The sequence below is a fragment of the Bufo bufo genome, chromosome 1 (assembly GCF_905171765.1).
Source record: "Bufo bufo chromosome 1, aBufBuf1.1, whole genome shotgun sequence".
Lineage (NCBI taxonomy): Eukaryota > Metazoa > Chordata > Amphibia > Anura > Bufonidae > Bufo > Bufo bufo.
In genome coordinates, this window is record NC_053389.1 from 474688847 (window position 1) to 474760935 (window position 72089).

Here is a 72089-nt window from a genome sequence, read left to right on the forward strand (position 1 = left end):
TATCCAGCAGGAACGCAGGAGGTCCACCTAGTGAAAAAGGGGGGCATGCACAGGGCTATCTTAGCATTAAGTGAGTGTGCAACAATTCACCCAACCCGAAATTTCGTGAGAGTGTAACTACTCCGCCAATGAAGGGGAACATGTGCAAGTCCAGTACAGCACATACAAGGACAGCCTTGAATCTTGTGAGCGTGCAAAATTCCACCCATGGAATGAGGGGTGGTCACGCACAAGGCCAGCACCGTATCCAATGGAAGCGCAAGCGTTCCACCCATGTTAGAGGCCATGCTCAAGGCCAGCAACGTATCTGGTGAGAGTGTAGTATGCCGCCCAGAAAAGGAAGGGGGGGGGGGGGGGGTCATGCACATGTCCAGCATCGCATCCAGGGAGAATGCGAGCAGTCGGTGAGAAAGTGTGTATGCCACCGAAGGAGGCATGCCCATGGCCGGCAGCGAATCCAGTGAGAGTGCGTACACCGCCCACAGAAGAGGGGTCATGCATATGGCCGGCCGCGGATCCAGAGAGAGTGCAAGCACCCCGCTATGTATAGGGGTCATGCACATGGCCAACAATGTACCGGCGAGAGAACAACCACCGACCGAGGGAGTGTATGTATGCCGCCACCCGGGAAGGAGGCATACCCAAGGCCGGCAGTGAATCCAATGAGAGTACATCATACCGCCTATGTAAGGTGGTCATGCACATGGCTGACAGTGAATCCAGTGAGAGTGCCGAATGCCGTCCACAGAAGGGAGTCATGCCTATGGCAGGCAGCGAATCCAGTGAGAGTGCCGTGTTCCACCTATGGAAGGGGGGCACGCACATGGCCAGCAGCGAACCCAGTGAGAGTGCCGTGTTCCACCTATGGAAGGGGGTCGTGCACATGGCCAGCATTGTATCCGGAGAAACTGCAGTAGGCCGCCAATGAAAGGGGGATCATGCACAAGGCCAACCCGCAGTTAGGGAGAGTGCAGTATCCCGCCCAGGAGGGGGGTCCTGCACATGGCAGGCACCATAACTGGAGAGGGTGACGAATGTTGCCTACAGAAAAGGCATGCACTTGACCAGCGCCGTAGCGCGGAAAGGGCAAGAAAACCACCTAGAAGGGGAAAAAAGACCCTGGCAGCGCCGCAGCCGGGGAGCGCGACACCATGCCGCCTATGGAAGGGGGGCATGTATACAGGCAGCACTCTGAGATGAGGCTGCAGCGTCCTGCGCAGCCCACAAGTCATATATATAATAAAAACTTTCTTTTTTTTTTTTTTTTTTTTTTTTAACACACAGCCTCACTGAGGCAGAAAAAAATAAAATAAAAGGGGGGGCCACCTACAGGGCACAGATCCACCCATACAGGCTCATCGGAAGCCGGCCTGTACCCAAAGGGTTAACAGGGATCCGGCCTGGGGGGCGGCACTGCGATCCTCTGGGGGCGGGGGAACCTCCAGGCGGGAAGAATTCACGCCTGGAGAAGTTCCAGCCCCCTCCAACAGAGGCCTGAATTTGCGGCCTAGTAGCGTGAAGCTGGGGCCTAAATTTTTAGCGGCGCCCGGCTGACCGGGGCCGCACAGTATTTAAAGTACCGGCCGGCCTACGGAGCGGCACATACCGGCCGCGGGTGCCCACCCCGCGGGCCGTAAGAGCCGGGGCCTAAATTTTTAGCGGCGCCCGGATGACCGGGGCCGCACAGTACTTAAAGTACCAGCCGGGCCTACGGAGCGGCACATACCGGCCGCGGGTGCCCACCCCGCGAGCCGGGGACCCGGATAGAGCGGGATCGCGGCCTTGAAGTGGAACACAAGTTTTGTTCCGACGGTCGGCCGGGGCTGTTGAAGCGCTCATTTTGCAGGCCACGGTGCCCACCCAGCTGTCCGGAAGTGAGGACCCTGCACCCGGCAGCCATTTCACCCCTGGAGCGGGCACCTGCCTAGAACAGCGCTCCATATGGCCGGCAGCTACAACCTCCTTTCCCCTGGAACGGTGTCCGTGAGAGTAGGGAGGGTCAGTGGCAGCAAGGCGCGGGCCCTCTGGCCCTGAAGTAGTGGCCGGTAAGAGGGAGGGGGACCCTGAGACCGGGTCTGTGAGGGTGGACGCCTGCATAACCCCTCCATCAGGGGCAGCTAGTTGCGGACCTCCGCAGCTCCCTAGGCATTCTTCTTGTAGGGAGAAGGGTGCCAATGTCCTGGAGGCCAGGAGAGAGGGAGCAGAATGTCGCCCTGCGACAGCCCAGGAGCCAGCCTAGGTCTAGCATGGGCAGAAGGGTCCATAGGCCCAGTATAGGGTCAGGCACGCAGGAGACCGGGGGGGGACGGGGGACGTAGGGCTGGAGAAGCCTCTCTCTCACCATAGTCGTCTTCACCCTCGGTCCGTTCCAGCAGGGTCGCCCCTTCAGCTACTGGCACCGTAGTGGCAGGACGCTGGGAGAGGGACTTGGCGTGCGGGCGACCCTTGCGCTGGCGGGATGTAGGGGAGCGAGGCTGCCCTGATCCACCTTGCCTTCTGTGGGGGAGGCAGCAGTGCGGGTGACCGGCACTGGCGCAGCTCAACCCCGGGAGAACAGAGAGGTCTAGTGCGTCTCTGTTATCCCTGATGATCTGGAACAAAAATAAAATAAAAAAGTAAAAAACTAAAATTGAAACAAGGAGAAAGCAGCCCTGCAGAGCAGGGAGTGTCTTGCCTCCTTGGACACTAAGCAAAAACTGGCAGTCTCTCTCTCCAGGCTGAGGGTATAGCTGTGGAGGAGGGGCTTAACAGTCTTCACTTAGTGTCACGCCTCCTAGGGAGATGAGCTATACCAAGGTCTTCTGTGTCCCCCAAGGAAACTGGGCGAGAAATTAAAGCTGGTGTCTTGAGACCTCTAAAACTGTACCCTACATTTCTAAAGGGAAACTGCATTAAAAAGCTTGTTCATGTTTTTTTTTTTTTTAAATCCACCCACAGTGGTACCTTTAAAGAAATCTATGCTCACTTGCTCCTTGTAAGATGGTCCCATCTGTCAACTTCCACACCCACAAGGTCACGTGCCACTGCAGCTAATGATAGGCCCTCGTGGTGATCTGTCCCCAAACCACATGTGACCTACCAGTGACGTGCCTTGTTGTGGAAACTACCACTAAGGGCCCCTATTCACATGTCCGCAAATTGCAGATCCGCAAAACACGGACACCAGCCATGTGCGTTCCGCATAGAACTATAATTGAAATGCCTTTTCTTGTCAGTGTCTGCAGACAAGAATAGGACATGTTCTAATTTTTTGCAGGGCCGCGGAACGGAAGGGCGGATGTGGACAACACACTGTGTGCTGTCCGCATCTTTTGCAGCCCCATTGAAAAGGATTGCGTCCGCATGATTGAGATGGCCATTTTGCAGACGTGTGAATGGACCCTTAGGCCGGTCATTGGCTGCAGCGGCACATGTGACCTTGTGGGTGCAAAAGTTGACAGGTGAGGACCAAAAGGTCCATGGAAGACAGCCCGGAAGCCATGGAGCCAGGACAAAGCAGGAAGACCTTACCCTGTGCGATTTAGCGCAGGGCAAGGGAGCACATCGGAGCACGGGATGCTCCGATGCTAGCCTCAGGGGGGCTGCCTGGGTGAAAATAAGGATATGTCCGGGTTCAGCTCTGAACCCGGACAACCCCTTTAACTTCCTTGATCCTACTCTAACATCTATTCTGGCAGGGGGAAGGTTTGCATAATCATAAGAGACAGCTTTGCTATGTATCATGTAGAAAACGAAGTGGAATAACTGCTTCTTTTAATAACAAAGCAAAAAAACTTTAATATTGAGGAATACAGGCAACTTCCTTTTTTTTTTTTTTTTTTTTTTTTTATACATGAACTACACATTTGTGTGTCAAGACCCAATGCATACGAGGGTAACAATTCACCAGCTTGATCTTTACATTTGCTATAGTGTGGAGGCCAACATTATGGAAAACAAAAATGGATGGGAGACTTACAGCAATATCAGCCATACAGTGTCCTAACAGGTTCAAATAAATACATCATCTCACAAAATAAATTGTCCAGCATCTGCCAATTGTGTATTTATTGCTCACAATAATTTCAGTCTTTACAATTGGTATCAGACCTCACATGAAACAGAGTCAGACATTTCATATAAAACCTATAAAAGATATTTAAATTTGTATCTAATACTTTTAAAGGTAACTGGCTGTTTGACCTTTATGAGATGGTGCAGCCAATTTATTATATAAAATAACATTATGTTATGAATAAAATAGGAAGCTTATTTACTGCTTGTAAGCAGACATTTGCACAAGACTTTTGCCGCCACCACCATCAATTACACTTAAATACAAAAGGCAAAGTACATGTCTTACATAATTCCCAAGCCAGATATTCCCTGTACTTCAGCTGTAACAAAAATCACTATCTACAGCAGCAGAAGTCATAGAGTTAACCTCAAAAATGTACAATTTACTATTAAGAGTATAGATGTATATGACAAAATAGTGTGCAGGATCCCATAGGAATTCAATAAATTATCTTCCACGTTTCAATTCAAGAAAACAGTCATATGGTTCACAAACAAGCCATGATCATCATCTCAAATTGGTAAAAAAACAAAAACAAAAAACGCTGCTGTCCTCCAATACAAGATGTCATGTAAACCAGTATTTTCTTGCAACGTCCTTTCGATGATGATTTACCACAAGACCGAACAGCCGGTGCTCACTGGAAATGTTGATATACTGATGAAGATGGGGAAAACTCAAAAGACAAAAATTAAAGGGAAGACCGGTGCAAGTCAGGACCCCCACCCCTGCTGCAAATAGAACAGTCATTAGGACAACAGTCTCATGACGCGTGAGATGTGCCTGTTCGTAGATTTAACTGCGACAAAGAGTTCATTTGTTTGTTTAAAGGCTTCAAAGGAGTGTTGCATGTGAGAGCCTGAGGAAAACGATGATGATATCTGTCTAATCGCAAATATTTCACAGTCACCAGCTTTCCTGAGGAAAGAAAAGATAATTAAAAAACGCTTGCAGAATCTAAAACAACGAATGTACTACTGTACAGAAAGTCAAAAGTCCTTACCGTCAAACCAAGATCCATGCAGCGACTTAAATGCCTTCCCTGCATAATCTGGTGATAGACATTTGACATACACACAACCCTGAAGAACACGAAATGTCAACATTAAGAAGAGAAGTACAACATTCTGTGAAAACATAAAGAAAGTGCAACTACCTCCCGGGAATTCTTATCAACCGCAATGTGAACAATCCCTTCATTATCACTGCATTTCTCCAGAATAGCTTCTTGAATTGCCAAATGCCAATGATCTCCAATTTCCCTAAAAAATAGATAAGTAAAAAAATACAAGGAATATGAGTCTCGCTCCTAAACAACTTAAAGTTGCCTTCTGTGTGCTTTCAGCTTCCATAACAGATAGAACGTGTCCTATTCTTGGCTGCAGATGTGAACCACAAACCAACTGAAGTTAACGGGTCTGCAAAAGACGGACGCAACCCGTATTTTGAAGATCCGTGTTCGTGGACTGCAAAATACATATGGCCGTGTAAATGCACCCTAATTAAGGTACAATTGTCAGACTATACAACACTGCAATTACATGTTCTGTCACATTTTTCCTTTGTCTTCCCACCCTGTACATTACTTCTAATATGTAAATTGGGTAATGAAAAAAATCAGAATAAAAACAGATCACATGTTTTGCACTAAATAAACATCTCATCGCTTCAAAATATAACAGGAGAAAATACAGAGCAGGTGGGAGTGGTGATTAACCGCTTTAATAATGCATTGTGGGGGGGGGGGGGTGTTTGGGGAGAAATACAAAAAATGTTTTTGCTCTATTGGGTTATATTTCCATCACATTATACACGGCTCGTTTCCATGGTTACAACAACCCTGCGATCCAGCAGCATGGCTGTGCTTGCACACTATAGGAAAAAGTACCAGCTTATGTGCGCTCCTGGCCACCAGAAAGGCCGGCACTTTTTCTGTAGTGTGCAAGCCCAAACACTGCTGCTGGATTGCAGGGTGGTCAAAACCATGGAAACGAGCAGTGTGTAATGTGATGAAAAAATTAATCCAGCCAGCAAAGGAGGCAAAATAGTATGGATAATCACAATGAATTGGCAAGCGCCTTGTATTAACTTAGCAAAATCTGTTCTACATCACACCAGACCTTGAAGTTAAAGGGGTTCTCCTGGAATGATTTCTGGAATTGCTGCCAGGAACCAGTCATACAATGTGAGCAGGACCTGGCTGAGCAGCCCGATAGGGAAACTCACCGATATGTAGTATAAACAAATGCCAGAGTATAGTGAGGCCTCGCCCTCTCACACCGCTAGGAAGTAACCAGTTCTGCTCACATTCTGAGACAGGTTGCTGGCGGCCATTTTAAATAACTCCATTAACCCCTTAAGGACACAGGGCGTACAGGTACGCCCTTGTGCCCTGGTACTTAAGGACACAGGGAGTACATGTACGCCCTGTGTATTTTCGCTCACCGCCGCGCGGCGGGCAGTGATCGGAACCCTGTGCCTGCTCAAATCATTGAGCAGGCACTTGGGGCAAATGCGCCGGGGGGTCCAGTGACCCCCCCATATATGCGATCGCAGAAAACCGCAGGTCAATTCAGACCTGCGGTTTTCTGCGTTTCCGGGTTATTCGGGTCTCTGAAGACCCGATAATCCGGAACAGGATGGTGATGGTGGTGTGATTTCACCCCACCAATCACCATCCAGCGATCCTGAGTGGTGATTGTGACATCACCACTCAGGATCGCTTTCTGATTGGTCTGTGGGCGGTCCAGCGGCAGATTCAAAAGAGGCAGGCGCTCCTCTCTTCCTCCTTTTGTATTCCGGAGCCAGGGGAGAGAGGAGCTGCCTGCACGTGTGTCCGCCATCGCTGCCAGCACCCCCAGGACCCGATCTCTGCCCCAGCACCCCCCCATCAGGTACATAGGGACAGCATAGGGAAAGTTTGGTTTAGGCAGGGGGAAAAAAAGGGAAAGTTAGTTTCTGAACTTTGATTGCATCACCCTAAGTTAGGGTGTCTGGTGTGACCCTAGACCCTCCAGGGCCCTGATCTTTTCGGACCGGGAAAGAGCAGGCCGGAGTACCTCGGGAACTGTAGGCGCCCGGATCGTCCCTGGCCAACACTTTCCAGGTGTGGTCCCCCATACTGGAAAGAAGGGACGAACCCAAAAAAAAAAAAGCGCAGAGTGTCGCAGGAGGGGGATATGGAAGGACACCACTACTCAGTGCGACAAGTGCCCCGATCATCCGGGCCTCTGCATTGACTGTTGCTTCAGGGAGTATCACACTTCCATGGAGTACTAAATTTATATCCCAATTTAGCACTGACATCGGATAAAAAAAAAAACGGGTTCTCAGACTTGAGAAAAAAAAAATAAAAAATTTATTAAAAGTAGACATATTAGGTATCGCCGCGTCGGTAATCTCCTCTATAAAAATACCCCATGACCTAACCCCACCAGATTAACACGGTCCAGAAAAAAAAAGAAAAGTTTTTTGTCACCTTACATAATAAAAAGTTTAATAGCAAGCGATCAAAAAGTCATATAGCCCCCAAAATAGTGCCAATAAAACAGTCCGCTCATCCCGCAAAAAATGAGCCCCCACATGAGATAATTGGATAAAAAAATAAATTAAAAAAATGACCCTTAGACTTGATACCCAAAAAAAAATATTTACATCAAAAAAGAAAATAGTAAAAAACCTAAATAATTGTAAAAAAAAAAAAAAGTAGACTTATTAGGCATTGCCGCGTCCATAAGAATCTCCTCTATAAAAATATCCCATGACCTAACCCCCCAGATTAACACTGTTAAAAAAAAAAAAAACTGTGCCAAAACCGCTATTTTTGGCACTTTTCCATTTCAATCCGTTTTTTCCGGTAACAAAACAAGGGTTAACAACCAAACAAAAGTTTAAATTTATTACCCCGATATTGCAAATTACAGAAATGCCACATTTGTGGTCGTAAACTGCTGTATCAGTAAAAGGGAGGCCACAAAAGGAAAGGACCGACATGGTTTCTGGAAGGCCGATTTTGATGGCCTTTTTTATTGACCCCCATGTCCCTTTTGAAGCCCCCCTAGAGTAAAAACTCCCTAAAAGTGAACCCATCTAAGAAACTACACCCCTCAAGGTATTCAAAACTGATTATACAAACTTTATTAACCCTTTAGGTGTTCAACAGTTAATGGCAAATGGAGATGAAATTTCAGAATTTCAATTTTTGGTAACCTTGCCTCACAAAAATGTAATATAGAGCAACCAAAAATCATATTTACCCTAAAAATAGTCCCCCCAAAAAAATGCCACCTTATCCTGTAGTTTCCAAAATGGGGTCACTTTTAGGGAGTTTCTACTCGAGGGGTGCATCAGAGGGGTTGAAACAGGACATGGTGTAAATAAACCGGTCCATAAAAATCAGCCCTCCAAAAACCAAACGGCGCACCTTTCACTCTACGCCCCGCTGTGTGGCCGTACAGTAGTGTACGACCACATATTGGGTGTTTCTGTAAACGGCAGAGTCAGGGCAATAAAGATACAGTCTTGTTTGGCTGTTAACCCTTGCTTTGTTAGTGGGGAAAAATGGGTTAAAATGAAAAATTAGACAAAAATGAAATTCTCAAATTTCATCCCCATTTGCCAATAACTCTTGTGCAACACCTAAAAGGTTATCGACGTATGTAAAATCAGTTTTGAATACCTTGAGGGGTGTAGTTTCTTAGATGGGGTCATTTTTGGGTAGTTTCTATTATGTAAGCCTTGCAAAGTGACTTCAGACCTGAACTGGTCCCTAAAAATTTAGTTTTTGTAAATTGCTGAAAAATTTTAAGATTTGCTTCTAAACTTCTAAGCCTTGTAACATCCCCAAAAAATAAAATATCATTCCCAAAATAATTCAAACATGAAGTAGACATATGGGGAATGTAAAGTCATGACAATTTTTGGGGGTATTACTATGTATTACAGAAGTAGAGAAACAAACTTTGAAATTTGCAAATTTTTCCAAATTTTTGTTAAATTAGGTATTTTTTTGGTGCAAAAAAAATAAATTTTTTTGACTTCATTTTACCAGTGTCATGAAGTACAATATGTGACGAAAAAACAATCTCAGAACGGCCTGGATAAGGCAAAGCGTTTTAAAGTTATCAGCACTTAAAGTGACACTGGTCAGATTTGCAAAAAATGGCCTGGTCCTAAGGTGTAATAAGCCTGTGTCCTTAAGGGGGTTAAAGAGGACCTTTCACTAGAATAAAAAAAATCTAAACTAAGTATACAGAAATGGAGAGCGGCGCCCAGGGATCTCCTTGCACTTACAGTTGAGGCGAACATATGAAGATACCGGAGCCTATACCGGGAGAACGGAGCGGCGCCCAGGGATAACAGCAAGTGCAGGGAGATCCCTGGGCGCCGCTCTCCATGTCTGTATGCTTAGTTTAGAATTTTTTATTCTAGTGAAAGGTCCTCTTTAAGTCCTAATTAGTGAAAATGTCATTATGAAGCAATACAAGTATTCACGAACTCACGGTGGCCGTATGACACCAGTAAAGGTAGCATTTAGCATAGGTTCCTGTCCAAAAGATGGCTTTGCCGTGGGGGGATGGGCACAACATTTTGCTCAAAATATATTTGCAAAGAATCTCACTTTCATTTATATACCGAGTACAGCATTAGTTTATATATTTTCTTATTTATTTTATGTAATCAGAGTGCTGTTGCATAGTATTTAACAAACTGTAAATGGTACATTTAATCTGATAGCTGTCAGTCAGCTGCACAAGGGGGAGGTCTTAAATTCACAAAAAGCAGAGATTTAAATTGATAAATTACAGGTTTTACCGACTTCTCTCACAAAATTATATATCAATCTGCCCAGCTCCTCCTGCTCTATAATATACTACCTGCAAATCGAACAGCATGTCATGGCGACTGCCTGACAACGTAGGGCAACTTGCGTCATGAATACCAGGACTCTAGTGCAGGAGTTAGCACTCTAGCTGTTGTAAAACTAGAACTTCTAGTATGCGCCATTCACTTCTACGGGAGTTCCGACAATAGCTGAGCGAGTGTGCATGCTGGGAGTTGTAGTTTCACAAGAGCCGAGTGCTGGAAGTGGCTGACCCCTGCTCTAGTGCTTGGGACCTCATCGATGATTTTAAGTAAAGAATGCCAATTGAGCACCTGACCAAAGAATAGTAAGTGAGCCTCTGTTGAAAACCCAGTCTGTTACTAGATTATGCAGTCCTCAGATAAGGCAGCAGGAAGCTAGTGACAGATTCAGAACATAATTATCGCAGAACCAATTTAGTGGAAAAAATAAATAAATCAGGTTGATGTCACATGAAGCTGGCCAACATAGCACTCCCAATTAGTTTTAAAATGTTCATATACTTACATCACTGGATCAAACATGTTACGGATCTTTAAACAAGGCGTGAGGCTGTTTGGAGGGGAATTTCTTTTATCCAAATGGAAGGCTAAGTAAAAAAATAAATAAATACTTAGATAATCTGACCTGGAGGACAACATCTTGACATATAGAAAGATTTGTTGGGTGGGTGGGTGGAAAATTAAACAAATTATTTATTTGTGCCCTGGTTAATAAGAAAAGTTTTCTAGTAACTGAGATTAGAGTAACAACTATATAAAGAAGTCAGACGCTGACAAAAAGTTGCAAATTAAAAAAAGGCAGAATTCTGATTTCTACAGTTTCTCCCATGTTTTAAGGAAAAACTGAGTCTAAAATACCCACCTTGCCCTTGCCACACTTTGGATGGGATGACTGAAGGTTTTTCACATGTTGAAGGCTGAGTCCATTTCCATACAAGGAAGTCTGCTCCTCTAATTTTCTTTCCTTCAGTACGTACACGAGATTCATTTGCAGCCAGGAATTCAACTGCTCTTTCCCAAACTTTCTTCATTTTTTTTCTGAGGGAGATGAAACAAGTCGTCGCTGTGACTTTTCAAACAGTATTACATATGGCCTATGCACAAGCATTTCTGAACTATATACTAAAAATAAACTTTAAAAAAACTAAAAAGTGCAGAACAGTATGTGGACAGGGCATTCAATACGGATCCTACAAGGATTTCTTCGTCTCCATTTACATGTATAGCTACATTTAAAAAGCTACTGGTTATCTGCAAGATCTAAGGCTAGGGCTACATGGCGATGCCACGTATTTTATAATGCTAGTCTATTGTGTCACATTGCGACATGCTGCAACTGCATCACAACAGTTGGATAAAAATCCATCTTGGATTTACCAATGTAATAAAAAGTTTGCTGTCATACAGATCATACTACAAGACTACACATTTTGAAGGCTGAACTATGCTTGCTGGTGACACATAGACAAAGTAGACTACTTAGCAGAAAGGAGAATGTTGGATGCAACTTTGGATATAAATGCTCAGTAACTTTGGCAATGTTATATCTATAAGCTAAACGTTCAGTATATACATTTTTAACCCCTTCCTGACATATGACACTATTACATCATAGCGGGAAGTGACTTCCAGCCATTTGACGTACTAGTACATCATGCTGATTGGGCGCGCACCGCTCGGGTGCAGCGGCCCGGCTGTCAACGACACCCAGGCCCCTGTTATATCCGCCGGCATCGCTGTAAAAGCCACATGGTCCCTGCACTGCGATGACGGTAACCCGATGGGTGAAAAGAGAGCCCGATGCCTTACACAAGCATCGAGACTTCCCTTCTAAGGAGGCCTAGCAGATCCAGCCCCTTTCTGGGTCGCCTAGACAACTGTCAAAGTAAAAACGCTCTTTCCCCCAACATACACATATAAAGTTGCAAAGAAATATATATATTAGAGAAAATAAACGCAGCACTCTTCTTGTAAAAAACGCAGTGACTTTATTCACACATGTGATACATAACGTTTCAATCCCCTTCCGGGATCCTTCTCAAGCCAAGTTGTGTATCACATGTGTGAATAAAGTCACAGCGTTTTTTACAAGACGAGTGCTGCGTTGATTTTCTCTGAATATACATGCCCATTGTCAAGGGCGAGACGCGTGCACCGGACAAGCCTGAATTCATATACTAAATATATAATTCCACATGTGTTAACTCATAGTTTTGATGCCTTCATAGTCATGAAAATAAAGAACTCTTTGAATGAGAAGGTGTGTCCTAACTTTTGGTCTATATATTTTAGTATATGAATTCAGGCAGCAAGTCCCTACATAAGGCTACTTTCACACTCGCGTTTGATACGGATCCGTCATGGATCTGCAGAAACGCATCCGTTCAGATAATACAACCGCATGCATCCGTTCAGAACGGATCTGTTTGTATTATCTTTAACATAGCCAAAACGAAAACTGGGAGGAAAAAACAAAAACATTTTCACATCCGTGACAACTTGTTCTATAAAAATAGCACATGATCTAAATCCATCAGATAGACATTGTAAAAAATAAATAAATAAATAAACTGTGCCAGAACACCCATTTTTTGGTTACCTTGCCTCACAAAAGGCGTAATATAGAATGATCAAAAATCATAGCTACCCCAAAATAGTATCAAAACATTTATCCCTTAGTTTCCAAAATGGGGTCACTTTTTGGGAGTTTCTACTGTAGGGTGCATCGGGGGGGGGGCTTCAAATGGGCCATCAAAATCTGCCCTCCAAAAACCATATAGCGCTCCTTTTCCTTCTGCACCCTGCCGTGTGCCCGTACAGCAGTTTACGACCACATATGGGGAATTTATGTAAACTGCAGAATCTGGGTAATATTGAGTTTTGTTTGGCTGTTAACCCTTGCGGTGTTACAGAAAAAAAAAAAAAAAATGGATTCAAAATGGAAAGTAGACTCAAATTTACCACTGTCATGAAGTACAACATGTCACGAGAAAATCTCAGAATGGCTGGATAAGTAAAAGTGTTCCCAAGTTATTCCCACAAAGCGATGTCAGATTTGCAAAAAATGGCCTGGGCAGGAAGGTGAAAACTGGCCCGGGGTAGAAGAGGTTAATATTAAAGTGGTTATCCGATCCTGTAAACAACCTCCCAAATGCCTGGCTCCCTCAAACAGAACATGCTTAAATGGTCTTCGACACCCGTGTCCCTCTGGATCACTGCACAGCCACCGCTGCATCTCCCAGTCATGCAGATCACAACATTCGGCGACGGGGGTGCAGCCAATACCCAGACTCAACTGTGACTTGCTCCCCTAGCGTCACATCACACCAGGGACCTGGGCATTTCAAGGTGTGTTTACAGGATCGGATACCCCCTTTCATACTACACACCATGTTAATAGTAGTAAACTGCACCTTTTCATTTTAAAGGTCTAATCTCAACATCTATAACATATCACTAGAATATGCTACAAATGCCAGATAACTGCAGGTCCCACCCACAACAGAACAAGCCGTGCACGTGCAGCTGCTCTACCTTCCCTTCAGGAACCGTGGTTCTGGAGATAAGATAGGAGCAGCTCCCAGAGGTTTGACCTGCACCTGCCTGACATTGATAGCATATCCAGGCAATGCCATAAATGTGGAGGTGGGGCAACCTCTTTTAGACTTTGACGTGTACGGTCACTAATTTTGGAATAAATAAGATCAAAACTGGAAACATACCTGTCAGACGGAGGGATCAAGGAATCTCTCACATGGGGAATTGGTGTATATGGCTCTAGTTCTTTGTTTTCTTGACAAGCTTCGTTATGACTTTTTAAAACATCTGAAGGTACAATTACATATGTAACTGTGCATTGCAATAGAAATTAAACCAACACTGAACCTGCCAGCTTCAAATGTACAATGGCAGACACTAGAAAATCGGAACAGCAAACTCACAAGAATCACTATATATACTGTACTTGAAATAACCTCAAGACAACGTGTCCTTTGAATCCAATGCACAATTATCTGACATTTCTTCTATGTGCTTTCTGCCACTAACTAGTTGTATTAGTGGTAACAAGTCAGCTTTCCTAACGTCAGCACAGTGACCAGTAAGTGACTGCTACAGCCACGAAAGATTATAATTCATAGGACATTGAATGTGCTGAACATAATGCAAAATTTCAATGGATTTTAGTACATTACAAGACAGAAATTACAATACAATAATTGTTAATTATCTGGAATTATAATACTAACCTATAATTTTCACCACGAGGTCATACATTTGTTTAGTTTCCTCCTCTTCTTTTTTCCAGCGGTATCGCATATACTGAAGCACTCCAAATACCACGGCAACACCTTTACGTACGTAGAAAAAGCATATAGTTTTGCAGTTCTGCCATTAGTTGATATATGAGGTTCATATCAAAACATGCTTAATCCTATGTTTAGCAAATCTTTAGCTTTAATACTTTGGAGTTCACACACGTCTGATTTCCTTCCCTCTAACAAATAAAACATACAAATCTGTATACCAGTTTAAAAAGGCATTCTCTGAGATTTAAAATGGCCAGCAACCTGCACTAGAATGTGAGCAAGACTGGTTGCCTCCACTTGCAGAGCTGCCTAGGAGGTGAAGGAGCAGGGCCCCACTATATACTATGCACCGGCACTTACATATACTACGTACTGGAGTTTTGCGGTCAGGCTGCTCAGCCATGATGGCAAATCGCAGGTAGGATCCCATCATTACCCTCTATTGTAGAGCAGTGTAGTGAGGCTCAGCTGCGCCACCCCCAGGCAGCTCTGCAAATTGTGGCAACCAGTACTGCTTACATTCTAGGACAGGTTGCCGATGGCAATTTTAAATCAACAGTATGCAGACTGTACATCGCACATCCCCATCATGCAGTTCACATTGAGGGAAGTTACCTAGAAGCAAGAGTGATAATCTGTAAGCTACAGTCACAATGGCGCGGCGGATACGACATACAAAGGACATTTGTGGTCGTGTGGATTCCAAATATTTCACATCAGTTATATTTAACTCAGCATCTTCCACATCTCCAAAGCACCTGAAAATAAAATAAAAAGTCTTCAGTATCAAACATACAGCTGGCAACTTTTTAACACTGCTTCTGGCACAACATAGATGTATATACACATAGGGAAATTTATAAAGTCCCCCTTGAACGTCCTAAACCTGTTGAGAACTTATCCGATATCTGCAGCCCATTCCCCTCAGTTTGAATGGAGGAGTCGAGCGTGCATGCTGTTGCTCCATTTAGCTCTATTGGACTGCCAGAGATAGGCGAGCGATTGTACGCTGCTATGTCTGATAGTCCCATACAACTGAATTTAGCGATGGACAGTGTCTCCAAGGCAATCATACCCATCTCCTATCCCTTCAAATACCTTTCATCAAAAATCTTACCCAATGCAGTATTGGTCCTTCTTTTATACTTTTCCTTCTCTTTGGATACACTATGTTGGTCTCAAAAACTCAACTTTTCCCAACCTACCTACTAGTCACAATTTTTTTCATTTGCCATACCTTATATTTCACTTGTTACTTAACGGGGGGGGGGGGGGGGGGGGGGTTTGTACCATGAAACACTTATTTCCTAGTCTCAGGATAGGCGACAAGTGTTTTGCCGATCAGAACAGGGGTCTGGCAGTCCACATGACCACCGCTCCATTCAAATGTTGGACACTGAAGCTCTCCTCCCAGCAGTAGAACCCCCCGACCACCAAACATTTATCATCTATCCTTTGCATAGGGGATACATTTTTTTCATGTGACAAACCTTTGATGCCGCCACTGAAAGCATTCCAATATTTACCTAAGCTCTAACATCAAGACTCTGTTCACACTTCCATCGTAGGCTCAGATTCAAAAATATGAAAAGAATGAAGACATCATGCAACACACTTCTTCCAGTCATACTGACAGACACAAAAGGCAATGCAATCTGTCAGGTGGCACTGGTGTCATTCACATGACTGATCTGGCACCCTTTAAAGGGAATCTGTCACCTGGTTTGAGCATATTCGGGTGTTACTACATGCGCCGAGCCCAGTGACAAATTTAAAGCTGTTGCCCTCAGAAGCTTCTACATCACGCAGGCAGTCCACGGTACTGTGCCTGCGTGAGATTTCACATAGCGGGGGGGGGCAAAGAGTTCGGGTGTGGGCAGTTACTTATGCTGGAAGAGGCGTGCTTGGGCTCTAAAGGAAGGCGGGCTGGGCACTGAAGGGGGGAGTTACTGGGCTCCAGAGAAGGATAATAACGCCCCTCTGGGCACCTTGGACATCCATTTGCATAACAAAAAGTGGATTTTATCGCTAATCAAGCCTTGAAACAAAAAATGAAGACTACAGCAAGATATAAGGTATTTTATTGTACATGTAATATGCTCAAACCAGGTGACAGATTCCCTTTAATTATTTTTTTGTCTGTGCCTATTATGGAACAGAAACAGAAAGCGTGACAAAGTGCGAACAGAGCATTGTGCTGGGAAGTTTTGGTTGCTACCCCTTTCATGACCAAGCACGTTTTGGTCTAGTCAGCCTAATCGGTCGAAGGTGCTTATATTTTTATGTCTTCCTTGACCCCAATATAACATTTGCACTTTTATGCCATACGCATCCTTGTTTGCTTAAGTGTACTCACCTGATTCCAACATCTTTTCCAGAATGTAAAATCCATTTTAAAGAATTGCTCAGCTCACTAACATATTCTGGACCAAAACCCTGTAAATAAAAGTTACCACATTTTGTAAAATACAACAGGACACAATGAATTAAAGTGTACCCGTCGTTTCAGGTGACCGTTCTGAACATATGAGAATTGGCACTACTTCTGTCCATGATATGACTTATATGCTGCATATCAGCATAAAAGAGGAGTTCCTGTTCTCAGGTTGGTGGGGGGCCTGACACCCCCACTGATCAAGCTGCAAGTAGTGGCCATGCTTCCAGAAGTACAGTGTATAGAGCAGAAAGAGCACAGCGCGCCATACACCTATTCAAACAAATAGAAGCTCAGCTGCAGTACCTGAAACTGCCACTACACAGTGCTGTGGTTTTCTGACTCTACTTGCAGAACTGCAGTTGCCGCTAACAGCTGAACAGTAGGGGTGCAAGGAATTGGCCTGCACCCATAAGATATTAATGACCTATCCTATGCATAGATCACCAATGTTAGTAATGGAAAAGCCCTCGGAGCATACTTTTTTTTCTCTCATTCCCCTGACAATTCTCTAAACACAGGGCAGAATACCAGTGGATTCTGCTATGTCTTTATTTAGGTGTATAATATGTCAATAATAAAAATGAGCATGCACACACTGCTTTTTGTACATGATAGACTTTTATGGGAGATAAGATATCAGAATAAGTGCTCTTGGCTATTTCCACGAGCCCAAAAGCCTCTCCTACCCTTTTTCCCCCAGGTTTAAAGAAGTCACAAGGGACACAGGAGCACCATTCTCCCCACTGTTAGGCCTCTTTCACAAGGGCGTTGCTGGAAAAGGTGCGGGTGCGTTGCGGGAACATGCCCGATTTTTCTGCGCGAGTGCAAAACATTATAATGCGTTTTGCACTCGTGTGAGAAAAATCACGCATGTTTGGTACCCAAACTCGAACTTCTTCACAGAAGTTCGGGCTTGGGATCGGTGTTCTGTAGATTGTATTATTTTCCCTTATAACATGGTTATAAGGGAAAATAATAGCATTCTGGATACAGAATGCATAGTACAATAGCGCTGGAGGGGTTAAAAAAATAAATAAATTTAATTCACCTTAATCCACTTGATTGCACACCCCGGCTTCTCTTCTGTCGTCTTTGCTGTGTGCAGGAAAAGGACCTGTGGTGACATCACTCCGGTCATCACATGATCCATCACCATGGTAAAAGATCATGTGATGGACCATGTGGAGTGACGTCACCACAGGTCCTTTTCCTGCACACAGCAAAGAAGAAGACAGAAGAGAAGCCGGGCTGGGCGATCAAGTGGATTAAGGAGAGTTACATATTTTATTTTTTTTTAACTCCTCCAGCGCTATTGTACTATGCATTCTGTATTCAGAATGCTATTATTTTCCCTTATAACCGTGTTATAAGGGGAAATCATAATGATCGGGTCTCCATCCCGATCGTCTCCTAGCAACCGTGCGTGAAAATTGCACCACATCCGCACTTGCTTGTGATTTTCACGCAGCCCCATTCACTTCTATGGGGCCTGCGTTGCGTTGAAAACGCACAATATAGAGCATGCTGCGATTTTCACGCAACGCACAAGTGATGCGTGAAAATCACTGCTCGTGTGCACAGCCCCATAGAAATGAATGGGTCAGGATTCAGTGCGGGTGCAATGCGTTCACATCACGCATTGCACCAGCGCGGAATACTCGCCCGTGTGAAAGGGGCCTTAGAGTATTGGCTTTGTAAGGAGGAGGAGTGTCTCACTGCACTGAGGAAGTAAAAAATGAAAACTCAAAAATCACTGACCTGTAAATACTCTGTTGCCTCCTGGACGGAAATATGACTGTAGTCAGCATCACCGCATATGTGATCTCCTACAATGGGATTCAAGCAAGAAAAAATTAAATAAATGAAATTTCACAACTTTTAAATATTTTCAGTAAAATGAAGTCTACATGGTTTAAAGCAGATTCCCATTTGTGACACTGATGGCATATTTCCAAAAGGAATTTCAGAGGTGAAGGGAGAGTACCTGTGCATATGTGGCCACTTTTCATTCGCCACTAAAGGAGTTCCATAGCCGTGAACAGAGAGCAAGCCCCACATGCTCAGCTGCTCCACTTCACTTCAGGGGACTTGTTCTGAAGATAGGAGAATGTCCCATAGGTAGGACCCGCACCCCTCTTACAATAATGGCACATCAAGGGTGATATCTCGTAGGGGTGGGCGATCTAGGAGAAATAAATTTGTGCCACGATATGGATTTTGTGCATATCGCCGGACCGCGATATGACCACGGAGCGGTAGTGAATGATCGCGCTCTCGGCGCGCACCATGTTCTCCTGAGCCGGCACAGTGGAGAAGGAGCGAGTCCCTCCCTCCCCACTGTGCGCGGCTGCCGCTGGCCACTAATAAGAACAGAGTAGGAGGAGGAGAAGGAGGGGAGGGACTGTGGCCACCAATGAATGCCTGAATACCAACGTAGCGTTCATGTGCCGGCCATATCCTGGCCCTTATGACTGCACGCTGCGATCCGCCGCAATTAACCCCTCAGTTGAGGGGTTAATCGTGCAGATCACAGCGTCCTGTCAGAGGTCGGGTGCCGGGAATGTTCTTCAGTCTCTGCATTGGTGGCAGTGGCAGTGGGCAGTTCCGATCGGAGTCCCAGCAGTGTAATGCTGGGGCTCCGATCTGTTACCATGGCAGCCAGGATGCTACTGAAGTCCTGGCTGCCATGGTATGTTAGTGAGCAGCATTATACTCACGTGCGCCGTGGCCGCCAGTCGCTCCTTCTGTCTGTGCGGCGCATTGCTAATGCTTATAGCATTAGCAATGCGCCGCACAGACCTAAGAGAAGGAGCGCCCGGCGGCCACGGCGCACGTGAGTATAATGCTGCTCACTAACATACCATGGCAGCCAGGACTTCAGTAGCGTCCTGGCTGCCATGGTAACCGATCGGAGCCCCAGCATTACACTGCTGGGACTCCGATCGGAACTGCCCACTGCCACCAATGATGGGGGGGGGGAGGAGGGGGACCCTGTGGCCACTGCCACCAATGATTAATACTGGGGAGGCTGGGGGGGGGGGGCGGATCAGAGGCTGGGGTGGCGGGGATCAGAGGCTGGGGGGCACGGCCAGCTGTTGTGTGCACAAAGCACAGGGCAGCAGGGAGAGTGTAAAGTCCTATTCACCCTAATAGAGCTCTATTAGTGTGAATATGACAAGGGTTCTATCCCTTAAGGAGGCTAATAGTTATTAAATAAAAAGTAAAAAAAAAAAGTTTAAACCCCCCAAATATAGAAAACAATATATCGCGATATATATCACACATGCTTAAAATTATATCGCAATATAGATTTTAGGCCATATCGCCCACCCCTAATATGTCGTCAGTGTCCCAGACGGGAATTAAGGACTATAGTTTTACACATTGGAAAAAAAACACACACATTATCACAAGACCAATTTGATATTGATGGCCTGTCCTGAAGATAGGTGATCAGTATCATGAAATTGACAACCACTTTAGGCTACCTTCACACTTGCGTTCGGAGCGGATCCGTCTGGTGTCCGCTCCTATAATGCAAACGATGGGATCCGTTCAGAACGGATCCATCTGCATTATCTTTCAGAAAAAATTCTAAGTCTGAAAGTTAGACAGACGGATCCGTCCAGACTTTGCATTAAAAGTCAATGGGGGACGGATCAGTTTGAAATTGCACCATATTGTGTCAACTTCAAACGGATCCGTCCCCATTGACTTACATTGTAAGTCTGGACAGATCAGTTTGGCTCCGCATGGCCAGGCGGACACCCGAACGCTGCAAGCTGCATTCGGGTGTCCGCCTGCTGAGCGGAACGGAGGTCAAACGGTGTCAGACAGGCATTCTGAGCGGATCCGCATCCACTCAATGCATTAGGGCAGTACGGATCCGTTTGGGGCCGCTTGTGAGAGCCTTCAAACGGAACTCACAAGCGGAACCCCGAACGCTAGTGTGAAAGTAGCCTTAGATATTGGTCATTTACAGTAGTGGGTGCCCAATTTCAACTATATCCACCTTATCAAACCAGCAATTCACAACATGGCAATGTCACAGAATGCCATCTTACAAACAAGACTGTCAAACTGCTGGCTTACTCTGCAAAGTTGATTCATTTTTATGATGTAATATATGTGACACATTTTTGTGCAGATCATAAAATTTACCTGCTTTTTTCGCCAACTTATCATGCAGTTTATGCAGTGTATTCATCAGGAGATTTTTCTCAGCTGTCTAAAACAAAATACATTGACCATAAAGTCCATGAGCTCCAATAGCAAAAATACAAAAGTGAAAAAAAAAAAAACCATGAACACAGAAACAGGGTTTAGCCCATTTCACACTCGAGTTGTGGCATTCCAGTTTTGAGATCTGGCAGAGGATCTCAAAACCGGGTCAAAACAGTTCTGTTTTGTCCCCATTCATTGTCAATGAGGACAAAACCAATAAGAATGCATTCTATTCTGTTGCATTTTCTGACCAGACACTAAATAAATAAATAAATAAATAATATATATATATCTGTCACCCATTGACTTACGATTATTTTAGTGCCGGATCCGGTTTGTTCAGTTTCGATGTAACACAACCACATTCATCCAGATGTGTTAACATCAAACTGAACCGTTTTGGGCCAATTTTCAGATTCTCTGCTGGAACTCAAAATCGGAATCCAAAACTCAAGTGTGAAACAGGCCTTAGGCATGAGGGCAATCAAATTGTAGTCAATAGGATTTTCTGCTGTGAGCACCACTGCCTTCTCGCAGCTTACCAAACACAATGCCGTACACTGTATAGCGCCTGTGCATGGTATTGCACTCAGCCCCATTCACTTGAACGTGACATTACTGGCCTAGGAAAACCAGAGAGATGGTCGCGGTGCTCACAGCTGATCGGCGGGGGTCCCGGGTGTGAGACTACTCAGGATAAATCATCAGTTTAAAAAAAAACAAACAAAAAAAAAAAAAAAAACACAAACACCTCAGAAAACCCCTGTAATGTTACTACGCATTATGTGTAAGGGCTCTTTCACACTTGCGTTGTTGTGTTCCGGCATAGAGTTCCGTTGCCGGGGCTCTATGCCGGAAGAATCCCCATGCATTCTGAATGGAGAGAAATCCGTTCAGGATGCATCAGTATGTCTTCAGTTCCGGAACGGAACGTTTTTTGGCCGGAGAAAACACCGCAGCATGCTGCACTTTTTGCTCCGGTCAAAAATCCTGTACACTTGCCGCAAGGCCGGATCCAGAATTAATGCCCATTGAAAGGCATTAATCCGGATCTGGCCTTAAGCTAAACGTAGTTTCGGCGCATTAGCGGATCCGACGTTTAGCTTTTTCTGAATGGTTACCATGGCTGCCAGGACGCTAAAGTCCTGTTTGCCATGGTAAAGTGTAGTTGGGAGCGGGGGAGCAGTATACTTACCGTCCGTGCGCTCCAGAGTGACGTCAGGGGGCACCCCACGCGCATGGATGACGTGATCGCATGGATCACGTCATCCATGCGCATGGGGCGCTCTGACGTCATTCTGGAGCGCCCCGGGAGCCGCACGGACGGTAAGTATACTGCTCCCCCGCTCCCCACTACTACTATGGCAACCAGGACTTTAATAGCGTCCTGGCTGCCATAGTAACACTGAACGCATTTTGAAGACGGATCCGTCTTCAAATGCTTTCAGTTCACTTGCGGTGTTACGGATCCGGCGGGCACTTCCGGCAAATGGAGTGCACGACGGATCCGGACAACGCAAGTGTGAAAGAGCCCTAATAGTAAACTCCAAAAGGCATAATTCTGCTACTGCTTTGTACACTTGTTTCATGGATTAGACATTCAGGAGGTATGTGCTGGAATAATCATGTACCAAGCATGACGTCGGAGCTTATGCTAAAACCCGCTTAAAGTTCAGGACATTTTTGCGCTGTCATATTTGCTACTGTGCTTAGACTTCTTTTACACTGCCCTAGTAATTCCAGCTGTACACAGCGGTTTTTGTCCAGTTGAATCCAGGTAGCAGCTGGATTTCTGCTGGACCCCATTATAACAAAGACGGCCGGTGGACATTCCAGTAACACTGGGCAATGCCAGGCCCAGAGATTCTCTGGCAGTGTGAAACTAGCCTCAGTGTGTCTCACTGCACAACCGCAGTAGGAAATATGTGGTCACCTTTTAAATGGTACCATCACAGGGTGCAAACATTTCTGGAACTTTAAAGCCTTACCGACATCAAGAAACTAAGTGTGTAAGTACCTGTAATGTTATATTGCACTTTAAAAAAAAAAAAATATTTTTATAAAAAGGACATTATATCACTATATGCAGTCAAATAGTAATTTTATATAGCGTACCTGTGTATTAAAGAATTTAGCACAGCACTGTATATACCAGTATACAATACTTTAAGACTGCTTACAGCAGTATTCCACAAAGAACACTAGGACATTACTAACCAAGCAGAATAGGGCATCTTTCCAGCACTACTGTATTCAAAATGCCACCAGTCGTGGTGTAATTACAACTGGCACTGAAATTACAACTTTTTGAATTAGCTACTCTATACACAAAGTGCTTTAGTGGTCTGGAACGTCCCTTGAACGTGAATGGACACTAGTGCTGATGTGACTAAGGGTGCATTCACACAACCATGTCCAATTTGTGGCCCGCAAATCGCAGATCCACAAAATATGGATGTGGTCCGTGTGCCCCAAACAAGAATAGGACATGTTCTAGAATTTTTGGCTCGGCTGCATGGAAGTAGACAACTTCACTTATTTATGCACCCATCCTCATAAATGGACAACCCCAGTCCATTAGCACTATCAGGGAATATGGACATGGTAGAGGGGAGCTCCATGCTTGGGACCAACTCTACGAGCCAGAACATTTTTTGGGACTCAATGTCTATATGTACACATTTTTCTCAAGTTACACCCACAAACATATGTATTTTATCGGGATTTTATGCGATAGACCAACACAAAGTAGCAAGTATGTGTAATCTGAAAAGAAAATACAGGGTTTTCAAAATTCTTAATATATACAAATCTGGAAAGTGAGGCATGCATTTGTATTCAGCCCCCGAGTCATTACTTTGTAGGACCACCTTTCACTGCAATTACAGTTACAAGTCTTTTAGGGTATGTCTCTACCAGCTTTGTACATCTAGAGGCTGAAATTTTTGCCCATTCTTCTTTGAAAAAAAAAAAAATTTAAATAAATCACCCAAGCTCCATTAGATTGGATGGAGAGTGTCCGATCAGAAGTTTTCCAAGTCTTGCTACAGATTCTCAAAGGGTTGAATAAACAATTGGCTTAGCTCACCAGATCCTCTTACATGGAGCACAGTCCACTCCCTACCACCAGGGCGTTTAAAAAGCTTTCAGCAAATACCATATGACTAGCGCACATAAATCAGGCATTTATTGACTAGACATAATGCGCACAGTTCAACATACTTTAAATACTCCAACGGTCTGTACAGAAGTTCTCAAAGGGATGTAGGTCTGAGCCTTGACTGGGCCAGTCTAACACATATGCTTTGATCTAAACCAGGCATGCTCAACCTGCAGGCCCTCCAGCTGTTGCAAAAATACAACTCCCAGCATGCCAGAACAGCCTACAGCAGGGCATTGTGGGAGTTGTAGTTTTACAACATCTGGAGGGCCGCAGGTTGAGCTTGCCTGATCTAAACCATTCCATTGTAGCTCCCGCTGTATGTTTAGGGTAGTTGTCCTGCTGGAAGGTGAACCTCTGCCCCTGTCCATTGCAGCCTTCACCAGGTTTTCCTCCAGGATAGCCCTGTATTTGGCTCCATCCATCTTCCCCATCAACACTGTCCAGCACGGTCTCTGTTGAAGAAAAGGTGTGTTCAGGCTGATGTGCAGTTAGTTTTCCGCCACACATAGCTGTTTGCATTTAGGCCAAAGACTTCAACTTTGGTCTCATCTGACCAGAGCACCTTCTTCCAAATGTTTGCTGTGTACCCTACATGGCCTGTGCAAAACTGTAAAAGGAACTTCTTATGGCTTGCTTTCAAAAAAATGCCTTTCTTCTTGCCACTCTTCCATAAAAGCCAGATTTGTAGAGCGCATGACTAATAGTTGTCCTGTGGACAGTCTCTCACCTGAGCTGTGGATCTCTGCTAGGGATGAGCGAATCAACTTCGGATAAAACATCCAAAGTCGATTCGCATAAAACTTCCTTTCAATACCGTACAGAGTCAGCACTTCATACAGTATTAGAATGTATTGGCTCAGATGAGCCGAAGTTATTATGCAAAGTTTTGCGAGACTTCGCAAAGTAACAACTTCAGCTCATCTGAGCCAATACATTTTAATTCTGTATGGAGCACTCGCTCCGTACAGTATGGAAAAACGAGATTTTTGTGAAACTCACCTGTAAAATCTCTTTCTCGCGGGGTTCATTGGGGGACACAGGACCGTGGGTATAGCTTGCTGCTGCCACTAGGAGGCGACACTAGGCTGAAAAGTGATAACTCCTCCCCTGCAGGCTATACCCCCTCCAGCCTGGAGAGAGCATATCAGTTTGTGCCCAAGCAATAGGAGTAGGAGAAAATAACCATACGGTAAACAACCAACAACTGACCAACGCCAGTCGGATCAAACCAGAACTGGGGCCATACTGGCTCCACAACAGCCAACAATCACGGCAAACAGAAATTACTGGGTGGGAGCTGTGTCCCCCAATGAACCCCGCGAGAAAGAGATTTTACAGGTGAGTTTCACAAAAATCTCGTTTTCTCGCTGGTATCATTGGGGGACACAGGACCGTGGGACGTCCTAAAGCAGTACACGGGGAGGGAAAAAAATCACATGCCCATGGAGTAAAACGCCTTAGAGGATGCGTAACTCGCTGCCGCCTGCAGACTTTGCTGCCTGGAACGGTATCTGCCGGTGCCTAGGAAGGCACCCGGTAAGACTTGACGAACGTGTGCCCAGAATATCAAGACATTGCCTTCCACACTGGGAAGCTACTGCATGAAGGAGATGGACCCGAGAAGCACCAACCGCTGGTCGGGTGGGCCAAGACTCAGCTGGGCGTTGCCTTACCCGGAGGGCGGAATGCCTGAGCAACTGTATAACGGATCTAACTGGAAAACATCCTTTGGAGACCGTCAGCCTTGACAACGACCCCAGGATAAAAATTGGTAGAAGTCCGTACGGCTGTCATCGCTAGTCAAGGACAAGCAAACTCAGAAGCCAAATCAAATGGCTGATGGAGAGCTCGGTCTGTGTAATGCGAGGGAGAAAGACGCCCATGTCTGTGAGGCGTGGAAAGACAACCACCTTCTGCGAAAAAAGAGGATCCTGGCGAGAACACTGCCCTATGTTCATACTTAAAGAAAAAAAAAGTACGTACCAGAAGGCCTACCAACCTCTGAGAAAATTTTTTAAAAATTAACGCCACAAAATAGCTGGCTCCTGGGCACAGTAGAACTAAAAAGCCAAGTCCGCAGGATTCACCTCTGGTCAAGAGAACGCCCCTTAGGGAGCAGAATATTGGTAGACCGATGCCCTTATAGCCGTAGAGGCTTATGTAGAGATTTCTAGTGAGAGAGGCTGCCCGAGAATCACTAAGAAACAAACGCCTGAGCCACTGCCGGCCAAAGCATCAACACCACTCGAGAAAGGTAGAGTAAGGCCAATGTGAGCACCACCTGTCATGGGAAGCCCCGTCATTGACCATATTTTAACCAAGCGGCAACGCTGTCTGGAAGGGCAGATGAGTGGAACAAAGATGAGAGAAATACTCCTGCCTGGTGAAGTTTGATTACAACGTCCAACGCATCCAAAATAGCGATGGGCTTCCAGAGCCGTACAACCCATGGCTACTGGTCAGCTAGACAGAAGGATAAGGAGATCAGTTATCCAACTCGAGGAGAGATCGGAAAGGAAAAATGTGTGATCCATTCCAGGGACAAACCCCCTACTAGCGGGGAACGTCGTAACAGGCACCCGCTCTACCCGTCTTGGGAAGGCTCTCAGTCCACCCCTGGAATGAGCAGTGAAAGAACAACCACCATTGGCTTGCGGTGACGTAGACATTACTGATATCTGAAGAGAGGTAGCACCAATGGCGTTACGGTATGACTACTAGAATCCAAGCCCCGCTTCGAACGGCAATCTAGTGTTGACGAGTGCCGTAGGGACTTAACTACCCAGCAGAACGCACTCAAAGGTAGGTGCTGATCAGCCATGGTAACTACACCATCGCCACGCCCGAGCCGACGACAGAAGGACAACAGTTGTCAGAGCCACTGACCCTTATTGGAAGTAAACCAGAAAGAGGCCAGAACTAAAAACCCATTCCCATGTGAGACTGGCGCTCTACAGAATCTAGTGGTAATGCGATACTCCGCCTGAAGGGAGGCCATACAAGCCCCAAGAGTAATGCTCACGCCATACTCCAGCTGAGGAATAGGCCACACCGTAGAGGTCACTGAATTATCGTGTTAAAGGAATCCGTTGCCTGACGTAAGAACTATGCAGTAGGAACCTTAGCATGTAATGGTGACTCAAAGACCCCTCGTGCGGTAGGGGCTACCGCATGCTCCGCCAGCGTGGACATGAGGGGAAGGTCTGAGGACATCCAGTAGAAGTCCTGGTATCAAGCTGGCCCAGTTAGTAGAGCTAACCTTAAACCCTCCACCTGAAAAGGGCGCTGAACAGAAGCAACTGTCAAATTAGTACCAGGGTAGAACCCCTACCTGAGGGGGCTGTTCCGCTACAGCGATTAGGAGCATCTAGCCCTAGCGTGAAGACTACCCTGCAAAAGGAGAAGACTTGTAGTAGTCACTGCGGAGTGTCAGCATAACACCCTCACCTAGACAAGGATGAGTGGTGGATGAAGCATCCGGAGTCAGTGGAATATTCTGCTTGCTGGATCTTGTGTGACTGACCTGAATGGTGGAGGCTCATGGGGATGGGGAGTCTCTAGGACACATAAGGCTGGATGACTCCCCTGAGAGCACAAAGGCCGACATTGTGTCTCCAATAAGTGCATGAAGAAAAGAGGAATACAATATGGGAGTATCCCTAGTATCCAGTGCCAGTATCCACTAGATGGAGAATATCAGGCACTAGCGGTACCGACTGTTGCCAAGGACCACCTGTGAAGGCAGCCAAGTCATCTAGAGACGTGGCGTAGTCGAAAAACCGCATGCAAAGATGCATAGTGATTCCCCCGTTAATCGATCGTTTGTAGCGGGTAATGCCTAAGGAAGTATGTGATGGCAATGAGAGATGGAATAGCAACCAATGGCAGCGCAAACCCCCGGTTAGGGAAGGGGGTAGCGCGATAGTCAGAACCGCAATCTACGGAAGTGTAACTACCTACTCAATGCAGGGGGAAAAAACCTATGGTAAGCACTGCGCCCAGTGGCAGTGCAAACACTTTACCTATGGTCGGTAGTAACATATCCAGTAAGTACTGTAACCCGAGGCAGTGCAAATACAACACACCTCGAAGGGGGTAACGCACGTAGCAGGAACTTACATATGACGAGTTCTGTACTCTGTGGGAAGTGCCATTATCCCAGCCCAGTAAGGGGGTAATGCGTACGTAAAACTGCGACAGCAGTGAGCATGCCATAATGCCACCTATACAAAGGTTAATGTATGCTGACGATACTGAGCCCAGTGGAACTTCAATTCCGCCACTCACAGAACGAGGGACACCTATGGCTGGCATGGAGACCAATGCTAGTGCGGTCGGTCCACCTCAGGAGGGAGGTAATACCCAATTAAGCACTTAATGCATACACCAAAAACCGGCTAGCACGGACGTAATCTTGGAAAAATGATCCGGATTCATGTCAGAGTCCGAATAACTGTCCTGCTTCGGCCCGCTCGTGCGCAGCTCCACCTCTCAGCCTCTAGCCCACGATTGTTGCAGGCTGTGGCGGTGTTGACATGAGGACCAAACTACCCGTAGGTGGAATGGAACTAAAGGTCTGCTGACCGGATTGCACAGACGGTGCTCTATTGACCAAACTACCCAGGAGGGTGGATTGGGAACTTCCAGGGGTCCTCCGCTGTGTTGCGCAGGAGGAGAAACATCAAACAGACGCCCCCGAAGGGTGGATGGGAAGTTTCAGTTGTCCTCAACTGGATTTGCGCAGTTGGAGCATTATCAACCAACCGGCCTCAGTGGGCGGATTGGGGATCCTTCGGATGTACTCCACTGGATTTACGCAGTTGGAGCATTATCAACCAAACGGCCCAGAGGGCGGAATGGGAATCCTCAGATGTACTCCACTGGATTCTTCTCACCCAAACGGCCCCGCAGGGCGGATTGGGAACCCTTCAGATGTACTCCACTGGCTTTGCCCAGGTGGAGCACCATCAATCAAACTGCCCGTAAGGAGGATTGGGAATCCTTCAGATGTACTCCACTGGATTTTGCGCAGTTGGAGCATTATCAACCAAACGGCCCAGAGGGCGGAATGGGAATCCTCAGATGTACTCCACTGGATTCTTCTCACCCAAACGGCCCCGGAGGGCGGATTGGGAACCCTTCAGATGTACTCCACTGGCTTTGCCCAGGTGGAGCACCATCAATCAAACTGCCAGTAAGGAGGATTGGGAATCCTTCAGATGTACTCCACTGGATTTTGCGCAGTTGGAGCATTATCAACCAAACGGCCCCGGAGGGCGGAATGGGAACTGTGAGAAACCCTCCACTATCCGGGACGGACACCGTGAGGAGGGCAGGCCTGTATGGGCGCACTTTATTTAAAAAACCAAAAAAACAAATATATCTATCTATCTATCTATCTATATATATATATACACACACACACACTTTTTTTTATTTTATTATTATTATTATTATTATTTAACCGGGTGAGGACCTAACCTCAAATGGACAAGGGGCAGGAAAAACTGCATACTGCAATATTAAGGCACATCGTGCCTGCAGATAGAGACCCAGGGTAAGGGTAATCTGGTCCCTGGATTAGGCAGGGTTAAACTGTCCAAGGACCGGGGCGGAGCCAGCTGGCTCCAGAGGAGAAATCGTGCCAGAAAATGGACCCGCCCCTCCATACTTCAGGGTGGAAGTTGCGGCCTAGAAGGCTGCAAAGCCGGGAACTAAAGTTTAATGCAGGCCGACCGAAACGCACCGCCAGCCGAACAACGGTACCTGGATCGGTGCAAGAATGAAGCCTATGGAGTAGTTATCACTTTTCAGCCTAGTGTCGCCTCCTAGTGGCAGCAGCAAGCTATACCCACGGTCCTGTGTCCCCCAATGATACCAGCGAGAAATAAGTTTTATGCGATTTGACTTTGGAAGTTTCAACCGAAGTCGATTCGCTCATCCCTAATCTCTGCAGCTCCTCCAGAGTGACCATGGGCCTCTTCGATGCTTCTCTAAATACTGCTCTCTGCCTGGGCTATCAATTTCGGTGGACATTTCTTCGTAGGTTTGCAGTTGTGCCATACACTTTCCATTTTTAGATGGACTGAACAGTGTTCCATGATTTTGTTATAACCTAACCCTGCTTTACACTTCAGAACTTTATTCCTGTCTGGTGTGTTCCTTGGTATTCATGATGCTGCTCGATCACTATTGTTCACCTACAAACCTGTGGAGCCTTCACAGAACAGCTCTAGTTAGGCTGCATTCACACGTCCGTGGCGTGTTGCGGACCCGCAAATTGCGGGTCCGCAACACACCAGCCCGGCACCCCCATAGAAATGCCTATTCTTGTCCGCAAGCTGCGGACAAGAATAGGACATGCTCTATCTTTTTGCGGAGCTGCGGACCCAAAGACCGGGGCCGCGCACCGCAAATGCGGACAGCACACTGTGTGCTGTCCGCATCCATTCCGTCCCCATAGAGAATGAATGGGTCTGCACCCGTTCCGCAAAATTGCGGAACGGATGCGGACCCATTTTGCGGACGTGTGAATGGAGCCTTATACTGAGAATACCTTACACACAGGTGGGCTCCATGTATTAATTAGGTGACTTCGGAAGGCAATTGGTCACACAGGATTTTATTTAGTGGTATCAGAGTACAGGGGGCTGAATACAAATACATCACACATTTTCCAGCTTTCTATTTATTAAGAATTTTGAAACCGATCCACCATTTTCTTTTCACGTCACACATATTTGCTACTTTGCGTTGGTCTATCCCATAAAATTCCAATAAAATACACTTAGGTTTTTAGATTACAGATTTAAAATACCAAAGATACTTTACTGAAATACTTACATCACCAGGAAGATCATCAGGACTTCTTACTAGGAAAAAATAAATAAAAAATAAAGGCTGTAAATAAGCGTATGCCTTGCTAGAATAGTCAACCACACATTAAAAAGGGGTTGTCTTGGAGTGGTAAAACATGACTGCTTCTTTCCCCAAAAACAGCACCACACCAGGTCATGGATTGTAATGCAGCACATCTCCATTGACCTGAATGAAGCTGAGCTGTAACAAAGAAAGAAAGCAGCCATGTTTTCTACGCCTGATATATACACACACACACGGTCTGTTTTTCATGCCATTTTTCAGACAGTTTTGCATTCATTTTCTGTCCATCTGGAAGTTTCCAGGGCTCATTCAGATGGTCGTATGTGTTTTGTAGTCCACAAATTGTGTATCCGCAAAACACGGATACCTGCCTACGTGCATTCCATAATTTGCAGACCGCACATGGCCACCACTCTCATAGAAAATGCCTATTCTTGTCCGCAATTGCAGACAAGAATAGGATATGCTCTATTTTTTGCGGGGCTGCGGGAACAATGGATGTGGACAGCACGCAGTTTGCTGTCCGCATCTTTTGCTGTCCCACTGAAATTAATGTGTCTGCACCCGAACGAGCCCTAAAGGGGCTGTCTCATCATTGACAATAGAGACATATCACTAGGCTTTGCCCCCATTGTCATATAGGTGCGGGTACCACCGCTGGGACCCACACCTATATCGAGAACGAAGCCCCGCAAGTAAAGGAGGGAGCACTGCGCATGCACAACCGCCTTCCATTCATTTTCTATGGGGACGGCGAAAATAGTTGAGCACTAGCCCGGCTATTTACGTCAGCCCCATAGAAATGAATGGGAGCAGGGGCCGCGCATGCGCAGTATGCTCCCATTTACTTCTATGGGATGCCGGCTTGGTGGTGGCCGGACTGGAGTCCTCCAGCAACTACCTTGCGGACCTATAAGACAATTGAGGCATATCCTAGCGATATGCCCCCATTGTCTATGATGAGACAACCCCTTTAATGGTAGTTTGGCATAAATTTTTAACGGCCATTAAAAACAGATGACTTTCATTGGCTTTTTTAATGAAATTCCAACCTCTGCAGTATATAAAAAAAAAGTCCCCCGTAGTGGCCCCCCAGCTGTCAGTGGATTTTTTTTAGCACAATAATATTTCTCATCTCATCCATTTTCACATGCAGAGGCTCCTCTCTTGATGCCGAAGGACCTGTACTAAAGCATGATGACATCATGTTTGAGCGCAAGTCCTTTAGCACCAAGTGAGGAGCCACTGCCTCTAAGCGTGGGAGTGAATGAGGTGAATAAACTTAAACCCATAACGTGCCATTTTGCACTCCTGCCTAACGGGCATTTTAACTGGTCTCATTAATTTCAATGTGGTCCATCTGCCCATAAAAACAGAAGAAAAAAAATATATATAGAACATTCGATTTTTGGATTGCCACTAAACTTTGGCCATTAAAAAACAGCCCTGTGAATAGCCTTATTGACTTAAATATATTCTAAAAACAGACGTCACATGGTCGTGTGAAAGTAGACTAAGTCTATCAAAAATAATTGAAGAGGTTGTTCCATTTATCCCAACTTATCTCCTATCGACGTGATAGTGGCTAATCAGCATGGGTCACTAGGGGCTCTGCAGATCATGAGATTAGGGGCAGGTATACATCCATTTGCATAGCGTATATATTCACACTTCCTCTCTATGGGTCTGCCGGAGATAGTCAAGTACAAGCACTCTATCTCCAACAGTCTGAGTTGAATGTTTCAGGCAGACATGATTGAGAGTCTGCTGCCCCATTCAATTGGGAAGACCCGCCCCAGAGGTGGTCACATCCCCTGTGGCTACGGGATAAGTTGCCTTAGGGCTTGTTCACACAACCGTGTGAAGCCCATGCTGTGGACCGCAAATTGCAGTCTGCAATGCACGGGCACCATCCGTGAGGAAGCCGCATGGGGATTGCAGACCCATCTACTTGAATGGGTCCGCAATCAGTGCTCTCCACAAAAAGATAGAGCAAGTTCAATCTTTTTGTGGTGCGGAGGCACGGAAATCCAGAAAGCACTCTGTAGTGCTTATGTAGTGTTCCGTTACGCATCTCCGGTCTGCATCCTTGATGCAAAATGCACATGGAACGGTGCCAGTGCGGTGCACAATACGGCATTGGGCAGCACACGTGTGAATGAGCCCTTAATGAGACAAGCACTTCAATGTGTATTATGGTCTCTCCTTGCAAACAGCTCTTGACTTAAAAGGCATGATCCAAAGTTAAAGGGTTTCTGTCACAATTATCCCTATTAAACATGTGCAAATGTCAGCTGAATCTAACAGCTTTTTTTTTTATGTATGCCCCTGTTTTGTGCAATTATAAGTTTTATTACATGCAAATTAGCCTCTAGGAGAAGGGGGGCGTTGCTCCTGCTCATAGAGGCTCCGTTCTCCCACCTCATTCCACGCCTTTTAAAAAAAATAAAAAATATATATATATATATATATATATATATATACACACATACATATACACACACACATACACACTGCAACGATTAAGCGACTTTATCGATAATATTCGATAGCGGGATTAGTTGTCGACGAATCCAGTTATCGAATAATCGCCGGTTCGTTGCTATGCGGGTGGGCGGTTTACTTTAAATCACTGCATATTTATTTTACCTTACAATGAAGCTCCACTAACAGGCAGAGCGGACGGCGGCCTCCTTCATTCATAAAGTAATATGGCCTTTGAACATAATTTTTCAAGTAAAATCATATAAACCTCTCTGTGTTTTTTCCCGATTAAATTATCGACAACTAATAGATTATTCAAATAATAGTTAGGTGCAGCCCTAATTATAGATAGATAATTTTTTAAATTTTTATAATGTATATATTATCTGGTGGACAAATTAATTTGATTCGTTGGTGTTAGTGTTCATAAATCAAATTATTAGTACTGCTTTTTTATATAAAATATTGCTTCATTTAATGCCCCCTTTGATCATTGGTGGTATCAGTGGGAATAAAGCACTGGCCAATTCTGAAAATACTTACCACATAGGAGGATCCAGCGACGTCACAGCACTCTCCTCCTCTGCGATGCCGGCTGTCTTCTCTCTTTTCCTGGAGCACTGACATTTCGGCGCATGCGCAGTGAGGAAGTCGGTAGGCAGTGAGCGTCCTTCCCTCACTGTGCCGAATACAGAACGGAACAGGCGCGAGATTTCCCCAGCACACAGGGCCGGCAGGAGGAGACGAATGCTGGCCGGGGCCCTGTCAATCAACAGTAGAAAGGCGTGGAATAAGGTGGGAGAATGGAGCCTTTAGGAGCAGGAGCAACACCCCCCCCCCCCCCATAGGCTAATTTGCATATAATAAAACTTATAATTGCACAAAAAGGGGGGCATACGCAAATAAAAATTATAAATAAAAAAGAATAGCACTGTTAGATTCAGCTGACATTTGCACATGTATAATAGCAGCCTGTTTAATAGGGATAATTGTGATGACCCTTTAAACATTGCAAACCAATAATGAAAGCTTAAAGGGGTTGTCTCATCATGGACAATGGAGGCATATCGCTAGGATATGCCCTCATTGTCTTATAGGGCGGTGGGGAGGTGGCACCTGTATCGAGAACTAAGCCCCGCAAGGTGGTGGCTGGAGGACTCCCTATAGATGTGAATGGGAGCGTACGGCGATTGTGCGGCCCCTCGCTCTCATTAATTTCTATGGGGCCAACGGAAATAACCGAGCCAGTGTTAGGCTATTTTCACCAGCCCCATAAAAAAAAAAAAAAAAATGAATGGAAGGAGGCTGAGCATGCACCCTCCTTCACTTGCAGGGCTCTGTTCTCGATATAGGTGCAGGTCCCAGCGGTGGTACCCGCACCTATATGACAATGGGGGCATATCCTAATGATATGCCCCCACTGTCCATGATGAGACAAACCCTTTAAGCTTAGATCTATAAGGCAAGCGATGGGTAAGCTCTATAAGTTCACATACTTTAAGGGAACACTTTTGTCAAACATACATTCTTCTTGAAGAGAACGCAGCTCTTACAGATTCAGGTCTCATTAACAGATTATGGGCTAATGCTGAATATTTCAACAAACTGGCCGCCCCCTTTAAATATGAAGCACTTTTATTATTCTTTAAAAAGCAGCATAAATCCGCAGACATGTAATGGTACTTTAACACTAGCGTTAAAGTTTTCCGTTATTGAGATCAGTGATAGGGGCTCAATACCGTAAAAAAAAAAAAAAAAAAAAAAAAAAAAAATTCAGTTTTGTCCCCATTGTCAATAGGGACAAAACTGAACAGAATGCTCCAAAATGCAATCTGTTCAGTTTAGTTGCATTCTCATACCGGAGAGAAAACCGCAACATGTTGCATTTTCCTTTCCGTCCTGGGATGTAGAGCAAGACGGATCTATCACAACTCCCAATGCAAGTCAATGGGGACGGATCCGTTTTCTCTGACAATAGAAAAAGGATCCGTCCTCCATTGACTTCCAATGGAGTTCAAAACGGATCCGTCTTGGCAATGTTACAGATAATACAACCGGATCCGTTCATAACGGACGCAGATGGTTGTATTATCAGTAATGGAAGAGTTTTTGATGAACCCTGCCGGATCCAGTAAAAACGCTAGTGTGAAAGTAGCCTAAGATTTAGTATTAGCTCACAATATAACAATACAGAACAGATTTAGCACATGTCTAAACTGATACGCTATAAATCCATGAACACCATTAGTAAGACAAATACATCAATTATATTTGCAGGCATATGTACTGAGCTCATGCAAAATATACCTGCCTGATCTGTATAAGCTCAGGCTCTGACTCAGGACCTGTTCACATGGGCAACACCTAAATCCTCAAACCCTCCACATGCAATGCAATGCAATGCAATTGACCGGGTATTTCATATCACAGTCCCAAGCTCCAGAAAATAAAAAAATACATGAGATGAATTAGCATGTTCATTCTTCACGCAGATTTCACATTAAAAAGCCATAGATTGGCCCCATAAGGCTACGTTCACACGTAGGCTGTTAAAAAAGGCAAAACGTTCCACAGAAGTTTTTTTTTTACCGATGCCTTTAAGAGAAACTGATGTTAAAACTGTCCCAATTGTACGGGAGCTACAGATCAGACAAGATACAACTATTTTTCTGACATCTGTCATTTACTGGCCCTTAACCCCCTTAAGGACTCAGCCCTATTTCACCTTAAAGACCCGGCCATGTTTTGCAAATCTGACCAGTGTCACTTTAAGTGCTGATAACTTTAAAACGCTTTGACTTATCCAGGCCATTCTGAGATTTTTTTTTTTGTCACATATTGTACTTCATGACACTGGTAAAATGAACTAAAAAATACTAATTTTTATTTAAAAAAAAAATTTGCAAATTTCCAAGTTTCAATTTCTCTACTTCTATAATACATAGTAATACCTCCAAAAATAGTTATTACTTTACATTCCTCATATGTCTACTTCATGTTTGGATCATTTTGGGAATAATATTTAATTTTTTGGTGATGTTACAAGTCTTAGAAGTTTAGAAGCAAATCTTGAAATTTTTCTGAAATTTTCAAAAACCCAATTTTTAGGGACCAGTTCAGGTCTGAAGTCACTTTGCGAGGCTTACATAATAGAAACCATCCAAAAATGACCCCATTCTAGAAACTACACCCCTCAAGGTATTCAAAACTGATTTTACAAACTTTGTTAACCCTTTAGGTGTTCCACAAGAATTAATGGAAAATAGAGATACAATTTCAAAATTTCACTTTTTTGGAAGATTTTCCATTTTAATATTTTATTTACTTTTACAAAGCAAGGGTTAACAGCCAAACAAAACTTAATATTTATGGCCCTGATTCTGTAGTTTACAGAAACACCCCATATGTGGTCGTAAACTGCTGTACGGGCACATGGCAGGGCGCAGAAGGAAAGGAATGCCATACGGTTTGTCCCATTTGAAGCCCCCCTGATGCACCCCTAGTGTAGAAACTCCAAAAAAGCGGCCCCATTTTAGAAACTACAGGATAGGGTGGCAGTATTGTTGGTACTAGTTTAGGGTACATATGATTTTTGGTTGCTCTATATTACACTTTTTGTGAGGCAAGATAACAAGAAATAGCTGTTTTGGCACCGTTTTTATTTTACAACATTCATCTGACAGGTTAGATCATGTGATATTTTTATAGACCCGGTTGTCACGGATGCGGCGATACCTAATATGTATACTTTTTTTTTATTTATGTAAGTTTTACACAATGATTTCATTTTTTAAAGGGAACCTGTCACCGGTATTTTGTTTATAGAGCTGAGGACATGGGTTGCTAGATGGCCGCTAGCACATCCGCAATACCCAGTCCCCATAGCTGTGTGTGCTTTTATTGTGTAAAAAAACACGATTTGATACATATGCAAATTAAACTGAGAAGAGTCCTGTCCCTGACTCATCTCACATACAGGACTCATCTCAGGGACAGGACTCATCGATTTGATACATATGCAAATTAACCTGAGATGAGTCCTGTCCCTGAGATGAGTCCTGTATGTGAGATGAGTCAGGGACAGGACTCATCTCAGGTTAATTTGCATATGTATCAAATCGATTTTTTTTACACAATAAAAGCACACAGAGCTATGGGGACTGGGTATTGCGGATGTGCTAGCGGCCATCTAGCAACCCATGTCCTCAGCTCTATACACAAAATCCCGGTGACCGGTTCCCTTTAAGCAAAAGAAAATCATGTTTTAGTGTTTCCATAGTCTGAGAGCCATAATTTTTTCAGTTTTTGGGCGATTACCTTTGGTAGGGTATGATTTTTGTGGGATGAGATGACTGTTTTATTGGCACTATTTTGGGGTGCGTGTGACTTTTTGATCACTTGCTATTACACTTTTTGTGATGTAAGGTGACAAAATAGTTTATTTAGCAGTGCAGTTTTTATTTTAAATTTTTTACGGTGTTCATCCGAGGGGTTAGGTCATGTGATATTTTTATAGAGCCGGTCTATACGAACGCGGCGATACATAAATAAAAAAAAAGTATACATATTTGGTAAGTTTTACACCATAACAGCTTTTTTTCAAACAAAAAAAAAATGATGTTTTAGTGTCTCCATATTCTGAGCCATATTTATTTTTTATTTTTTGGGCGATTGTCTCAGGTAGGGGCTCATTTTTTGCGGGATGATGTGACGGTTAGATTGGTACTATTTTGGTGGCAAACGCCTTTTTGATCGCTTGCTGTTGTACTTTTTCTGATGTAAGGTGACCAAAAAATGGTTTATTTAGCACAGTTTTTATTTTTTTACGGTGTTCATCTGAGGGGTTAGGTCATGTGATATGTTTATAGAGCAGGTCGATACCTAATATGTATACTTTCTCCCCCCCCCCCCCCCTATTTTTTACCAATTTTTTGTAACTTTGTTTGGGGAAAATGACGTTTTTGTTTATTTTTACTTGAAACTTTTAATTTTTTGGGGAGAAAACGTTATTTTTTAAACTTTTTTTTCACTATTTTTTGTCCCACTTTGGGACTTGAACTTTTGGGAGTAATCCTTTACAATGAATTCCAATACTTCTGTATTGGAATGCATTGGCTGTATGAGTAATACTGTGTGTATTACTCATACAGCTTCCGGCCTGAGAGATCCAGGGGGCTGGATCTCACAGGCTCTTCACCGGAAGGCAGCGCGATGCCTTCCTTAGACATCACGCTGCCTTTCATGCCATCGGGTCCCCCCTACAGCCGCATGGGGACCCGATGGCACCGCCACAACCGCAGGTAAAAGCCGCAAACCGCAGGTCAATTGACCCCCCCCCCCCCCCCCCGGCGCTGTGACAGGATGCCCGCTGAATGATTTCAGCGGGCATCCTGTTCCTATTAACCCCCACCGCGCCACAATGTCTGTTTAAAGTTAGGGCGTACCGGTATGCCCTAAGTCCCTAAAGGGTTAAAAAAAACAAAAAAAAACGTCCGTGTGAATAAACCCATAGACCACTATTGTTCCTGAAACAAAAAAAATGTGTATCTAAGGCTACTTTCACACTGGCGTTTTGGCTTTCCGTTAGCGAGATCCGTTCAATCAATCTGGCACAATAGAAAACAAATCCGTCTCCATCAATCAATGGTGGTTGAGTGGGAGCAAAGCTACACTTACCAGCCCCATTCAATAGTCAATGGACAGAGCTGAGCATTTCTGGTGGCAGCTACATTGAAGCCGCTGTGGCCTATTATACCTATGTGCCATCAATAAAATCCTAGAATACCCCATTTAAGGACGCAACCTATTTTGGTACTTAAAAGGGTAACTGGGTCTTAGAGCTTCTCACAAATTAAGGGCTCATTCAGACGGCACAAATGCAATTTGTTTTTTGCGGACAGTTCAGCATGTCCGCAAACAAAAAGAAAAAAAGGATTGCATTCCATTTTTTGGGCTGACCCATAGACTTCAATGGGGCCATGTCCTGATTTTCACTGACAAGTATAGGACAGGTTTCATTTGTTTTGATGAGCTGTGCAATGGAAGAAAAGGCTCCATAGAAGTGACTGGGACAGTATCTAATCCACAAAAAAACATATCTGCATTTTTGCTGACAGCATGCGGGCGTCTGAATGAGCCCTAACTTACCGTATGTTTTTGCTGGGGACCATGTGAGGATCCAGCCTCCTCCAGTGCTCTGGTCTGCTTATATTGACTTATAGGGCTGTGGAGTCGGAGTCTAAGGCAATTTTGGGTACCTGGAGTCGGCAAAAATGAACCGACTCCAACAAAATTTAAATTGGAATAATTTTTAAATGTCCCAATTCACAAAAAGTTATAATTAATTACTTCTCTACTGTAAGAATAAAGGCCAATGCATGCAGTGAGTCATGTTACCGCAAAACGAACACGTTAAGTGACCGTGAAGAAGCATGCTTTTCTTATGCTTCACTATATGGCACAGTTAAGGAGCGGCAATACTTATACTTTCCATTGTGTTGTGTTCCGCTGTTACAGGGAACGCAACACCCATGGTTAACCTAGCCTCTCACTGATAACTGATTAAGGGCCCTTTCACACCTGCGTTCTTGTCTTCCGGCATAGAGTTCCGTCGTCGGGGCTCTATGCCGGAAGAATCCTGATCAGGATTATCCTAATGCATTCTGAATAGAGAGAAATCCGTTCAGGATGCATCAGGATGTCTTCAGTTCCGGAACGGAACGTTTTTTGGCCGGAGAAAATACCGCAGCATGCTGTGCTTTTTGCCCCGGCCAAAAATCCTGAACACTTGCCGTAAGGCCGGATCCGGAATTAATGCCCATTGGAAGGCATTGATCCGGATCCGGCCTTAAGCTAAACGTCGTTTCGGCGCATTGCCGGAGCCGACATTTAGCTTTTTCTGAATGGTTACCATGGCTGCCAAGACGCTAAAGTCCTGGCAGCCATGGTAAAGTGCAGTGGGGAGCGGGGGAGCAGTATACTTACCGTCCGTGCGGCTCCCCGGGCGCTCCAGAGTGACGTCAGGGCGCCCCAAGCGCATGGATGACGTGATCGCATGGATCACGTCATCGATGCGCATGGGGCGCTCTGACGTCATTCTGGAGCGCCCGGGGAGCCGCATGGACTGTAAGTATACCGCTCCCCCTATGGCAACCAGGACTTTAATAGCGTCCTGGGTGCCATAGTAACACTGAAAGCATTTGGAAGACGGTTCCGTCTTCAAATGCTTTCAGTACACTTGCGTTTTTTCCGGATCCGGCGACGGAAGTGCATGCCGGATCCCAACAACGCAAGTGTGAAAGAGGCCTAAGGGTACTTTCACACTAGCGTTTTTCTTTTCCGGCATAAAGTTCCGTCACAGGGGCTCTATACCGGAAAAGAACTGATCGGGCATATCCTAATGCATTCTGAATGGAGAGCAATCCGTTCAGGATGTCTTCAGTTCAGTCGTTTTGACTGATCAGGCAAGAGAGAAAACCGCAGCATGCTACAGTTTTATCTCCGGAGAAAAAAACTGAACACTTGCCTGAATGCCGGATCCGGCATTTTTCCCCATAGGAATGTATTAGTGCCGGATCCGGCATTCAAAATACCGAATCCGTCCTTCCAGCCTGCGCAGACAGGTAAAAATGTGAAAGTAAAATACAAGACTGATCCGTCTGTCCGCATGACAAGCGGAGAGACAGATTCGTTCTTGCAATGCATTTGTGAGACGGATCCGCATCCGGATCAGTCTCACAAATGCTTTCAGTCACATCAAAATCCACGGATCCGGCGGGCAGTTCCGACGACGGAACTGCCCGCCGGATCACACTGCTGCAAGTGTGAAAGTAGCCTAAGTAAATATGTTTTTTGCAGGACTAGAGACACTTGTATAAGTGAAGGGAATGGGTAGTCAATAGCTCAAGACTGAAGCTGTAAACCAGGAATGCGCAACCTGTGGCCCTCCAGATGTTGTAAAACTACAACTCCCAGCATGCCCTCCTGTAGGCTGTCCGGGCATGCTGAGAGTTGTAGTTTTACAACAGCTGGAGGGCCGCAGGTTGGGCATCCCTGCGTGTAAACCATTTGAAAAACTACTGTCATTCAGCTAAGGCCTCATGCACACGGCCGTTGTTTGGGTCCGCATCTAAGCCGCTGTTTTGGCGGCTCCGATGCGGACCCATTCACTTCAACAGGGCCGCAAAAGAATAGGCATTTTATTGAAGGCTGTCCGTGCCGTTCCGCAAATTGCGGACCGCAAAACACACCACGGTCGTGTGCATGCGGCCCATAGGCTATAAAAACCTTGTAAACTCAGATTGTTAGCTTAAACTTTAAACATGACTATGGGATTCTACTAGGGAAATCATGTTTTACAATAAATGCCCCTTCCTGGATCCTCCCACTGTCCTATCTTCAGCAGAAGATCAGCACACAAAGGAGAAGGCAGCAGCTTCTGCCCAACTACCTCTCTCTGCTATAAGAGCTTAGAAGAACTTGGTGGAACAGCTGTAGGTTGCCTTTCTTTCCTTCAAGGAATGTATAAAATACATTTGCGTATTAAATACAGAGAATTTATCTACCGACTCCACAGCCCTGGACTTTTAGCTGCACGCCTGGGGTTGTGTCCACATACAGTCAGTCCACCAGTACTATACTGGTCTAGACCTCATTTCCCATACTTCTAGGCCACTCACAAGCATTTGCATGAGCGATCATCTAGCAGTGCAATACTGCCACCGATTGCCCGATGAACAAGCAAACGTTCGTTCATCGGGCAATTCAGATTTTTAAGCATGCTTAAAAAATTATAATCAGTGCTTACTGGAGGCAGATAGTGCTGTCTAAGGCCCCCTGCAGGCGAGCGTGTGTCCACGCGTCAAGTCCACCACTGCACAGCTCCCGGCCTGACCTCCCAGCACTGACGGGGTCACATAGCATTATATTGATTTTTTTATGCTATGTAACCCTTACAGTTCTGGAATGTATTAGATGACACCGACATAATGCTGCCAGTATTATCCAATACATTCCAGAACTGTAAGGGTTACATAGCATTATATTGATTTATGATGCTATGTGACCCATTCAGTGCTGGGAGCTGCGCTGCAGACTTGCAGCGTGACAAACACTCGTCTGCAAGGGGCCTAATAGCGATCTGCTGCCAGCAACCTACTATACAGCAGGGGGATAAGCGATGGCATAGCAATCGCTCCTCCCCATGCAACAGAAGAGATTGCTGCCTATAATAGAAGTGGTCTCCTCCGCTAGGGAATGCTTCCCTCCCGACAATCGCTTGTTCAATCATCCTGTGTAATACAGGCTTAATCCTTGCCCCTATCCTCAGCACACGTGGTATGTAAGAGACTGCTTACGCTCGCAGCACACAGATCTAGGACTCCGAACATCATGGAGAGGGGAAAATAATTGCAGATCACAGAAAAACTCTGCTTCTGTTCCAAGGTTTTTCACTGTAATAATTACCGCGCTACTTCGTGAATAACAGACTTCGCCTCATTCTAATGCTATTCTTTCTCCGTAGAGCATTATAACAAACTTTTTAGCAAAGCGGCTTCAGATGCAGCATCCAATGCCGCTTAGCTCATCTCTAGTTACTGGCTGTGTGCACGCAGCATTATGATGAGAACCTATTGACTTCAACAGGTTCATGCTCCCCATGTTGTGGCAAAGTATAGGTAATATACTATCTTTTGCGGAGTGCCTGCATGGAAGCGATCTGCGGACCGCAAAACACTTAGGCCCCTTTCACACAGGCGAGATTTCCGCGCGGGTGCAATGCGTGAGGTGAACACATTGCACCAGCACTGAATCCGGACCCATTCATTTCTATGGGGCTGTTCACATGAGCGGTGATTTTCACGCATCACTTGTGCGTTGTGTGAAAATCGCAGCATGCTCTATATTCTGCGTTTTCCACGCAACGCAGGCCCGATAGAAGTGAATGGGGCTGCGTGAAAATCACAAGCATTCGCAAGCAAGTGCGGATGCGCTGCGATTCTCACGCACGGTTGCTAGGAGACGATCGGGATGGGGACCCGATCTGTATTATTTTCCCTTATAACATGGTTATAAGGGAAAATAATAGCATTCTTAATAGAGAAGCTTAGTACAATAGGGCTGGAGGGGTTAAAAATTTTTTTTAACTCACCTTAATCAACTTGTTTGCGCAGCCCGGCTTCTCTTCTGTCTTCATCTTTGCTGTGCAGGAGGAAAAGGACCTGTGGTGACATTACTACGCTCATCACATGGTCCGTCACATGATCCAGTGACTGGCGCAGTGACGTCATCAAAAGGTCCTATTCCTCAAAGACTATGACAGAAGAGAAGCCGGGCTGCGCGAACAAGTGGATTAAATGATTTTTTTTTAACCCCTCCAGCCCTATTGTACTAAGCATTCTGTATTAAGAATGTATTATTTTCCCTTATAACATGGTTATAAGGGAAAATAATAGCAATGTACACAACACCTAACCCAAACCCGAACTTCTGTGAAGAAGTTTGGGTACCAAACATGGCGATTTTTCTCACAAGCGTGCAAAACGCATTACAATGTTTTGCACTTGCGCGGAAAAAAAAAGTCGCGCATTTTCCCGCAATGCACCCTATCCGGGCCAAAAACATGATGCCCGTGATAGATATGTCTTCTGTGCAGAAACAGGAAATTTCGACCATTTTAAATTTATCTCTCAGAAGACTGAATCCCTACATTTCTTTAAGCACCAAATCTGTCACGTAGGGATCGGAGCGGGAGATTGTACAAAACTAAATGCAATAAGAATTGAACAGGGACGTCTGGTCATTGTGGAAGGGAGCAGTAGTGGTCTGGTGGCAGTGGGTGGCTTCTGGGACGAATGCACAGGAGGCAGATATTGGACAATCTCGTACACAATATATCGGACTGTTACACAGTATAGTGTACCCTATAGTCCGCTCCACATATAAACCATACAGGAAAATAGACCTCTGGTGCAGGGTACTTACATATAAAAACTAATAGCCAAGATGCCAAAGAAAACCCTGTTTCTGACCTTTATGTGAAATCAGAAATTTCATTTGATTGCTCTGATACCTAAATGCCTACAGGAAAAAAAAAAAAATATTAAAACCTACTGTTTCTCTAGATGACCTTATGTTGAAAGTAGTGTTAATAGAAAGGTTTATAAAAGTAGGGTACCTGCTTTTATAGACCCTCGAGACTCTATTAACACTACTATCAACATAAGGTCATCTAGAGAAACAGCAAAATTATTTTAGGCATTTAGGTATCAGAGCAATCAAATGAAAGTTATGACTTAGGGTCCATTCACATGTCCATATGTGTTTTGCGGATCCGCAAAACACAGACATCGGCAATGTGCGTTCCGCATTTTGCGACCGCACATCGCCGGCACTCTCATAGAAAATGACTTTTCTTGTCCGCAATTGCGGACAAGAATAGGACATGTTCTATTTTTTTTTGTGGAACGGAAGTGAGGATCCACAAATGCGGATAGCACATTCTGGCCCCATTGAAAATTAATGAGTCCACACCTGTTCCGCAAAATTGTGGAAAGGATGCAGACGTGTGAATGGACCCTTAACATAGGGGTCAGAAGAAGGGTTTTCTGTAGCCTCTTGGCTATTAGTTTTCTATTCATAAACCTCCACATGGAGCTCCCAGCAGCAGATAGAAGCCTGCGGGGCACGCTGGGACATCACCTGGGCACAAGCCTGACACTTCTCTCATTGTCTTTGCTCAGCAGAGGCTCCATTCCAACCATGCTTTTCCTGCATCAGCAGCCGGCAATGGCGCGCACCACCCTTTTTCATAATAAATTAAATGGTTTCCACTGTGTGTTCAACGCACAGGAGAAGGGGGGGGGGCAATGGCACAGCAGCCCGTTGATACTGACAAATCAGCAGCCTCCTCCCTAATAACAAAGCTCTGTACGGAGCTCTGCTATTGAAGCTTTCAGACACCAGCAGTATTGTTGTGCTGCCTGCGCCGTTCACAGCGCTCATGAATGGCAGGGAAATCATTGTGCTATTCATTAAGGCATGCACTACTTTTTGCAGTGCAGATGCATGGACAGAAAACCCACAGAAGCACTCCATAGTGGGCTTGTGATCTGTGTTCCTCCGTTTCGCACCTCCTTGATTGCGGACCCATTCAAGTGAATGGGTCTGCATCCGTGATGAGGGATGCACACGGCCGGTGCCCGTGTATTGCGGAACCGGTGTATGTGGGCCGCAATACGGCCACAGCTGGGCAACGGCCGTGTGCATGAGCCCTTAGTCAGGTGAATCTGGTTGCTCAGGCACGGCAGATCCAGTAATATTGAACAACTGACTGAGAATTTAGACCTATTCTTCAGGATCCTGCTGCCAGTATCACACCTTTCAAAAAGGGACAACATTATCTATTTAGCGTTTGCTCTCTGGATAGGTCATCAGTATCGGATCAGTGGAGGTCCGACACCAGGACCTTCACCGATCAGCTGTATTCAGAAGGCACTGGCGCTGCTGCCTTCTCAAAGCTCACCAAGCACAGCACTGTACATAGTATAGCGGCCGTGCTTGGCATCGTGCTCAGCCCCATTCACTTGAACACAGCTGTGCTGCGCCTAGGCCACATGTCTGTTGAACGTGTATGTCACTCGGCCTTGGAAAAGCAGAGAGAAGGCTGCAGCACTCTCAGGAGCCAGTGCCTTCTCAAACAGTTGATCGGCGAGGATCCCGGATGTCAGACCACCACACTCAGGTACTGATGACCCATCCAGAGGACAGGTCATCAGTATTAAAGTGGTTGTCCGGGTTCAGAGCATTACCCAGACATACCCATAATTTCACCCAGGAAGCCTACCTGATGTTAGCATTTCATGGGCTCTTTTATTTACAATAACACTGCCGGGCGGAGGCTTCCGCCCAGCAGTGTGTTCGGTGATGTCACCGACTCTGATGGGCGGGCTTTAGCACTGCCCTGGCTGTTTTACAGGCTAGGGCAGCGCTAAAGCCCGCCCAGTGCCATCACCGGGCTCACTGCTGAGCGGAAGCCTCCGCCTGGCAGCCCCATGGAGAGCCCGGTACGTCACTGAAACTCCAGAAAATGCCTTTGCCCTGCGCAATTTAGCGCAGGGCAAAGGAGAGCATCAGAGCATGAACTGCTCCAATGCTCAAGTCAGGAGGGCTGCCTGGGTGAAAATGGATATGTCCGGGTTCTGCTGTGAACCTGGAAAACCCCTTTAAAATCTTCCACCCATCACAGGTACCCCTCATTATTCACTGGGATGTACCAACACTCCCTTCTTCATTCTCATGAATTCTGAGTTTCCAAGAAGGTGCGCTGGCCTGAGCACCACACAAACTGCTAAATGCAATGATATAGGTGAGGAGGGTCAGGGGACCACCCACCATACTAATGATGGAGGGGCTTCCAACATGTTTGATCTTTTGCTACCCTATGAAATAAGCTAATGTCGGTTGGCACCAAGTCAGTCCCCTATCTCCAATCAAATGTGCCCACATGCCAGGCCAGACCAGTCAGCATGACTGAGCCTAAATGTGTTTTCATGCCAGGCTGCTGCATTTCATGCTCCATGGAGGCAACTGCTCAGCAAGCTCCAGTTGTTGCCCTACAGCAGCGTGCAATGGTGGTCACATCCCGGCCAGACACCAAAATCTGAAGAGGACCCACAAACTGCTAGTCCACTTCATAACGGAGGACCAGTGGACATGGACTGCATGCAGAACCCCAAGCCATTGCTTTCACACATGCAGGCTGGGCTCAGCCAAGTGTACATGTCTCCTGAAAGAGAAGGGGAAAAGCTGTTACCAGCCTCCTCAGAATAAAATCCAAAAGGAGACACCCTGTACTTCCCTGACACATACCCTTGGAGAACAGCTCTGCTCCCCCCATAAACATTAGATGGCAGATTTGTGGCGCGTTCAACCAATGTTTGATGTGTATGGGTATCCATAGCCTGCCGCTGCCAGCCTGAAGAAAATATTTGGGTGTACCATGTGTAAGAACCCCATTCTCCTACACAAAAGGGTGCATACAAACGACCGTAGTGTTTTGCGGATTCGGAAAACACAGATACTGGGAGGTGTGCTTTCCACAATTTGCAGACCGCACCCATAAGAGAAAACGCCTATTCTTGTCTATGATTGCGGACAAGAATACGACATGCTCTATCCTTTCCGCGGAGCTGCGGGACAGAACCACGGATGCGGACATCACATGGTGTGCTGTCCGCATCTTCCGTGTCCCCGTTGAAATGAACGGATGCGCATCAGTTACGCAATGGGGGCGGACCCGTTCACACAGCCGTCTGATTGGGCCCTAAAAGATGCTGTCGATAGCAGATCACTTCTAGAGAGGTCTGATAGAACCCCAACAAATTACAAAACTCTAAAGGCCCTTTGCAGATGAGCGTTCCTCCCGCAGCGAGTCCGCATCGCAGCACCCGGGCCTGACGGGATTCACATAGCATTATGCCAATGTTATCCAATACATTCCAGAACTGTAAGGGTTACATTGTGTCATAAATCAATATAATGCCATTTGACCCAGTCAGCGCCGGGAGCTGTGCTGCAGGAGAAACGCTCATCTGCAAGGGGCCTAAAGCTGGCCATTCACTGGGCAAGAGGAAAGAACCGCCGATACTTACCCCCATACACTAAGGGGTAAGCTCACACTCAAAACGACCCATCACCACATTGGTCCTAGGCGCAGTCCCCCCTGTATACTTACTGCTCCCCTCTCCAGTCAGGCTGGTGCCTCTCATGCCTAGGTAGGTGAGTCCGAGCAGCAGGAAGAAGAGGCAGGCGGCAGTGAGCAGGATCATGGACAGGTAGTGGGCACTGAAGGCCGCACTCGGGGAAGTCTCGGCGCTCCGGAACTGCTGCAGCAGCGCCTCCTCGGGCTCGGGCAGCTTGTGCGGCCGCTCCTTGCCGCTGCTGTGCGGGTAGTAGCTGTGGTTGGAGCCGGCGTGGTTGGCCGGGGACAGGCGGCTGCTGGGAACGCTGTTGCCGGTCAGGTAGAGGCCGTCGGAGCCGTACGCTGCCCCCAGGTGGTTGTTGCTCTTGCTCGTCTCTACGTCTGGAGATTTCCTGGCGGCTGCCCGATGCCTGGGAGACACCGGAGGCTCCACCCTGTCCCAGGCCGGTCTGCCCGGCTCCTCCGGAGGGTCCATGCCGTTACCCCGGGCTGGTTTAGTCAGAGGCCGTCTGCTCCGGCGGCTTGGGAGTTCATCGTCCACATAAGCCTCCTCGTCGGAGTCCGAGTAATCCCTGCAGCAGGAGAGACGGCTGCCGTTCACTGCCCTGCTCTTGGCCGCCCCTTCCCCAGTGTCGTGGCGAAGCTGGGGGCTGTGCGGCCTGCACGTCCCCCTCCAGACAGGCGCCTTCCGCCCGTCTACCTCGTCCATACAGTCCCGCTGGGCCGGGCTCCTCTCTGTCTGGGGGGTGCTGCTCCTCTCCCGGCGGCCGCCATGTGCCCCCAAGGCGGCGTCCACATCCGATTCATCCGAGCTGAAGCCCACTAGCGGAGACGTTCTAGCGGCCTCCGCCTGCTGGTGGTGCCGGCCGCCTCGCCTGTGCGTCACGTCCCCAGAAAGCGGGCGGGCTCCCAGGCTTTCCGAGTGCCCATCCACAGCTTGGCTGTTGTTGGTTAGGCGCGTTTTTCCCGGTCGGGGCCTCTGTTCCTCCCGGAGCTTCTTAAGTTTCTTCAGGTAGACCGGCCGAGTGCTGTCTGTGACCGGTCCCGGCATCACGCCAGAGCGCTTGAGCTCATAAACCAGCTCCTCGTCCGTTAACTGCGCGGCCGCCATTTTGACCATTCGCCTGGGCTATCTGCCCCCCTACACACGCTGGCTGTGCCCCGGAAGTGACGTCAGCGAACTAGACTGTGAACTAGACCAGCCGCTCACCCGGGAGCCAGTCTGGCGCTGTTGTGTCACTGCGGCTGCTCGTCTGGCCGGAGCCAGGCTGCTCCCTGTGCTGTGGCCCGCTTCACATGGCGCAGACTACACCCGAACACACACACCAGGCTGAAGGCGCTTTCCTATTCGCGTCATTTGTAAGAATTGTTTCACCGGTGAGAAATAAGTTGCAATGAACTGTCCTGAAATCAAATGAAAGAGGCATGTCAGCAGAAATGGGCTTCGAAGTTGGCACAAAACACTGATTTACAGGGTTAAATTAATTTAGGCCACTGATCTTGCACTAGGTTGGTGCCCCACACCAATTCTATTGAGTTCAGCCTGGTATGAACAGGTTCTGGGCACAAGAACCGGCATCAAAATGGGCAGACGGACAATTTTTCCTATTTTGAATAACTGGTGTTTTTAAAGAGTTAAATAAACTTGCTTGCGGATGCAATGCGTTTTTCACTGAAGCCCCTCTATTATTTCTATGGGGCCAGGGCTGCGTGAAAAACACAGAATATAGAACATGCTGCAATTCTCACGCAACGCAGAACTGATGCGTGAAAATCACCGCTTATGTGCACAGCCCCATAGAAATGAATGGGTCCGGATTCAGCGCAGGTGCTATGCATTCACGTTACACGCATCGCATCCGCGCAAAAAAACTCCCTCGTGTGAAAGGGGCCTTAGGCTCCTTTCACACGGGCAAGATTTCCGCGCGGTTGCAATGCGTGAGGTGAACGCATTGCACCCGCACTGAATCCGGACCCATTAATCTCTATGGGGCTGTGCACATGAGCAGTGATTTTCACGCATCTCTTGTGCGTTGCGTGAAAATCGTAGCATGCTCCTCTTTGTGCGTTTTCCACACAACGCAGGCCCCATAGAAGTGAATAGGGCTGCGTGAAAATCGCAAGCAAGTGCGGATGCGGTGCGATTTTCACGCACGGTTGCTAGGAGACGATCGGGATGGAGACGCGATCATTAATATTTTCCCTTATAGCATGGTTATAAGGGGAAATAATAGCATTCTGAATACAGAATGCATAGGGCTGGAGGGGTTAATATATTTTTTTTTAACTCCCCTTAATCCACTTGTTCACGCATCCAGGCTTCTCTTCTGTCTTCATCTTTGCTGTGCAGGAGGAAAAGGACCTGTGGTGACATCACTACGCTCATTACATGGTCCGTCACATGATCCATCACCATTGTAAAAGATCATGTGATGGACCATGTGATGAGCGCAGTGTCATCATCAAAGGTCCTTTTCCTGTGCATAGCAAAGATGAAGAGAAGGCGGGCTGCGCGAACAAGTGGAGCCCTATTGTACTAAGCATTCTGTATTAAGAATGCTATTATTTTCCCTTATAACCATGTTATAAGGGAAATTAATACAAGCTACACAACACCTAACCCGAACTTCTGTGAAGAAGTTCGGGTTTGGGTACCAAACATGCCGGGGGAAAAAAATGGTGCATTTTCCCGCGACGCACCCGCATCTTATCCGGGCCAAAAACATGACGCCCGTGTGAAAGAGGCCTTACTTATTCAAAATAGAAGAAAAAATTGTCCATCTGCCCACTTTAATGACAGTTCTTGTGCCCAGAGCCTGTTCGGGCCAGGCTGAACTCAATAGAATATGATGCGGGGCACCAACCTTTTCATGTTCGTAGTGTAAGATCAGTGGCCTGAATTAATTTAACCCTGTAAATCAAACTGTTGTGCCAAGCTTGAAGCGCATTTTTGTGCAAATCACTCCTGTATTTATGCCTCTTTCAACTAATTTTACTTTAGGACGGTTAACTGCAACTTATTTTTTACTGGTAAAAAGTTCTCAAATTTAAATAAAAAACAAAAACGCAAAATACAAAAAATGATGTGAATAAGAAACTTAAGAATAAGAAACCACCTTCAGCCTCATCTGGCACGCTCATAGTGCACGTTCACACGCAGCGATGTCACTGTGGTATGGCTGCTATAGTCAGAAGTTATATCGCTGTGAGATGATTTTTTACAACTCTTGTTCACACACTGAACAACTGACTTGTTTAGATTTGTTTTTATTTGCAGAAAACCGATCAAAAACGGCATACAAAACTTCACATCAGCTTTCCCGTGCACCCCTATGTGGAAGCATACCCTAAGGCCTCTTTCAGACGGGCATTGCGGGAAAATGTGCGGGTGCGTTACGGGAACACCCGCGTTCTGTAGATTGTATTATTTTCCCTTATAACCATGTTATAAGGGAAAATAATAGCATTCTGAATACAGAATGCATAGTTAAATAGCGCTGGAGGGGTTAAAAAAATAAATAATTTAACTCACCTTAGTCCACTTGATCGCGGAGCCCGGCATCTCCTTCTGTCTCCTTTGCTGAACAGGACCTGTGGTGATGTCACTTCAGTCATCACATGATCCATCACCATGGTAAAAGATCATGTGATGACCGGAGTGACGTCACCACAGATCCTGTTCAGCAAAGGAGACAGAAGGAGATGCCGGGCTCCGCGATCAAGTGGACTAAGGTGAGTTAAATTATTATTATTTTTTTAACCCCTCCAGCGCTATTTAACTATGCATTCTGTATTCAGAATGCTATTATTTTCCCTTATAACCATGTTATAAGGGAAAATAATAATGATCGGGTCTCCATTCAGATCGTCTCCTAGCAACCGCGTGTGAAAATCGCACCGCATCCGCACTTGCTTGCGGATACTTGCGATTTTCACGCAGCCCCATTCACTTCTATGCGGCCTGCATTGCGTGAAAAACGCAGAATATAGAGCATGCTGCGATTTTCACGCAACGCACAAGTGATGCGTGAAAATCACCGCTCATGTGAACAGCCCCATAGAAATGAATGGGTCGGTATTCAGTGCGGATGCAATGCGTGCAACTCACGCATCCGCGCGGAATACTCGCCCGTGTGAAAGGGGCCTAAAAGTGACCGCTGTAGCACCCCAATAGTTGAGAGGCAGAAGCAGAGTCACTTGATCTTCCTATAGAAACTACTACCATAGTGTTGTATTGCTGTGCACCATGTCCATATATATGCTAGACATTATGCGGTACACAGATGAAGCTGAGGCTGTACACCTTGCTTCACAAGTACACAACGGAGAAGTGATGTATCCTGGCCCGTGGATTGTCAACCAAACCAGGAGTTCAGTGTGTCTCTTCACCATGATGGCTCTGCCCAGATGACTCTTAAAGGGTAATTAGCATATAGGGCGTGTATATTATAACTTATAGTAACATGTAGGGCTCTAAAGGCAATCTCATTGCCAGTGCCCATTATGGTATACCCATTCCTGTACCCAGGAAAACATTCCTGTTTTTGTCTTTGTTTTCTTTATATACATTCCTGTAGCCAGTGACACCATATGCAGTACTAGAGCTCTACAGAGGACACGCCAGCACACATTTCTGACTACTGCCAGATGATCTCACCAAGTAATTCATGTTTGCTCCAGTCAAGCTATGTCTGTGATGACATCAAATGCTACAGAACCTTAAGGATGTATTCCATTTGCCTGCACTGCGTTTAGCTGTGGGTCCCAGTGCTTTACCACAATGTAGGGCAAGTGTCCTGAAATATTACCATACCTTACCTGAGAATATCCGGTTTTCTAAGGCCTCTTTTATACGACCGTATGGCTTTTTCAGTATTTTGGGATCCGCAAAAAATACGGATGACGTCTGTGTGCATTCCGTTTTTTTGCGGAACGGAACAGCTGGCCCCTGATAGAACCGTACTATCCTTGTCCGTTATGCGGACAATAATAGGACATGTTCTATCTTTGATCGGAAATACGGAAACGGAAGGCATACGGAGTACCTTCTGTTTTTTTTTGCGGATCCATTGAAATGAATGGTTCCGTATATGGAACACAAAAAACGGAACGAAAAAAAAAAGAGGCCTAATCCTGAGGAATGCTTTTTATTTCTATGCATATAAGGTTCTTTGTGCATTGTGGGTGGGGCAGCTCTGTTTGGTGCACATTGCACTGCCAGTAATACCTCCCACTGTTATTTGATTGACAGTTCCTAAGATTTCCGAGCCAGTAGTGATAATACATGGGAAGCCAGATGCAACAAATGGAAGAGCCCCGCCCATGGTGCACCGAATACCTTACTTTCATAAAAATAAAACGTATTACTAAGGCTAATTTCACACCTGCGGCTGTCCTCTCCAGCAGGCTGCCTCTGCATAGAATGCCAGGAATCAGCCTGACAAAAAATGCTGCGTTACTTTTTTGTCTGACAGATTCCTGACATAGTTGCATGGTAGCAGCTGGATCTCTGCCGGATCCCTTTATAATCAATGGGGACAAGCAGCAGTTTGCGGCAATGCCAGATCTGGAGAACTCCGGCAGGCTGTTCTATGACAGTCGCAGATGTGAACCTAGCCTACGGATTAAAGGGTCGGGTTTTCACAAGAAGTGTATGGTTATGTTTAGGGGCACCTACACTACATGGCAGTAGGCTTACTTTTAACCGATTATGGAGGTGACAGACTCCCTATAAGCAGTTATGTTGCCCCTTTTGATGTCCTGTCCATGGCCTCTGTACCCACAAAGGGAAAGCACCATGCCTGTAGAATGGGCTACCCCTGCTCCCAGCTGCAGCCGAATTTTACAAAAAAATTAGCTTCGTAACTAATTACTTTTTTTTTTGTGTAAGTAGTGGGTGCAATGACAGGGAGCTGCGATAGCGCCACACCCCCATCATTGTACCCCCTCAGATGCAGTGTTCATACATGATCGTGGCATCTGAGTGTAAAATTAACATTAAAATTTTTTTATCAAACTTACCGCCTCCATTTGCTCGTGACGGGCCGGCCGCCGCCATCTTGCTTGAAGATCTGGGCGAAATCTCTCACGTCCTGAGATCACTTCATCACACCGGGCAGCGTGGTGGCGTCATACATCACCGTGCGCAGGATTTCGGTCTAGATCTTCAATCAAGATCGCGGCAGCCAACCTATTGCGAGCAAATGGAGGAGGTAAATATGATTTTTGTTTTGTTTGTTTTTTACACTATTTCAGGTTAAATCGATTCGCTACCATGAAGCACGAGGAAATTCGGCTTAGCGGCAAATCGAATTTATCCTGAAATTTCGATCAAATTCCACTTCCATAGATTCAATTCTCTTATCTGTAATTATGACATACTGTTACATCACCACCTGCACCAGTGGTGTACAGGGGAAAAGTGAAGCCAAAATGAAGATCATTTGCACCTGTTGTGCACCAAGCCATGCCCCCTACTTTGTGTCTGGCCCATTTTATATCTAATTGTTCCCCGGAAGACCTATTTAATCCAATAAATATCTAGAATGTTAAAACTTATCATATGCAACTCTTTTTGTGAAATTTTCTAACTTAGATCTTTTTTAATAGTTTTTTACTTTCTGATTATTAATTTTTTCTATTTTTTTGTACATGATTATGGGGGTGCCCATGTTGCTTGAACTGCTATTAACAGCCATATGGACCATAGTAACCGTACACTGGAGGTGGCTCATTGACTTCTATGGGATAGGAGGATGTGAACTCTTAGGCCTCATGCACACAACAGTATGGCTTTTTCAGTGTTTTGCCGTCCGTTGTTTACGGATCCGTTGTTCCGTTTTTTGTTTCCGTTGTGTTTCCTTTCCGTTTTTCTGTTCCATTTTTCCATATGCCATATACAGTATACAGTAATTACATAGAAAAAATTGGGCTGGGCATAACATTTTCAATAGATGGTTCAGCAAAAACAGAACGGATATGGAAGACATACGGATGCATTTCCGTATGTGTTCCGTTTTTTTTGCGGACCCATTGACTTGAATGGAGCCAAGCACCGTGATTTGCGGACAAGAATAGGACATGTTCTATCTTTTCACGGTACGGAAATACTGAAACGGAATGCACACGGAGACGCTTCAGTATTTTTTGCTGAACCATTGAAATGAATGGTTCAGTATATGTTCCGCATACTGAACTACAAAAACGGCCAGTATACTGAACGCAAAATACTGTCTTGTGCATGAGCCCTAATTGTGAATGCTGGACCCTGTGTCATTTGCATCGCTTCCCGCTAACAGATGTGTTAACTTTTATTGTAATCCTGCCTGGAATAATACTGAAATGACTTCTGAAAAGTGATGTCTACAGAAATTATCTCTACGGAACAGGAAGTTTAAGTCTATCATTACCAATAATTCAGAAAAATATGTTTAACATCTTTTTATAAGTAAATTAAAAGTAAATAAATAAAAAAATGAAGGCTTCCTCCTCCTTCCTCCATCCTTCTTCACCTCTCCTTGGTCTTTACGGAGGGGTGGTGGTGAAGGGTAAGACGCATCATAGGTGGGTAGGGGGAGGGATTGGGGTTTTTTTCGGGTGGGAAAAAAGATGGTAATATTGATATGTTTTTTTTAAATTGATTGTTAATATTTGAGCTTTAATAAAGAAAGTAAAAAAAAAAAATAATGAAAGTTAATGGTAGGCAGACCCAAACAGACACATTTGCATATGTTGGTGCAGAATTATTTTAAGGAAAAAAACTTCAAATGGATCTTAGTAGAGATGAGTGAACCTTTCAAGATTCGGTCATAAGTTGCCGAATTTTCGGACCCAAACCAAAGTGGCTCCAATTGCCCTGGAAATTGGTATATAACACCTAGGACTCAGATTTTTTTTTTTAGGAAAACATGTTATCTCTTTTTGTAAATTTTTTATGAATTTTTTGCTTTTTCTCTTCCCCCTTCCTAAGCTCTTGAAGACAATGACCGCAATAGTAAATCATGTGTGAGTGACACCAACATACAGAGCTATGGGTAAGTGCATGTTTGACGGCATTAACAAACAGCGTGTATAACCATATACTGCGCTGTTGCACGTGTTATGCTTTTTCAGAGGTGTAGCTAGGCTTTCCTGCACCCCGCTGCACACTTGCCACTCAAATTTGCATAACACTAAGCCACATAACACTAATTTACATAGCATTAAGCCACTCCGCCCAATGTAGAACTTTACTCACCCAGTCCCACCTAATAACATCTATCATAGGGTACACTGTGGTACCATGCAATAAATTAAAGAACCAAATAGTCCTACCTCATCCAGGGTTTTGCTGGCGTCGACGTGATGTCCAGTGGATCTGGAACAAGGTGGCTGTGGTGATAGAGAAAAAAGAATAATCATATAAGGAAGGGACAGTAACTGTCAATGTTAAATATCTATAAGGGGGTGTTGTGCTGGCCCATATTGTGTCCCCTCACAGTACTAATACCCACATTGTGCCTCCTTTACAGCAGAACTGCCCACATTGTGCCCCTTCACAGTACTAATGCCCACATTGTGCCCTTTTTAAAGTAATTATGCCTACATTGTGCCTCCTTTACAGCAGAAATGCCCACATTGTGCCCCTTCACAGTACTAATGCCCACATTGAACCCTTTTTAAAGTAACTGTGCCTACATTGTGCCTCCTTTATAGCAGAAATGCCCACGTTGTACCCCTCACTCTGGTTTTGCCCACATTGTGCCCCCTCAGTAGTTATGTCCTCCTTGTAACTCCTTCACAGTAGTTATGCCCACCTTTGTGCCCCTTCACAGTAGTTGTGACCCCTTCACAGTAGTTATGCCCATCTTTGTGCCCCTTCACAGTAGTAATGTCCTTGTGTCCCCTCACAGTAGTTTTGCCCACTTTTGCGCTACTTCACAGTAGTTTTGTCCTCTTTGTGGCCTCTCACTTTAGTCATGTCCTCCCTGTGCCCCCCTTTGACCACTCTCCTGCTCCATGAAAAAAATAAAATAAAAATACTTACCTGTTTCCTTGATGGCCTCTCCTACACAGCCAGCAGTGCAATACGCGGCCTGCAGGGGAGCAAAGGTCTGCTCCACCATGTAAGAGAACTGCCCATCCTTGGCTTACAAGGCACGTTCTCCGGCTGCCTTCCCTCCCTCTCTACGCCCCTGCTTCTTCATATTCAAAAGCTTCCAAAAATTGTCTCTTATCGGAGGCAGATGATATTTAAACATACACACTGTTATTGGATACACAGAGTAACATAGTTTATAAGGCTGAAAAAAGACATCCTTCCTCCACTTCTCTGCCAAAGCCTCCAGTCTATCCAGATCTATCTATAGCAGTATACTATCCTCTTTCGTGTTAATTTACTTTATACAGTTTAGATGCAAAAATGTGTATTTTACCGTGCAAGCCTTCTACAAGATCATTATAGGCGTTGTCTCACTTCAGCAAGTGGCATTTATCATTTAGATAAAGTTAATACAAGGCACTTACTAAAGTATTGTGATTGTCCGTATTGCTTCCTTTGCTTGCAGGATTCATTTTTCCATCACATTATACACTGCTTGTTTCCATGGTTACGACCACCCTGCAATCCATCAGTGGTGGTCTTGCTTGCACACTATAAGAAAAAGTGCGGTCCTCTCTGGTGGGTGAGACCGCTGGAGCGCACATAGGCTGGTGCTTTTTTCTATAGTGTGCAAGCACGACAACCAATTATGGATTGCAGGGTGGTCGTAACCATGGAAACAAGCAGTGTATAATGGGATGGAAAAATGAATCCACCCAGCAAAGGAAGCAATATGGATAATAACAATACATTAGTAAGTGTCTTGTATTAACTTTCTCTACATGATAAATGCTATTTGCAGAAGTGAGACACAACCCCTTTAATAAATATATTAAAGAGAATAGGGCCCAATACTACCTCTGTGGTACCCCATTAGTGACAGTGACCCAATCTGAGTGTCTACCATTAATAACCACCCTCTGTTTTCTATCACTGAGCCAGTTGCTTATTCCCATACACACATTTTCCCCCAGTCCAAGCATTCTCATTTTATGTACAAACCTTTTATGCCTAAAATTATGCCTGTCTATAGGACACACAAAAATGTTAATTGTCTGAAGCAAAAGTGGATTGTTCTAGAGGAGCCTAGAAAAATTATCCTATTTAATTGGGAGCAGCAGCCATACAGTGTGGTTTTGGAAAGGGTAGAGTATTTGAGGCACTTGGCCGCAATATTAGAGGCAGCAGAAGCAGCATAGCATAAAAGATACAAGGCAGTAAATCGGCTTTCTATAGGTGGTAATAGTAGTGGCTGTAGGGGATTAGCAGTGAGGAGTATCAGCGGTGACAGCAGCAGGCAGGCAGTAGCAAGATGGAGGCAGCAGCAGCTGTACGGAACATGATGGTAGGCAGACAGCAACAGTGGGAAGATGGGGCATCGTCAGCAAGACCAGATCTATTCATCGGCCTCAGCAGGAGGATGTGAAAACCCCCCTGAATCGAGGCTTGGTTCATGTTGACAAAAGTGATGTTTTGGATACTGGCGGAGGACAACTTGTTCCATTTGGGTGTCACCACGCCCCCAGTGGTGCTGAAAACCCTTTCCAAGATGACACTGGAGGCTGGGCAAGAAAGAAGACAGAGAGCATACTATGTCAGTTTGGGCCAGTTTACTAGTATGTCTGCCCAGAAGTCCATGCGGTGAGGGAACAGATTATGCACCAGAGACAAGTTAGAGTGTAGGTAAGCCTGAACCTGGGCATTGAGGTAGGAGGACTCGGCTTGCTGATTTGCCTCAGCTTGTCCATCATGTTGAGGAGACTGAACTGACTGCTGCTGCAGCTTCTGCTGCTTGTGGCGGCAGGAGGTGGATGACTGTGGGGTGGGGGGTGTAGCAGAAAGGTGCCTCCTTTTCAGACACTCTGGCTTCAGGCGTCTTCTCTCTGAAAGCTGTGGCAAGCTGCATACACAATATCTCCTAGTGATAACATAATTTTGCTTCCCTTTCCAGGAGGAAAACATTTCCCCATTTTGCTTTGATAGCGAGGATCTAAAAGCATGGCTATCCAGTAATCATCAGACTGCTTGATGTCAATGATACGCCTGTCAGTGCGTAAGCAAGCAAGCATACAGCTCGATATTCTGGCCAGCATGCCCGAGAAGCCAGTTCTTTCCAGCTCCGCCCCCCCCCACTGAGACGACTGGGTGCCATGGCTGGTGTCACCGTTCTTATCATCATCCAACTCCTCTTTCAGTAGCAGCTCCTCATCCTCCATGGGAGTTTCTGTTTGTGGGTCCCCAACATCTACAGGGCGGACAGTAAAATGCATTTCTTCTGCCATTCTTCCCTGCTGCATGAGAGTCAGCATCTGTTCCACGATAAATATACAGCATGAGCTGCCTCTGCCTGAGCTCGAAACAACACATGCTTCCTGATGAAGTGGTCTGGTACATGACAAAATCGTTCATGGCTTTCAGCAGCTTGTACAGATGCTCTGGTCTAGCATGTGCAATGATGAATACTATAGAGTTTGAAGTCACAGATTAGGATGAGTAGCGGCAGACTGTTCTGTTGCTGCAAGTCCAAGAAAGCATTCCTCACGGGTAAGAATGACTGAAATGTGAGGACATTGTCCTGGACATTAACAGCACCTTGAGCCTGTGTTATTTCCCCCAGGTTCATCGCGCCTACGATGTTGTGTTAATTGTTGCTGACCACGTTGCCGAGTTGGCAAGGTGATAGCCAGTGGGATGTTTTCTTCTTTAACTAGTTTAGCAACTGCTCTTCTGTGTGGCTACTCTCGCCCAGACTGATCAGCTCCTGACACATGTGACAGGAAGGAGTGGGAGCGACACTGTGCCCTGTGGCTGTTCTAGTTGGGAGCATGTCCATGGTGAGGGAAGCGGTTAAGTGCCTGGTGTGGGAGCCAGGCCAACGCAATGGTGGTGGGGTCAAAAGGACCAGGCCTTGTTGCTGGGGTGCTGCCTTGAAAAACATTTACCCAGTGGCCCGTGAAAGAAATGTACTGTCCCTGGGCACCTTCCACACAGCAACAATCGCAAGGAGTTGCCCACATTCTCTGCTATGTGAGAGAAGACTCTACTAAATGGTACAGCAGCAACTGTACTACCAGCAACTTGGCCAGGTGGGATTCAGGTTTTTGTAGACAAGCTAATTGCTAATTTTTCCATGGCCACTCATTCTGTTATTGCTGTCTTATGATGGAGAGAAGGACGAGTCTTAGCAAGAGAAGAAGAAGCTGATGATGACAAGTGTTGTCATCATTGCTTGGGGTTGGGGTTGGCTGCCACAAAGAAGACAAGGAGAAGGAGGACAGACTTGTTCTGATTGGGAATGCTGCCCAGTTGTATTTTCCCAGAGGATCCAGTGCTGCTGCAATAGAGTTCTGGTACCTATGTTTGTGTTTGAACTCCCACAGTTTATTTTAATCCTGCAGATCTTGCATACAGCTGTGGTTTTGAGCGCCGCCCTTGTGGAGAAAAAATGCCATACAGGAGTTGTTTGCACAAAGCTAGAGAAGCCAAGCTTGGTGTAGGTCTGGCACCTTTTGCTCCTGTGCCCACAGTAGCGGCATCACCACTTCCCAAGCTGACTGCAATATAAGCAGATTTGGCCCTGCCAGTTCTTTGTGAGGTTTTGGCCCTGCATTGACTCCACTCTATTTTGCCACCATGGCTACCATCGGTCTCCTTAGATTTCTCCTCCTCTTCAGCACCCCCGATCAGGCTCCCAGGTATTGTCCAACACACAATCATTATCGGAGTCCTCTCCTTCCCTGCTGCTTTTATCAGTGATATATTAATGTGGGCTCTATGCCCCCCAACCCGTTCTCTGCTTTGTATTTGGCCCGACTGCCACTGTCGCTGCCCCCACCACCAAAACCGTGACTACTGGTGCTACTATTAACACCACCAACACAGCTATGCATGGGTTCCTCTGCCCCCTCCTGAACCTCCTCCTCAGGGCAGACCAAACGGTGACTGCTCTCACATAATTCATGAACATGAAGACTCTCTTGACTATTTGCTGTAGGACCTGTTGGAGTTTTGTTGCCTTTTCTTAGGAAAAAAAAAAAAAGTTGCCCCACTAGGAAGGGGCACTAAAGGGGCTGAAAGGAGGAGGAGCAGGAGGAATACCGTGACCACTGCCTCCAAGGCACAGTGTCATACTCAGAAGTCACCTCCACTTCATTCTGCTGTGAGGAGGCGTGAGCCATCCAATCCACCATCTTATCCTCTTTCTCCTCAATGCCTTTCCAAAGCCAGGGAGAACTGCGGCCTACTGCTACTACTACTGCTGGCCAGATTGCTGGTGCGTCTACTACCCACATTCTTACTCTTAGAGGACAAGGCCTGGCGCTGGGTCTTTCGTTTGGAATCCTTCTGTATACCTTACATTTTGCCTAATGTACCCAGTTACACAAAGTATATATGAAAGCTATATGAAGATGAAAGCTGTAATGGCACCGGACGGGGTTAAAAGCAGAGCGTGCTTGGCCTGCATGCTGACCTGCATTCCCTGGACTTTGTGTGGCTGTCATGGCCCATAAACAGGTAGGAACTAGTGTTAGGGACCACTCCATAGAGGCGACCTTGACGTGGTGAGTGGCTTATTACGCTTTGGCCAAAATGTCCACCAATGCCTCATCCAGCATAGAGGCAGGGCAGAATGCTGGTTGCAGAGTGCTATCACATTTGTATTTTACAAAGTATATAATTATAGTGAATGCGGCCGGAGCAGACTTCCAGCGGAACAGTGGGCTAGCGTTAGCACGGATCCGGCAGGCTGTTCCTCTGCCGGAACAGCCTGACGGACCCTGCTGCCGCAAGTGTGAAAGTAGCCTTATATTGCTCTTTCCCCCATATAACCCTTGAATTGTCTGGAAATGCCCTGTTAAATAGTTTGGCCTATCATTTTACAGTGTTTTCACTGAGAATTAAATAGCTACCCTCTGGATTGTAAAATACATGTTGTACACTTTTATACACTGCTATTTTTTATAAAACTAAAAAAATACCTTGAACTGTGTGGAGATACCCTGACACAGATTTCAGACTAGTATTTCACATGTTTGCCCTGAGGTTTAAAACACTACCCTCTGTATTGTTTGTATTTTAACACGTTTCACACTTGTGTTGCTATTTTTCGCAAAACAAAAACCCCTTGAAATGTCAGGAAATGCCTGGCACAGATCTCGGACTAGTATTTCACGTGTTTTCACTGAGATTTAAAATGCTACTCTCTGTATTGTAAAACACACACCTGTATTGCTATTTTTTGCAAACTATGGAAAACCCATGAACTGTCTGGAGATGCCCTGACACAGAATTTGGAGTAGTATTTCATGTGTTTCCATTCAGTATCTGAACCCATCATTTTTGTACCATACCTATGACTATAGGTGTAAAGTGATGTGTATTTTTATCTAAGGCTACTTTCACACTTGCGGCAGAGTGATCCAGCAAGCAGTTCCGGAACTGCCTGCTGGATCCAGCAAAACGTATGCCAACTGATGGCATTTGTAAGACTGATCAGGATCCTGATCCGTCTTACAAATGCATTGAAATGCCGGATCTGTCTTTCCGGTGTCATCTGGAAAAACGGATCCATCTTTTATTTTTTCCAATTTTTTTTCTGTCTGCGCATGCAGGCATTCCGGTATTTTGAATGCCGTACGCGGCACTAATACATGCCGGATTTGGCATTCAGGCAAGTGTTCCGTTTTTTTGGCCAGAGATAAAACCGTAGCATGCTGCGGTTTTATCTTTGTCCTGATCAGTCAAAAAGACTGAACTGAAAACATCCTGATGCATCCTGAACAGATTACTCTCGATTCAGAATGCATATGGATAAAACTGATCATTTTTTTCCCGGTATAGAGCCCCTAGGATGGAACTGTATGCTGGAAAAGAAAAACGCTAGTGTGAAAGTACCCTTAGGCTACATGCACACCATAGAGAAAAAAAAACTGCTGTTAAAAACGGACACGCTGAGGGGCATTTACAAAGCTCTTTACACCACTAATTATGGTGCGTGCCATATTTGCACCATAATTTGCGACTTTTTAAGCTTCTCAGCACTTTTAAATGGTAGAGAAAAGGGGTGGAGCTTAGCACGTTCAACAAGATTTACTATAACTTATGCCAGAAAGTGGCTTAAGTTATAGCTGAAGTGTTTGCCAGCCCCTAGCTGGTGTAGACTTTAGTTTCTAGCGCACAGCAGGGCAGATATGCAACTAATTTATTAAGAGGCATCTGCCTAAATTAGGCACATCTCACTCCAGCTCAGAGGGATCAAGACTGGCGTATGGGAATGCCAGTCTTGATAAATGTACCTCACTGTCAGTTTTTTATGGCCATTTTTCATCAGTGTGTGCATCCATCTTCTGTCCGTGTATCTGTTTTTAATAGTAGTTTTGCATCCACTTTGCATTCAATTTTAAAGGGACAATTTCTTTGTTTTTTTAGTTAAAACCCCAACCCTTCAGTGCCCTCAATACATATATATATATATATATATATATATATATTGTCCCCCTCATAGTGCCTCCATTAGAAATAATGTCCCCGTTAGTGATAAGGACACCCTTAATGCCCCTCAATAGTTATGACTAGTGTTAAGCAAAGCATTTGAAGTGGTATTCGGTCCGAATTTTCTTTCGCTTTGTAGTAACGGGGATCAGTTTTTCCTAAAATGGCGTCTGCATGTGTTACACAGTGAAAGTAAGCCTAGGAACATGAGATCACCCATAATGCCGTGCGGCCAGCTAAATCACACATAGCCATCCCCTGTGATGTCACAGCCCTATAAAACCCTCATCCCGCGAGCGCTCCGCCATTGTCCTGTGAGTTGAGCATAGGGAGAGACGTGGCAAGCGCTCATGCGCTAGAGACAGTGTTTTGTCTTCATACAGAGGTGATGATGGTGAGTACAATAAAGGAATTCCAGAGGGGCCTGGATGTATTTCTGGAGCGTAATAATATTACAGGCTATGGCTACTAGAGAGGGGTCGTTGATCCAGGAAGTTATTCTGATTGCCTGATTGGAGTCGGGAAGGAATTTTTAATTCCCCTAAAGTGGGGAAAATTGGCTTCTACCTCACAGTTTTTTTTTTTTTTTGCCTTCCTCTGGATCAACTTGCAGGATGACAGGCTGAACTGGATGGATGAATGTCTTTTTTCGGCCTTATGTACTATGTTACACGTTCACACAGTGAGCAGACTGACATTCAGTATAAACCATTCCTATCTTCCAAATAACTGTTCTTTGTAGTCTAACTTATTTATTAGCAAAACAGAAGTATTGATGTGTGGTAAAACTATAAAAATAAATATAGCTTGCATATGTATAAAGCATACAAGATAGCATGTACAGCAGGAAGCATAGAACAGCATGTACTACAACATTACATTAACTCTGAGTACGTCCCAAAATGTCTGTCTGTATATAGGATTACATATCTAACAGCTACAACATGTTCCTTGAGTAACACTACAGCTAGCTAAACATCACTGCATAACATAATATCCCTGAGACAAGGTAGATCTCACTCACCAGATATACCTGCACAAATATGGTGGAGTTTAAGAAGGAGAGCTGCATGGAACAGCTCTGCTGATGTCCTGTAAAATGGAGACTGGGATTCTCTTTCCCAGAATGCCTTGCACTACCCACAATGTTTAGCACCTTCCAACAATACAATAATCTTTATTAACAAAAAACACAAGTGTGATACATTTTTACCACTGCTAGATGGTGCTGTTACCTAACTAATAACAGGAATAGCAAACTGAAAGAATTGATCTGTAGTGATACTAAAAAGAATCCCAGTGCTGGTAGAGAACACTCCCCGTCTGGCGTCAAGAGACGCCACCACAGAATCCTTCTTCTTAGCAACCTATTTTGGTCACTGATGGGATCAAGCTTCTCCAAAGAGCTATCCTTGGAGACTGTTTGACTTTTGCTGTAGTCTATTTCTTTAGTATAACCTTCACTTTGTATTGTGTGAATTATCATGTTCTTGGATCTTTCCTTATTGGCAGTGATAAAGGCGTGTTTTCAGTGATGCCACCCTTTGCAGGGCTTCTGGCTCACAGGTAATGTCTGAGCTGTATGAACTACACAGGCTATAGCGCAAAAGAGCAACATCCAGGTGGAGAACCTGTTGGAACGATGGGATTTGCGTTGGTGGTTCAAAGTCACTGTGCGCAGAGTACATACTTCAGGTCGAATTTCTTCATCTGTATCTGGGTCTACCAATTCGAATGTGTTGGATCCGATGTTGCAAGTTGTTGAACGGTACAAGAATGCAAGACACGTAAACCATGTTGTGTCCTTAAGGTGGCTCGCTGCGACGGATCTAGTCGCGTGGGCCGAAGGATTATGGTGTGTGGGCACGTAGTGCGACTGTTTAGGACAAGTAGATCTCCTGATCCTTAGCACCCGATTGCAGACGTAGCCGTAAAAGCGTCTGGTTTAGTTGCAGATATATCCTAGGACTACCTTGCTGTCCATATAAAACTCGACTTCTTCAATTTCTAGGTTCTTTCCTGAAGTTATAAGTTCAGCCAACTCCACTGCAAGCAGAGCTCCAGTCTGGGAATTGTGTGTTCGCGGAGTGGAGCCAGTTTGGTCCGGCTCATGAGAAATCCTATATGGCATCTTTCTTTGACGTCTATGGTCTTTAGGTATGCTACGGCAGCAATTGCTTTGACTGAAGCATCACATAAGATGTATAGTCTTTGCATCTTGACTTCAGTAGATGGCACGGAAGCATAGGGTCGTGCCACGTGAAGGCTGGTCAAAGCTTTGAGAGACTTCTTTCAACCTGTCCACAGGTCTTTTTTCTCCTTAGGAAGCGGATCATCCCAATCAGACGTCTCTGTGGTGAAGTCTCTTAGCATAATTTTGCCTTGGATGGTAACAGGCGCTACGAATCCCAGAGGATCATATAAGCTGTTTATGGTGGACAGAACTCCTCTGCGTGTGAAGGGCTTTTCTTCCTTTCTGATTTGGAAGGTGAATGTGTCTGCCTTTAAGTCCCATTGCAAACCGAGGCTCCGCTGCACGGGAAGGGAGTCGGTGCTACGATCCAAGTCTTTTAGATCACTTGAATGGTCTTGGGGTGAGAAGACTTCCTTTAACTCACGGCTGTTGGAGGCGATTTTGTGCAACCTCAGATTAGATAGAGCAAGCAACTCTTGAGCCCTTTTTCGGAGACTGATTGCGGTCTCGTTCATGGGTGCGGATTTCAAGCAGTCGTCCACGTATAAATATTTTTCCACAAAGGACATCTGACCCATACTTTGTTTCACCCTCTCGGGCTGAATGAGACCGTAGATAGCGACTGCAGGGGAAGGACTGTTTCCAAAGATGTGCACTTTCATTTGGTAATCTACAATGTCTTCATTGGGGTCGTTGTTGCGGTATCAGAAGAGCCTCAAGTAATTTCTGTGTTCTTCCTTGATGAGGAAGCAGTGGAACATCTGTTGTATATCGGCCATAAATGCCAGGGAATCTCTGCAGAAGCGGAGAAGTACCTCTAGAAGTCTGTTGGGGTCTGCACCAGACAGTAAGACATAGTTTAGCGAGATGCCTTTGCACCTGGCGCCTGAGTCGAATACTACTCGTGTTATGGACTATTGATACAAAATGGATACTTGCTTGTTGAGGACTATGTTTAGCTAAGATGGCGGCCAGGCATTCAGCCAACACCTATAAACTAGAATCTTACTTTGTGTTTTATCATGTGTTTCTTTGTGGTTTCCGTTCAGCTCAAGCAAGCAGTTACAAAGAAAGAAGAAGTAACGGTTTCACCCACGAGCAAGGGGGGAGGAATTTCCTCTGCCGTCAAGGTTACAGAAAAGTATAGAGTTCGTAGCCAATAGAAAAGATATACTTTATCTTTCACCCCCCCCCCCTCCCACTTCTTCCTGTCGTAAAACCTATGTATTGTCTGCTGTTTTCAGAAAATAAACCAGATATACTGTTTTAACTCCGAGCTGTGGGTTGTCTCAGATTTGATCTCTCCGTGCACATACATTAATTAATTTGGAGCAGTACATCAACCGAACTGGCAGCTTGGCCAGAACCAGAACAATTTTGGCGCCCAATCGTGGGGCTCGAGGATTGGACCCTCTGTTCCTGTACCCCCAGAGACCAGACGAGGAGAGGCGCACTAACGGACACCGGGATCGCAACCCGTGATATGAGGTAAGAAAATTGAGTCATCTTGCCCATAAAGTGTCCCCTGGTGTAGCCTCTTGGTGTTCGTCTGAGGGAGGGGTGCGGAAGCAGTCTGGGACGTCCTCGAGGGCATGAAAGTAAGAACCCCATATGTTTTTTTAAAGTCTTGATGTACTGTGTTGTGCCTATAAGTTGTGAAGACCCTGTTGACAAGTATCACTGACTGAGACACGGAGTTCTCCTGTGTGCCTGTATCGGAGTTCAGCCCGGTGTCTGACTCGAATCTCCATAAAGGGGACGATCACAGATGGGTGGAGAGCGGTTCGCGGTAGCCCAGAGTGTGCTGACCGGGACTCAAAGGTCTTCACGTCCAGTGATTACTCTATACAGAGGTCTTTAGGCGGCTTCAGTAGGTACGAGAGATAATGGGAAATGAGGAAAGTGTCCCGAAGGGCTACTGTTCACCTGAACAGTACGTGGCGGACAGGAGAGGCAAACATTTCATAAAAGGATTAACTAAGTTGGAGAAGAGTTATAGTGTCTGTAAAGGAGGCATCCTATGTAGTGCCACCTGGCAAGTGTTGTTAAACGAGAAGAGGGGGAAGATAGAAGATGATAAATTGACAGACATGGTCCGTGTGTGGTTGGACTGTAGTAAAGAATTTGAACAGACCGGGGGGGAACTAAATCTTGATGAGAAAAGACAGAGATATTTCTGTAAGCCTGGTGTTGCATTGATACATGACTTGCCACCACCCTATAATGGCGCCGGGAAGAAAGCAGGTGGGTGGACCTGCAAAACATGTGGTCAACAGAATCCCTCCTCCCGTGATACGTGCCTTCCCTGTGGGGTTCCCCACCCACAAAACCACACCTTGGTAACTACTCCCCGGCACGTCCCATCACTTTCCGTGTTAGCTACAGCGCCATCTTGTCCCCAGGCAACGCCCATGAACGGACCTTTAATATCATTCGGTCCGGACCCCCCCCGTCACTCCTATGTCACCTTTGCCCCTTCCTACTACCTTGTACCCCATGGTTAACCCGGACGGTACATTCATGCTACCCCACTCACCTGCCACCCTTACTCCTATAATGGTAGGGGGGCAACCTGATGAAGCAGAACAGGGGGATGCAGACGGTGCTGCAGAATCCACAATGGGCATACAAAATGCACCGGGTAATATGCAGACTCCTTCGCGGGGTACCCCGACAGACTACGGTGATCTGCCAACTTTATCCCTGGCACCACAGTGGACTGTGCCCATGGTCGTGCGCCCATCATGACGTTCACAAGATCAAATACTGCAGGGTCAGATTACAGAGTTACAAAAGAACTTACAGAAAATTGAGCAGGGAAACCTTGAGACACTGAAAGAAGCCCTAGCACTTAACCGGCCACAGGGACCACCAAAATATGTGTCTTTCACCCCACAACAGTTATTCACCATAGTGAATTTACTGCCTGACCCTGAGACCCATCCCATGCCCTTTTTCAGGAAACTGTCCCAAGTGCATCAAACCTATGGGTGCACATGGTCGGACCTGCAAAGTATAGTGGAAAACAAGACAGGTGAATACTCCACACTGATAATGGATCAAATCCACATCCCTGAACTTAAAGGTGCTAACTTTGACCCCCGGGATCATGAGTCTGGAGAATTCTTTATAGAACAACTACAGAAATGGGCGAAAGCAAGATTAGCAGACCAATCCACGACATTACAGGATATGACACAGGAAAAAGTTGAAACTGTCGAGAAATTTGCTCAGAGGATTAAACAAAATTACAAAGACATGGGTTTTAGTCAGAATGAGCCTGTTCATCTCAGACTCTTGGCCCGCTCGTTTGTCGATGGTCTACGACCAGAGATAAACAAAGCCCTTGTGACCTGTCGCCCCGAGTGGAAATCCTTGACACTAGATATGTTGGAGCAGATTGCAAAGGGTCTAGAGAGTAACACAAAGAAAACCCATGCTGCTGGGATAGCCGTAATGTCAGGAGAAGATGGTGGAGAACACCCACCCCCTTATGTCTGTTATGGGTGCGGCAAGCCCGGACACATAAAACGGCACTGCCGTAGCAAACATCTGTGGCCAACCAATCAATGGCGACAGGGGGGCACTCAGCCCCCTTCATCGCAATAGGACGCTGGCAAACCAGTGCAGGGAGGGGACATTCCATATATGACAGTCTCTACCCCTCCTACCGGTCCCACCCCTCGAGTGACTCTCGAGGTTGCAGGGAAGGAACTTTCATTTCTTGTGGACACTGGTGCAGCCCGCAGTGTATTATGTGAGACTGCCGTACCTCATTCTTGGCTCACTGACATTCAATTACCTTGTTATGGACTAGAGGGGGTTGTGCAACATAACTTCGTGACCAAGCCACTCACAGTCACTTCCCCTAGATTCTCCCGGACTAAAACCCCCCAACTCCACCTCCCTGCAGGAGCCATGTCGCAGTTTGTTGTCAGCCAAACATGCCCCTTCAATCTGTTAGGCTCTGATTTTCTTCAGAAAATCCAGGCTAACATACAGTTCAAAGAGGATGGAACAGTCACCCTCGGTACAGCCCTACACCCGGAAGATACTTGCCTCCTTATGGCATTAACCACACTTCAGGACGCTGACTCATATGAACAAGGGGATTCGCTGCAAACCATTTTGCACCTCATCCCCGATACTCTCTGGACCAAAGGACCCCATGATATCGGACGCCTCAATGTCCCACCGGTCACTGTGATCCTGAAGGATCCCAAGGTTCTGCCATACAAAGCGCAATATCCGCTTTCTATCTCACAACAGGATGCTATTACCCTCCAGGTGCAGGCCCTCCTGCAGAATGGGGCAATCAAGATCACTACCTCTCCCTGTAACTCACCCCTTTACCCAGTTCGGAAGAAAAGGGAGAAAGGACAGCCTCCAACGTACCGCATGGTGCAGGACCTCCGAGCTGTCAATGAGGCTACTGTTCTTGAGACACCTATTGTCCCCAATCCGCACACACTCCTTGCTGGCATTCCACCCACTGCCACTACTTTCACTGTCATTGATCTGGCCAATGCATTCTTTTCTGTTCCCTTACATGAGAAATGTCAGTTTCTTTTTGCTTTCACACATGCAGGCAAACAGTACACCTGGACTGTTATGCCTCAAGGGGCTCAAAACAGCCCTTCCTGCTTCAGCAAGGCTATGTCCTCTGTTCTGCAACCCTGGCAAGCAGATCACCCGGATGTGGAACTCCTCCAGTATGTGGATGACCTTCTCCTCTGTGCGGTCTCTCCCCAAATCTGCATGACAAAATCTGTCTCACTTCTCCAGTTTTTAGCCTCTGCTGGATGTCGAGTCTCACAAACCAAACTACAACTGTGTCTCCCCAAAGTTGTCTTCCTAGGTCATTGCATCTCTCAAGGTCACAAGCACCTAACTGAGGCGAGGAAGAAGGCTATCTCTGACATCCAACTCCCGGACACTCCTCATCAGCTGCAAACCTTTCTGGGACTTATCTCCTACTGCAGGCCTTGGATATCTGATGCTTCTGCCCTCATGCAGCCCTTATATGACTGTATACCTCGTAATGCTGCTACTCCTTTCCAGATGACAATGGAGGCCGGAGAAGCTTTTTTAGTCATTGAAGGCCGCCATTGCATCTGCCCCTGCTCTTGGCATCCCCAACTACAACCTTCCTTTCCGGCTGTATGTCATGGAACGCCAAGGTCACGCTACTGGAGTCCTCACTCAAACTCATGGTGGCCGCAATCGACCCTTGGGTTACTATTCTAAGCGTCTTGACCCGGTAGCCAGAGCGTCTCCTTCCTGTGTCAGAGCTATCCATGCTGCCAGCTCTCTTCTAAACGTCACATCTGACGTTGTGCTGGGTCATCCCCTCACTATTCTCCCCATGACATTTCTGCCATCCTCCAGCAGACTCAACCTAAACACCTCACTGCACAGCGCCACCTCCGGCTTCAGTGTAGTTTGCTTCTGCCAGATAATGTCACCATTCAGAGGTGCCACATCCTCAATCCTGCTGCACTCCTTCCTCTTCCAAGGGGGGAGTATAATGGAGATTCTGAAGATTTTATTGATCTACATGCTGAAGAGGATCTTCAGGAAGAAGAACTATGGGCCTCAACCGACTCTCTTTACAAGGAACAAGAACATGATTGCATCACAATGATGGAAGCTGAAGTAGGGACACCACCATCAGTCCAAGACACTCCTCTGACAAACCCTCATTGGATTCTCTTTGTGGACGGCTCAAGGTACGCCGATGACAAGGGGAAGTTCCATACAGGCATGGCAGTCACAAGTGAACATGAAGTGCTGTGTGCAAGACAATTGTGCCCAGACCAGTCAGCACAAGAAGCTGAACTCATTGCCCTCACTGAAGCCTGCCTCATGGCAAAAGACTCTACCGCCAATATCTACACAGATTCTAGAAATGCCTTTGGAGTGGTTCATGACTTTGGACTAATATGGAAGGCCCGGGATTACATCACAGCTGCAGGAACCCCGATTAAGAATGCTGCAGCAGTAGCAGCCCTAATGGCAGCAGTACTCCTGCCCAACCAAGTGGCAGTGATCAAAGTAAAGGCCCATACTCGAGCTGACACCCCTGAGGCCAGAGGAAACGCCCTAGCTGACCAAGCGGCCAAGGAAGCAGCAGTGAAAGAGGAAAGAGTCCAGTCAGACCAGATTATGATAACACAGGAAGACCTGGAACAAGAAGAAATCACA

The 72089-nt window shown here is 45.8% G+C and overlaps 1 protein-coding gene across 1 annotated transcript; it reads right to left on the bottom strand.

Annotated features, from left to right (window-relative positions):
• Positions 1 to 4018: 4018 nt before the first annotated feature.
• LEMD3 (LEM domain containing 3) lies at positions 4019 to 49271 on the bottom strand. The gene is made up of 13 exons (XM_040409276.1): positions 48154 to 49271; positions 30897 to 30925; positions 20828 to 20894; positions 18425 to 18492; positions 16586 to 16665; positions 14845 to 14987; positions 14170 to 14271; positions 13645 to 13747; positions 10785 to 10960; positions 10428 to 10509; positions 5214 to 5319; positions 5061 to 5139; positions 4019 to 4975 (listed from the first exon to the last, which is right to left on the bottom strand). Exons 1-13 carry the CDS (start codon positions 49238 to 49240, stop codon positions 4821 to 4823), a joined length of 2277 nt encoding a protein of 758 aa, XP_040265210.1. The 5' UTR covers positions 49241 to 49271; the 3' UTR covers positions 4019 to 4820.
• Positions 49272 to 72089: the final 22818 nt, after the last annotated feature.

What these genes read in the sequence shown, in the direction of transcription:
- LEMD3 (XM_040409276.1), bottom strand. Translation starts at nt 49,240, where the DNA reads ATGGTCAAAATGGCGGCCGCGCAGTTAACGGACGAGGAGCTGGTTTAT. An exon ending in ATTATCACTCTTGCTTCTAG is followed by an intron (nt 14,272 to 14,844) that starts GTAACTTCCCTC and finishes ACGTACGTAAAG; the next exon opens with GTGTTGCCGTGGTATTTGGA. An exon ending in TTGATCCCTCCGTCTGACAG is followed by an intron (nt 10,961 to 13,644) that starts GTATGTTTCCAG and finishes CATCTCCCTCAG; the next exon opens with AAAAAAAATGAAGAAAGTTT.